We start from the raw sequence: 72,089 nt of genomic DNA on the forward strand, positions 1-72,089 counted from the left end.
CACAAACCATCCGGACACAGAAGAAATGCTAATTCAGGTGCCTACACATCTTTGGACCACCGGAGACTACGATGTTGGATTAGTGAATCATGAAGTCTCAGTGGAGCTGGTGGAAAATTACAAACCATGTTGGCGGCCGCAATACAAGTTGAAGCAAGAACAAATAGATGGGATAGGAAACACCATTCAAGGATTGTTGCAGGCTGGAGTAATCAGGCACACCGGCTCAAATTGGAATACTCCCATCTTGCCGGTACCAAAAGCTGGAAACAAGGGATGGAGAATGGTCCATGATCTGAGAGAAGTCAACAATGTCACTAAAACTGCTAATATTCCTGTTCCCGATCCACATGTAGCATTACAAAATCTTAACCCAGGTCACAAATATTTCACACTGATAGATCTAGCTAATGCATTCTTTTGCTTACCATTAGATCCAAAAGTCCAGGATATATTTGCTTTTACGTACCAAGGACAGCGATATACCTATAATCGGATGCCACAGGGTTACAAGGATAGCCCAGGACTATTTAACAGTGCTTTGAAACAAGACCTCAGTGCATTGCACCTACCGGAGGGAGTAATTTTGATACAATATGTTGATGATTTGCTGCTAGCCGGGCCAGATGCAGCAACATGTCTGACGGTGACACAACAATTGCTAATCCTACTGGCCAATGTGGGCTATAAGGTGAAGAGAGAAAAAACACAGATCGCAAGGAGAACAGTTACATTCCTGGGAAGGATGATTTCCTCAAACAGTCTAACTCTGACACCAGCACAACGGACTTCCATCCTCTCCCAACCAAAGCCCAAAACAGTGCAACAAATGCTTGCGTTCCTGGGCCTGACAGGTTACAGTAGGACGTACATACCTGACTATGTGGATTTGACACAACCACTGAGACACATAATTGCAGAAGCAGGAAACAGAAATCTAAAAGCCACTCTCGAGTGGACATTGTTGGCCGAAGAAGCTTTCACGAAGACGAAGCAAGCCCTGAGTCAAGCGGCACACCTTTCCACTCCGGATTATGACGATGATTTTTGCCTTGATGTTTCTGAATCAGGTGGAGTAGTCAATGGAGTCCTGTTTCAGAAAAAAGGGGGAGTGAGACAGGTACTGATGTACCATAGCTCAAAGCTAGACAATATAGAACTGGGCCAGACAGGATGTGCAAGACACCTAGCTGCACTAGCAAAAGTCATTGAGAAAACTGCACATGTGGTAATGTGCCACCCATTGAAAGTAAACACAGCCCATGGAGTAGTAGCATTCATAAATTCACAGTCATTCACATTTTCCCCAATCAGGAAAATCAAGATTCAGACCAGTCTGTTGAAACCACACATAACATACCAAAGTGGTTTAACAAACATGTCTACAGGACTGAGCACGGAAGAGCACACACCCCATGACTGTCAGTTCGTCTCCCAAAAGGATCTCAAGATAAGATCAGATTTAGAAACAGATTCTCTGGACCAACCAGACTTCACTCTCTACAGTGACGGCTGCTGTTACAAGGGAGATGACGGGAATGTTGCCTCCTATGCAGTAGTCCGGCAGGAGGGAGAAAATGTACAAACCATAGAAGCAGAAATCATCCCCCAACCTGCTTCGGCCCAACTGGCAGAAGTAGTGGCACTCACCAAAGCCTTGGAGCATGCAGAGGGACGACGAGTCAACATCTATACAGATTCAGCATATGCCTATGGAGCAGTGCATATAGACGGACCACAGTGGATCAGAAGAGGGTTCCTAACATCTGCTAAGACACCAGTAAAACACGCCGAAGCTCTAAAACTACTGCTGACATCTTTGCTGTTGCCCGCAAAAGTGGCAGTAATGAAATGCAAAGGACATCAAATATTGAACAATGCAATATCCAGAGGAAATGATGCAGCAGACAAAGCAGCAAAGAAGGCAGGAGGGTACAGCAAGCAAATGATATGTACAAAGGCTAATAGTCAAGAGGAGTTAACCACTGAACACATCAAAGACATGCAAAAATATGCTGGAGTGTATGAACAGAATCAATGGAGTCAGAAGGGAGCAAAGGAAGTAGATGGCCTGTGGAGAGCCCACAACGGCCGTTTAGTCGCACCTGCAAAGTTATGCCACCTGCTAATAGAACAATCACATGGTCCCACTCATGTAGGCAAAGCAAGAACAACAAAAGACATTGAACAACAGTGGTGGCATCCCTACATGAAGGACATGGTTGAAAACTTTGTTAATGACTGTGACACGTGCAATGCATTCAATGTAAAAAAGCCATATAAGTGCCCAATGGGAAGATATCCAGTCCCAGAAGCCCCATTCAAAGACATTTGTATTGATTATACAGACATGGGAGCAGACAATGTGGTCAGAGGGTTTAGATATATGTTAGTAATGATAGATCGTTATACGAGATGGATTGAAGCCATTCCCTGCAAAAAAGAAGACGCAAAGACAGTCATAAAATGGCTCAAAACAGAACTCGTACCCCGTTATGGAGTGCCAAGGATAATAAGATCAGACAATGGTTCACATTTTACAAGCAAACATTTGGAGGAAGTTGAGTTATATTTCGGTATAATTCATAAGTTTGGGTCAGCATACCACCCACAATCTCAGGGTATAGTAGAAAGAGCAAATAGAACATTAAAGGGGAAAATAGCAAAAGTCATTTTTGGCACAAACATGAAATGGGTAGATGCTTTGCCTCTGGCACTCATGTCAATGAGATCTTCTGAGGGTGCTAAAACACATCTTTCACCCCATGAGTTGTTAACTGGTCGGCCAATGCCTGGGCCTCCTAGAGAAGGAGGGACTGGCCCAGTTTTAGACATCAGACAAATAGAAGTGGATGAATATGTCAGGGCTCTGAGTAATATTATCCAAGTCTTGTCTACACAGGTTCAGAGAACTGCAGAAACACCAGACGAGACACCAGAAGAGACTCCTGTACGGCCGGGGGACTGGGTGAGGTTGAAAGTTCACAAAAGAAAGTGGGCTGAACCCAGGTGGACGGGTCCGTGGGAAGTAGTTGAAAGAACTTCACACGCTCTCCGGATAAAAGGTAAAAAAGGAGCAAATTGGCACCACCTGACACATTGTCGCCCTGCACCGGCACCTTCCAGAAAGCTCTCGGAAGTTAGTACTGATTTGGCAGAGCTGGAACAAAACAAATAACAAATCAAGAGATATTAAGATAGAAACAGCTCAAAAGACGAATTGTCTTTAGGTTTTGTAGATTGAATACTAAAACGGAATAACCATTCTTGTTTTAGATCTGAGACCTATTTATTTTACTATTCAAAAAAGAGTCCAATATTTTTGTTTTATTATTTTCTATATATTTATTTTTGCTTTCATGATTTGGAACTGATATAACCATGGGTAAAATTGATGAAGTGTCATTCAAGAAGTCAGAACAATTAAGGGGCACCCAAGGGATAAGAATCGTAATATCATTGTTAGCTCTGTTCATCACAATTGGCATTTTCCTGGTTGGGAAGGGGATACAGCATCATGAAGAACCCGAATCCATTCGTGCACTCGTAGAAAATGCCAATGTCACTAATGAACCTTCAACTGTGTTTGATAGACTTCCATTTATCCCCAGAGCCAAAAGAACAGCGGAGAGACAGGAGGAAGGGTTAGAAATACTCATCCCCAGAGGTGAAGCGGTTACGGTCAGTCTTGATGTGTGTGATGTGGTTGTATGTGGAGAGCTGCAAGACAAAACAGGCCATGACGTTTATGGGTGCATTCATGCTTGGGGACGGCCAGATGATAATTCATGGTGTCCCAGTTCAGAGAAGGTATATTGGAGTGCTAGGGCAGAAGGAAATAACAATCCCCCTGGGTTGACGTTTAGGTCTCAGCTATCTTTTTCCAAAGGTCGCCATAGTGGAGGCATGAACAAACACAATCCAATAACAATTGCTTTTAAAAGCGCACTCACTCCCCATTTCAAGAAAAAGGGAGACGTCACTGCATTCCATTTATTGATGGGGATAGAAGTTCCAGGAAATGACCCAATGGGATCAATTTTAGTGAAAATAATTGACCCACCAGCTGATATAATTCCTGATCTCGCCCCAATATATACTGAATCCCCTTTTAAACGAGAACCAGAAATACTCCCTGCTAAATCTGTGAACAATCCATTGGTCACCTATCTGAGTACGACCTCTATACAGAAAGTCATAGCAGTAGAAACAGGATACGAGGACACAAATTCCTGGTTAGACTGGGTTGTTTATTCTGTTAAGCAGAGCAAGATGGCGGACTGTCTGGCTTGTGCGGCTGCCCGACCAAGTTTGGGAACAGTGCCATTTCCATTTAACGCCCACAATAACCCAAGAGAACAGCTCTGTATGTACAAACTCTATGGGAAAAAATCCCCAGCAGATTGTGTCGACATTGCACAAAAATATCCAGTGGTAAAAATGAATGACATTCCACCTGATTTCACATCTTACGAGGGACTTTATGATTGCATCACAAGGGACTACCTAAAAGGTATAGAAGTAGGTACTCTTAAGTGGTGCAATTCTACAACGATTTTAAGCCAGCAGGATTTTCTCCCAGGTATAGCCATGCCCATCAGGCAGTATCCCAGAACAGATGTGTGGTGGTATTGTGGTACTAAAACCCTGTTCTCAGTTTTACCACGGGATTGGACAGGGACCTGTGCTCTGGTACAGCTAGTGATGCCTTTTTATGCAGTACCAATGACGGCCGAGCAACTGATAAACATGGCGGTCCAACCCAAAGCAACTAGAGCCAAAAGGTCAGTCGGAAGAGGGAGTTTTGATTCCACTGTGTACATTGACAACATAGGGGTGCCCAGGGGAGTCCCAGATGAGTTTAAAGCTAGAAACCAGATCTTAGCAGGGTTGGAATCCATCTTTCTTTGGCCCACCATAAATAAGAACGTGGACTGGATTAACTATATCTACTACAATCAGCAGAGGTTCATAAATGACTCCAAGGATGCGATGAAGGGACTAAGTGAACAACTGGACAAGACCAGCCAGATGTCTTTGCAGAACAGAGTGGCCCTAGATATGTTGTTGGCAGAAAAAGGGGGAGTATGCAAAATGTTTGGAACATTATGTTGTACTTTCATCCCAAACAATACCTCACCTGATGGATCGGTAACCAAGGCTCTGAAAGGACTCACTACTCTGAGCATGGAGTTAGCAGACAACAGTGGGATAGAGAAGAACCCCCTCGAGGATTTCTTGGATGGCTGGCTGGGGAAGTACAAGGGTTTTTTACTAAATGGACTGATCTCTGTCTCAGGTGTGATCGTGACATTGGCACTGGGTAGTTGTTGTTTCTCAACCTGCATCCGCGCTTGTGTAAACCGACTGATTAATGGGGCCCTCAACCAGGAATATGCTAGGGGTCAATATCAAATGGGGGGTGATCAAATGATCTCATATTCTCAAGGAACTGCTCTACTTCTAACCTCTCTGTAAACCCGCTCCACACCTCCGATCACTTCTTCATTTCATTCTCTCTACCCCTTTCCAAACATAACAACCTCATCTCTTCTAACTCTGCTCCTGTCCGCCGTAACCTCCGTTCCCTCTCCCCCTCTACCTTTACCTCATCGGTGCTCTCAGCCCTCCCTTCCTCTGACTCGTTCCAACTCCTGCCTCCAAACGCTGCTGCAAAAACTCTCCTCTCGACTCTCTCATCCTCTCTGGACTTTCTCTGTCCTCTCACATCGCGGCCGGCTCGTCAGTCCCCTCCTGCTCCCTGGCTAAATGATGCACTGCGTGCTAATAGAACCATCCTTCGGGCAGCAGAGCGGAAATGGTGGAAATCCAAACACCATGACGACCTCCTAACCTATCAGGCTCTCCTCTCCTCTTTCTCTGCTTCCATCTCTCAGGCAAAAAGCACTTTCTTTCAAGATAAGATCCAATCTTCCTATTCCAATCCCAAAAAACTATTTTCTATCTTCTCCACCCTCTTGGACCCCCCCAAAGCACCTCCCCCCTCCTCCCTTCTGTCAAGCGACTTTGTTAACCATTTTGAAAAAAAGGTTGATGATATTCGCTCTTCTTTTTCTGACTCACCTTTACTCACCGCTGGGTCACCAGACCCTCCCTTCACCCACACACTGACCTCCTTCTCCCCTCTCTCTCCAAGTGAGGTTCTTACCCTCGTCACCTCTGCCCGTCCTACCACCTGTTCTCTGGACCCTATCCCCTCAAACCTCCTTCAGACTATCGCTCCTGATATTCTACCATTTCTCACCCATTTCATCAACACTTCTCTAACTTCTGGTCACTTTCCAAACAGTCTCAAGGAGGCAAGAGTAAACCCTCTCCTTAAGAAACCCACTCTCAACCCCTCTGATGTTATTAACTACAGGCCCGTCTCTCTCCTCCCGTTCCTGTCTAAAACACTTGAACGCGCTGTCTTTAAACAACTCTCCTCTTATCTCCATCAGAACAACCTTCTGGATCCGCACCAGTCTGGTTTCAAGGCAGGTCACTCAACAGAAACTGCTCTCCTTGCTGTCTCTGACAAACTGCACACTGCTAAAGCAGCCTCCCTCTCCTCTGTCATCATCCTTCTGGACCTGTCTGCTGCATTCGACACGGTGAACCATCGGATCCTCCTTCGCACTGTCCAAGAACTTGGAGTTTCAGGCACTGCACTTTCCCTCCTCACCTCATACCTCAACGACCGCACCTACAGGGTTACTTGGAGAGGGTCCGAGTCCGACCCTTGTCAATTAACTACAGGGGTCCCTCAGGGCTCGGTTCTTGGTCCCCTCCTCTTCTCCCTGTACACAAACTCGCTCGGGTCTGTCATTAGCCCGCATGGTTTTTCATACCACTGCTACGCTGACGACACCCAACTAATTCTGTCCTTTCCCCGCTCAGAGACCCAGGTCGTCGCACGCATCTCTGCTTGCCTAGCAGACATCTCTCGGTGGATGTCTGCTCATCACCTCAAGCTCAACCTTGACAAGACTGAACTGCTCTTCCTTCCGGGAAAAGATTGTCCCACTCTTGACCTAACAATCAACATCGGCACCTCTGTTGTTTCCCCGACTCAGACTGCAAGGAATCTGGGTGTGGTCCTAGATAACAAACTGTCCTTCACTGCAAACATCGCTGCTACAACCCGCTGCTGCAGATACACGCTTTACAACATCAGGAGGATACGTCCCCAGCTGACCCAGACATCAGCGCAGATTCTGGTCCAGGCTCTCGTCATCTCACGCCTAGACTACTGCAACTCCCTCCTGGCTGGTCTACCTGCATGTGCCATCCGACCTCTGCAGCTCATCCAGAATGCAGCGGCTCGTCTGGTCTTCAACCTTCCCAAATTCTCCCACACCACACCGCTCCTCCGCTCCCTTCACTGGCTTCCAGTAACTGCTAGAATCCACTTCAAGACACTGGTACTTGCGTACCATGCTGCGAATGGATCTGGCCCTTCCTACATCCAGGACATGGTTAAACCGTACACCCCAGCACGTGCACTCCGCTCTGCATCAGCCAAACAGCTCGCTGCACCCGCACTGCGAGGGGGACCCAAGTTCCCGTCAGCAAAAACACGTGGGTTTGCTATCCTGGCTCCAAAATGGTGGAATGAGCTCCCCATTGAAATCAGGACAGCAGATAGCTTACACATCTTCCGACGCAAACTGAAAACTCATCTCTTTAGACTCCACTTCGAGCGATAAAATTACTAACAAAGCACTTATATACTAATAAAGGGCTGGCTTTCTAAATGCCAGTTGAGTAGCACTTGAAATGTTTGGCTCTATGAAACCTGATGTACTTATATGATTCTGTTTTCTTAAAGGTTGTATCTTCCTGGTCGAATGCACTTATTGTAAGTCGCTTTGGATAAAAGCGTCAGCTAAATGCAATGTAATGTAATGTAATGTAATGTAATGGGGGACAGTTTCCAATGTTAGTAGAACAGGACGATCCACCCCCATATACAGATGTTGATGAAAATGACGAGTTAGTTTGAATGATGTTAAATTATATGGATGTTCAGAGATGAGATTGTTCGATGAATGTCCAGCCGATGAGATTCTTTAAATGATATCATAAGAAGAAGTGAGCAAAATGAAACCATGGAACCAATCCATTTCAATTTATTTTATACTATTCCAAGATAGTATATTTTTATTTTTATTTCAATTTATTTTATACTATTCCAAGATAGTATATTTTTATTTCAATTTATATTATACTATTCCAAGATAGTGTATTTTTATTTCAATTTATTTTATACTATTCCAAGATAGTATATTTTTATTTCAATTTATTTTATACTATTCCAAGATAGTATATTTTTATTTCAATTTATATTATACTATTCCAAGATAGTGTATTTGTATTTTCAATTTATTTTATACTATACCAAGATGGTCTATTTTATTGCTATTCTAAAATGGTTTATTTCTTTTCACTTTGTAAAAACAAGTGCCTTAACACTGAGCGTGGTATGAGAACGGTTTCTGTGAAAGGAGGGAGGAAGAAATGTTCTGATACCAAGCCATTGCTGCTATTTTGAAGAATGATATTGAATGTAAACACTAGAAGTTATGCACAAGGGAAAACTTTTATGTTTGAACACAGACAAGAATTTATTTTGTATTTTTGTAAAGCCGGCTGTAAAACCATTCCATTTGATTGTATGTTTGTTAATATGAAATATGTAATATGCAAAGTTCAGATGAAGAACTCATTGATTTCAGTATTATACACACCTTTTAGGTGTGTAAGGAGGGACTGTTAGAAATTAAAATCAATGTTTTAATGGGGAAATGTAGTTTAAACATGCCATCAGTTTTAATGCTCTTTTATACTGAAAAACCAGAAATTCTTGTGCACAAGCAGTTAAGCTTTTATTCTGAAAATCCTTCATCTCCGGTTAGCATTTAGCATGTGGCTAATATACGATTTCCTGAAGAGGTGAATTTAGTAGCGAAATGAGAGAGTGGTGCAAACCGAGGCCTACTGACTTAACACTACAACTATAGATGTCGAGATACTACCATGCTGAATATTAAATGAAGGTACAGTTTATTTGAATACATTATTTACAGACGAGAGTAGCATGTGACAACATCCGGAATGACCGGAAACCAAACGAGCCGAGAAGTATTGTTAGAGTATTGATTACAGCGTTTAGAATGTGTTAAATGAAAAGTGATGAAAGAGAATATGAGGAGAAACGGCGTGTTAAGCATATATTGAATGTGAAAAGAACCTATCCTCTGTTTAAATGCAATAACGGACATTGGAGACGAGGCGAGCCGGCTGGCGGGGAGGAGCCAGCAGACGATATATAAAAAGCACCGGAGGAGAGATCCATTCTCTTCTCTTCCCTATCGAGGAGCGGATCACAGCTGTTTGTCTGACTGAACAATATTCTGTCTGTAACACTACCGCGCCTTTTTTAATTAAAGTACCCAATTGAACTTTTACAGAGACTCCATTTAGTCTCCTATTTTAAAGCTTCTCTCCTGGACGGGAGAATAACGAACACAGTTAACACTATGTTTGAAATTCTCGCGTAAGATATCAGCAAAAGTGTGTTTCTGAGGTAAAATATTAACTACAATTATATGATGTATTTTTTGGATACTGTCTTGAGTTCAAATGTTTAGGAATCCAAACTAGTATTATTAGAATCACTGTTTTGTAAGCTACAAATATAACTAGCTAAATATGGGTCAAGCTAGCAATCAGGCAGGTTCACAGGGGGTGAAAGCAAGACTGGTGGTCCTGGGACGGTTGTAACGGGACGGTTGTAACATGGCACATTTACAATGATGGCTCATTTGCTTGAATGATCAATTGTTCATTCAAGCATACAGTTGTATTGTTGATTGGTGTGCATTGTCCCTGTAAAAATAAACAGAATAAAATACTGTATAGTAGGCTTAAAGTGTGTGTGTGTGTGTGTGTGTGTGTGTGTGTGTGTGTGTGTGTGTGTGTGTGTGTGTGTGTGTGTGTGTGTTTACAGTATGCCAAATGTCAGAAAGAGGAAGACAGACAGGGGAGTGCCACTTGCTCTGCTGCAGAGGGCCTCAAATGAAGTTGAGAAGGGCAAATCATTCAGGGAAGTGGCAAAATCCCTGGATATATGCCATGTCACCCTGTACCGGTTCCATACAAAGAGGCTGAGGCTGGAGAGTCAGGGATCACAAACACCCCCAAGAGGAGGCTACTGGACACCAAAGAAGGTGTTCTCAACAGAGCAGGAGATGCTTTTGAGAGACTATCTGATGGAGGCAGCTGATTTATATTATGGTCTCAGCTCAAAGGAGGTAGGTCTACATAATTAAGGTAGAAGCACCTCTCAGAGAACAGTTTAATCCTTCACAGAGGATGATGCTGTGTATGTTATCTGTTATCCTGTTCATTGTTCATTGTTTGTTGGAGGATGTGTGAAACCCCATTCAAATCTTGTTGCCTTAGAATTTGACAGCTTTCCCTATTTGTTGTCATGTAGGGTGAAAAAAGGTAACCGTTATTAACATTTTACAACCGTGCCTGGCATGTGCTACAACTGTCCCTGTACACAAGGACAGTTGTAACAGTCAAGTTATTTTAAATACATTTTCCAACCTGTACTTATTTAATAATTAAGCATCTTAAATACATTGTTTCAGTAGCTGACATATTGATAATGTATAATATAGCAAAATGGCTATCCTATTGTAAATGTTTTGTTTTGGCGTCACGGGTCATTCGCGGGCCATGCCCCCCCAAATGAGTCATTGTGCCCCCCAAACGCAGGGCGGGCAAGCCTTGCCACTTTGCCGTCTTTTTTTTTTTTTATCATATAAGTGAAAACGTTTCCACTAAAAGCCTTTTGTGTGAAATAAATCAGAAATAAAGAATACAAATATAAAACACAGCCTGAGGTGTGCTCACTACTGCTCTCTGATTGGTATGTTGCTTGACCAATGACCCCGACCTTTGTTTTGTTATCATTACGTGGCTGTGTGTTGAGATGAAAGCCCAGTGGCGATCTGTTCATCTGTTATACTGATTATACAGTGAAACCATCGAAAATAATATGATATACACAGGGCCGTATCCAGGATTTCCTAAATACCGAGGTCCAAATATGTTAGGGGGGTTCGGGGGTTACCCCCCGAGATTTTTTGGATTTTCATGATCTAGTTAGGTGCTTTTTAAGTCCTGTGGGGGGTCACACATTGGATAATATATTGATTTCAAACCATGTCAGTGGGCTGACAATGTCAGCATAAATTATTTTTGAAAGTGTAATGCATAAGAATCAATTGATTGTTACTATTAATGATCTGGACATGCAGAAGAGGCTAAAATGATCACAAAACATTGTCAACATTCATTTTCCATGTCTCTCTCCTTTCCATAACCTGCAGCCTCTCTTCCATCTTCTTGAGTCTCTCTGTCTTCTTCCTGTTCATTACTCTCTCTGTCCTCTACTCTTTCTCTTTGTTCAATCTCTCCCTCGTTGTTCACTTTTTGCTCCTTCTCACTTGTCGCCCCTGCCAGTGATTTAAAAGCAATTAAGCCATTTAGTTCATTTCACTTGTTTGCATTCTTTTTTGTATTTAAATCTGTTTTGTTTGATTCTCAAAAGGGAACAAAGATGTAAGCAAATTGTGTTTTATACAATTGTATGTTATTATGACATCATAACTGCAATAGATGTATGTTGTTTAAAAATTACGCCTATAGTAAATGAAGACTATTGTTATAGATGGATAGATAGATAAATAGATGGGGTTATTAAGCCTACATTCTTTTGTGTGACTGTACCTGCAGTTCCTCCCTGACTTCCATCACTTTCTCTCTCTCTCTCTCTGCCTGTCCTGTCTCTTCATTACCAAAGCTGAGCTTCAACTGACGTAGTCTTTTCATTATATCTGAGTCAGTGTAAAAATAAAACAATACAATGTTATATCTTCAATGTTTTACTCAAATTGAAATGAAAGAAAAGCATTACAAGGTTTGTTAAAAGGTAATCCTTCTGACATTGGATGAAACTAATTAACTTTAGCTCTCTAGCTAGTTTATTCACGCAATTTAAACCAAAGTATAGCCTATAGCTGCAATATAAGTTAGTGTGCATGTTGTCGGACGTCCACTGACTAACGTAGAGCGTTCACACAGGATCTGCAGGTCATATGATGTCCTCTGAGGAACAGAAACACAAGCAGCCCGCAGGACTCAGATCTCTAGATACTTCATCACTCCTTCGCTGCTCCGATACAAGTCCGGGCTGCGGCAGTGGTTTGTTGATACATGTCGTCTTCTTCTGTTTGCTTTAATCGAGGCTACGTAGTTATGCAACGCCCCCATCGTCAGTAAATGGAAGTACTGCAAAGAACCCCGTTTAGTGCAATTATTTCACAAGTTTTTGACACAGCTCGAAAAATATTACCGAGGTCCGGACCTCGGTGACCTCAATGGTGGATACGGCCATGGATATACAGTAAAAGTACTTCTGGGTCTCTGTGTTTCATTCAAGCTCGGCTCTGTGTGTGTGTGTGGCATAAGCGCATTTTATGAGTGCGCGAGCGGTAACATGGAATGTTGTTGTTAGCATTTGGTTAGCTAGCTATGCTAACGGATATAAAGAGCTGTTTCTACACACAGCTTCCCCCCCATCTATGTATATACTCGCATTTTAGACTCTGTTACTAACTGTATATCTGTAGACTTGGTATGTCTTAAATGTCCGGTTAGGATGTATTAGAACGAAATCTAAAAGGAAAATTGTAAATAAGCCATCTGTATGTAAAAAACCACCTGTATGTAAATTGTAAATAAGCCATCTGTATGTCAAATATGTCTTATATATCTTAAATGATATGATGAATTGGAAATGGGGGACCCGGATGTAAACAAGACGAAAGTCTTTCTCTGGTCTGCATCCCCTTAACAATTGTATGTTTTGAGCTGTACTGTACTGTACCCAATATACAAGCTGTTAATAAACTTTTCAATCAATCAATCAATCAATCAATCAATCAATCAATCAATCAATCAATCAATCAATCAATCAAGGGAGAGGAGAGTCCTCTCCTGTCAGACTGAGAGGATCTTATAACGTCAGCTCAGTGGGGTAAAGGACTCTCAGTGTTTAGATAGTTAACTTTAGTGTAAGTTATCTCAGTGGGTCTCAAACGGTTTGGTCACCATTTATGTAAACAATTGTTTGCGAGGAACACCTTTATATGATCATTATAGTTAGTAAAAAAATAAGAGAATAAATTAAAAACAGGTATGAAATACTATATGACAGTAACACAAGAATACAGTTTAAAAGGAGAGTGATTTGTAAAAATATCTATAAAGAAAAAGTAAATCTGTTTACAGTTCTGTTAAATATGGGTGTTGAGAGATGTGTCCATACAGTATATCTCTTCATGTTGCTCTCAAAGTGCACCAGATTGATGCATTTAGATGCAAAAAAAAGATGCAAAAATCTTCCCGGGGGAGCATGCCCCCAGACCCTCCTATAGGAGGTTAGGTCCACCCCCCACCTAAATGATGTTCACATGGATAGGATACTAAATACATTTGCACACTTTTTATATGGTGGCCTATGTCCATATGTTTCTGTTTTGGTGGTCGTGCCACAACCGTGCATGTAAGCACAAGTCATAGGTGCACTAGAACACATAGCACTATACACCTGCAGTGTGTGAAAGACAATAGACTTTACAGCATGTTTTTTTTAATTGAAGTTGCGTTGGTGTTTGTGTGTTGTTGACGGCAGTGTGTGCCCCCCCGTGGTAAATGATTTCCCCCCCCATTTGATTTGTTCTAGAGCCGACCCTGGTCTGCCTGCCTACCTACACCAACTAGTTGTTTTGTTTGGACAGGTTTTGTATTGTATTGCTCTTTACCGGCACCTGCAGAGTACAGGATTTTACATTGTACTTACAATTTGACATTGTAACTTTGACCCGCTTGACTGAATACACAACAAACAATGAAGAAATAGTTTTATCTGGGCTGCTTCGCTGTCAGCTGCTCTCCCCGGGATCCGAAAGTGGCGTATAGCCTGTACTTCAACATCAACGAAAGTGCTCGATAAATGCTGTATTGAACCAATAAACTAACACAAACTAACTGTATCACTATAACATGATGATGATGGTGATAAAGAATGCATCTAACGTTCCGCTGTTCATTATAATACAAAAACAGCATTAAACAAACCATCATGCTCTTACTTTGAAATCATGCGGAAATGTCGTCATCAGCGGGCCATCACGTGGTTTCCGAAAATAACCGAGTGACACGTGTAGATTTGAGCGGAGACCGGCGGAAAATATGTCTCAAAATTCCGTGTGTGTAAAAAGACGATCCACAAACAGAAATGTGAGATCCACGAGCAGAGATTTGAGATCCGCAAGCGCATTTTTGTTCGACAAAAATACAAATTGGATTCACAAATGCCTGATCGAAAGCTGTAAATGTTAAAGAGATATTCACAGATCTTTTTTTTTATTTGTGAAAAATATTTAGCGTATTTGCAGATCCGCTTTACACTTGCACATTTATTTGTGAGTTTGCAAATCTTTTAAATGCATTTGTGGATGGTTTTTTACATTTACAAATCACAAATTTACACACAAATGTTTATGTTCACACAAATAATGAGACATATTTATGCCCATAAATATCTCATACCTAACCTTACATGGCTGTAACGTGTATTCTTGTATTGTATAAGGACTTATTTAAGTTCTTGACTTCACATAAGATGAGCTTCAGGAGGAAGAGCATCAAAGATTTTAAAGATATTTTACTTTGCAGGCTAAACGGGCTGATTAAATGCTGCTGTTGTTTCCAACACAAAAGTGCCAGAGACTCTAATCTACCAATTTAGTAAGTTATATAGGATCTTTATTGTAATAGTGTGATGAAGCCAAGATAATGAAATATATGTGTATAGGAGACACCAATACATATAAACAGACTGAAACAAGTTTGATTGAAAGCCATTTATTGAAAGTTATTTCTTTATAAAGATGGCACATAGATAATGACTGCCCCAGAGTATTTTGTTTAATGTGCATGCTGCTTCTTTGAACAGTTGCCATAACAACCACGTCTTCACTAATTGGTAGGTGCAGTCACTCCACACAGTGGAAATGAAATTATAATCCACATTTACTGCCACTGCAAAACTGTATCTATTTTTGAACACTGCTGAAATTATCGCATTTTAAAAAACAGTCATAAAGACTGAGAGCTGAATTTTGAAAACATGCATCTTATTTCCAGTTCATATGCAGATTAATTAAGAAAAACACTTTACTCCCTGAGGTGTGCTAGGATAAAGAAAAAAAGAAAAACCCGCACTGAGGCTGTTGTTGCAGAAAATAAAGGTGTTTTGATTGATTTTGAAAATTATAAAGTCATCAAAGCTTAACACACACATGCAGTTTAAATCCCAGGCCAGTTCTGATAACAACGGCAAAGAGATGCAAAAATATTGTCTAAAATGTAAAAAAGGAGCCCTTGAACAACCCATGGTAGTATAAGACTGCCAATGAGCAGTTTACTGGTTTAAGACGGCACGTTGCTCAAGTCAAGTTTGGCACTGATGCATAAAGCAGCTTTTCTGGAATTGAAATATCTTCCTTTGGACCTCAGCAAACTCCGCTCAGCTGAGAAGAAATGTTCCAGCTGAATAGAGCAAAAGGCATGAACGTGCAACTATAGCACGGCAATATGTGTTGAAGAGTCCCCTGTGATGAAGGATCTGTGATATTGGCTTATGAAACTAACACAAGTTTTTGAGGTTTGAGTGCTGAATGAGGGGGGTGCTGTAGGCGGAGTCCCAGTCCCTCTCAAACACGGCCTGCAGCTGTGATTGGACGGTTGTCTCAGAGGACTCTGATGCTGTTTGGTTGACGACCAATGCTGAGCCGGCTGTGCTCACAAAGTAGTCCCCAGACCAGTTCGACGTACCTGCAGGCAGAAACACACACACGATTCAGGTTCAGCACTTCTCCGTGGCTGATTGGAAGGTGATTTATATTATGGGTGCACAATCAGATTTGATTATTATTATTATTATATCATTTTAATATTATAATACTTATACACCACTGTGTATATTGTAATATACATGTATATTATACATTTTTTGTGGTACATTGTGCACATTTTTACTCAAAGTTCTTATTTCTATATACAATGGTTTATTCTATTTAATTTTATCTTTTATTGCACACTCTTTATACAACATATTTTATAACTTTTATCGCATAATATAACTTTGTATGAATAGTTGTATTACATTTCAATTTGTATACATATTTATCTGTTATTCATTTGATTCTAAATCGAATCAACTGTCACGAAAGAGTCTCCCCAGGATAGATAAAGTATTGTGTTCATGCAGAGTTTGAGCAGCTTCACCTATGTATGCTATCTTGTCCGTCACCATGTACTTGTTGTGGTTCACTCTGGCAAAGGGAATCTCCTTCTGCTGGGGGGTGGCAGGCACCACAAACAGCCTCTGGGTAAGGGAAACAAAATGTCACTACTTTATTGGTTTACTATAAAATATTAATAAAAAAATGTACAACATTCATTCTCAGTAGCACATACAATCTGATCCCTGGAAGGTCTAATTAAAGTAATCAGTAAAGAGGAAGAGCGACTCACCACCTGGATGTCCAGTCTGCTCTTGGGGTCGTACACGGAGGCCAGAGACTTGAGGAAGGGGAACATGATGGGCTGGGTGCTGGCCCAGCAGCTGATCAGCAGGCGCACTCTGACCCGCTTCTCGTAGCTGACGCGCCTTAGCTGGGTGTCGATGTCGGCCCAGTACCTGCAGATTATAACCACATGAGATATTAACAATGCAAATAACTCATGTCCTAAATCAGTTTTAACTTGATCTATTCTCACAAAAAAAGTTTAGAATAACCCTGTGCAGCTTCTTGATACTCCCGTGAGGCACAGTAACACTTCGTACATTTCAGTTGTTTACATACACTCTGAATAGATTATGATGTAGTAAGAGAATTTCAAATTAGGACTTTTGATTACAAATTTCGGCAGGTGTTTACATTTATTAGAGATTAACCATTAAAAGGCCATCATCTTTATTTATATAGCACATTTAAAAACAACAGAGTTGATCAAAGTGCTGTACATCAATTAATATATAAAAACGCAGCATAAATACATTTAGACAAAACCGATAGCACAAAAATCAATCAATCAATGTTTATTTATATAGCCCAATATCACAAATTTTACATTTGTCTCAGTGGTCTTCACAGTTTGTACAGAATATCAGTATGACAATACGACACCCTCTGTCCTTAGAGGGTGAAAAATAAACTAATGTAAAAGTACGACACAATAAAACCATACTTATAGCTGGCACAGACTGCAAACCTTCATACATGATGTAAAAACATTTTAAAACACAACAAAATAGAAAACCCCAATTTAGAAAAACACAGACTGATACGTCTTATACGTGGTCTGCAAAAGCACGGGAGAACAAGTAGGTCTTTAAACGAGATTTAAAAACATACAAAGTGGGAGCAAGTCTGATCGGGGGGGCAAATGGTTCCACAGCCTGGGAGCTGCTAAAGCAAAGGCCCTGCCCCCCCGCTGCTTCAACCTCTGGACCACAAGGAGGAATCTGTCAGCAGACCTCAGTGACCGGGAGGATGTAGGGTGTAGGCGTTCTGCCAGGTAAGGTGGGGCCAAACCAGTAAGGGCTTTGTAGGCAAACAATAACATTTTAAAATCGATTCTAAACTTTATTGGAAGCCAGTGTAAAGATGCCAGTACTGGTGTAACGTGCTCGCGCTTGCGTGTTTTCGTGAGTAGGCCAGCAGCAGCATTTAGAAGTAGCTGTAAATGGGAGATGGAAGCCTGGCTAACTCCAACATAGAGAGCGTTACAGTAGTCAAGTTTAGTTGTGATAAAACAGTGTATGACCCTCTCAAAGTCGTTAAAAGAAAGGAGCATGTGGCGTAGTGGGTTGTCCCTAGGTGTTCGGGTCAGGGGGTCACAGGTTCAAACCCCACTGCAGTCAGCATGTCGTTGTGTCCCTGAGCAAGACACTTCACCCCAAATTGCTCCTGTGGGGATTGTCCACAGTATTGAGTATGTAAGTCGCTTTGGATAAAAGCATGTAACAAGTAACATCTAATGTAATGAAAGGCTTGACCTTTGATAACATTCGCAGCTGAAAAAAACTGGATTTTACAACAGAATTCATCTGTTTATCCAATTTAAAATCCCGTTCAATCTGCACACCAAGACAGTAAAGTAACAGTGGGTTTTATATATGGGACCAGAGATTCAAGCATAAGTGGGGTCATTTGTTTTCAGGGGCAGCAAGATTTGGGAATCATCTGCATAAAAAGGAAATGAGAAGCCATATTTTGTAATGATGGCGCCCAGGGGGAGCAGGTACTGGGAGAATAAAATGGATGGAACCTTGGGGTACCCCATTTGGCAGAGGAGCAGTGGAGGAGCTAAAGTCACCAAGATTCACATTCAAACTTCTTTCAGAGAGTGAAGGATTATTTGAATTATTTGAAGTATTAAAGTAACGTGTTATGGCAGGAAAGTTAAATCTGGTATATTCATTTTAATGTCACCTTATATATATTCATGTGTGTTAAATTTGAAGGGACAAAGTATATTTTTCCTCCCCAATATATTGAGGTGAAGTCTTTGTGTTTAGAGAGGGATGCAAGCAGGGGACATCCTAATTTGGGGATAGCTCCAAAACTCTGGAATGTTTCCCTCATAAAAGAAGAGGGTGCGTTACACATGCTTAGGGCAAATGTGTGTGTTTTCATTGCAGTAAATATATGTGCTGCATGATTACTGTTCAACTATACCTCTGTTTTTATTCTTTCATGTGTGGGTACTAAATGGCTACAAACATTGTGGAGAAATTAGCTTAAACATGTTTTATTACTCTATATGAAATGGAAGCACCTTTTATGACAGGGACGAGAGAGCTGGGGGAGGGGACATTCTTCCTAAGATTTTCAGCATGTCAATTATCAGGGAAATCTACTTGTTTTCAATAGATGTGTGTGATTAATTACTTTGTATTAATAATAACAGTATGTGTAAAGGAAGCTGGAAATATACAATGTGAAACCTTTTATTTGAAGTAAAGATGTGAACAATAGCTCAAATGGCGGGAGGGGCTGTAGGACAAATGAGTGTGTTCTCTATATTAGGCCTGTGTGAAGTTTGACTATTTGAAAAACATCTCTAATACTGCTTAAGAGCATAGGTAATGTGTTCTTCGTTATTATTGATATGAAAGTGATTTACATGTATTACGTATATTTAGCCAACTATAACAACTATATCTTAAAACATACTTTTAACTTGTGTGTGGTAACCTGAGGCGGGAAGATGGACACAGGGACAAAGGGCCATAAAGGGGATGTGTGTGTGCTGGCTGCAAGATGTGAAATAAGATAAGGAAACTTGTTGTTTAGAGAAGGTTCGTACCAGACACCAAAAGGTGTCTGGTCTTCGTCAAACTGAAAGAGACTTTTTGTTTCCGGGTTTCTTCTGCTGTGTCGCACTGATTGGGTGCGACAGACCATGTGTTGGTCTCTCCCAATAAGATGACCTCTGGGGGAAAGCACGCACACACCTCCTCCTGTGTTTTTAGTATGAAAGCCTGTGTTTTCCTTTGGTTCGCGCTCTTGTTTTTGACTGGCCGTTCCTGAGACCTGTCTCACACGTGGTAGAACCTGAGCCCGGAGTACTCTGCAGAGTGCTTCGTGATTCCTTTGTATTTGTATTGTTACCTTGTATCATTAAAACAAGATTATTGTTTCACTTGCATTCTGGTGTTTCTTAATCCCTTCCTTTTTACAAATTTACCCAGCTTATCAAACGACACGCGGAGACGAGGTTGGTTTTAAACATCCTCCAAATCTCCAACAAGAGGTAGGACTGAAAGAAATCTAGAGCAGTACTACTGATTCCCACAGAATGCTTCAGGCGAGAGATAAGAATGCCGTGATCTACAGTGTCGAAGGCAGCTGTAAGGTCTAAAAGTATAAGAACAGCACTGTTACCAGCATCAGTAGCTACAAATAGGTCATTCAAAACTCTTAAAAGGGCACTTTCAGTGCTGTGGAGGGTTTTAAACCCAGACTGGAAAACCTCAAGAATACCATGCACATTTGAAAAAGACTGCAACTGTAATATTACTACTTTTTCTAGAATTTTAGACATAAAAGGAAGTTTTGTATATAGGCCTAACATTTTTCAAAAAAGTTTTTTTTTTTTTTACCAAGGGCTGGACAAAGGCTGCTGTTAATTATATTAAGAACATTCATTCCAATAATGTCCCAGATTTCTTTAAAAAATTGTGCTGGGACAACATCATTTGGAGAACCTAAAGCATGCTGCTTCTTTGAACAGTTGCCTTAACAACCATCTTCTTACTAATTGTAGTCTCTCCACACAGTGGAAATTAAATGAGTTTTTATGCATTTACCGCTACTGCAAAGCTTTCAATCTATTGTATACACTGATGGTTTTAGTATGAAATTAATTTAATTAGATTTAATTCAACAGTAATAATGAGTGAGAGCCTGCATCTTATTAACAGTTCATGCTGAGATGCAAGCAGAAAATAATGATCAAGCTATGTCTTTACTCCCTGTGGTGTGCTACGGAACGGAACTGGAGGACAAACATGTGTGAAACAATCCCATTGTGACTATAGGAGCCAGTTTTAAACATGATTACATCTACGGAGACATCAGACTCAAAACAAAGGTGTTCAGGAGCAGAGTAGCCACAGATGAGGCGCTCAGGGAGGTGACACTGAGTTCAGTGAGGCTCTACTGAACAGCTGTACCTCTTAGGATGAGAGAACTCCATGGTGGGCAGGTAGTTCATGACAGCGATGTAAATGAAGCTCTGGGCGTCCTCCATCACACTGAGGATGGACTGCAGGTCCCCAGTCCTGCCGGTTCCACAGAAAGATGGAGGGGAGCTCTGAGGGAGAGGAAACACATCTGGGTAAATAACTGTTCATTTCTAACAACATTTTAAAACAATACAGGAGCCTGTTAAGATGTTGAGGAGGAGGAGCAGAGGTTAATTAATAATGAATTAACCCCTCCTATCTTGTTTGTTTCTCCTCCCTTGCCTTGGAGTTCCCGGTCAAATTTGACTGGTCTGTTTTAACTGCTCTTACATTGACACAAAAACCATTCATCATCACCATATTTTATTTAACACCCTTTTAAGTTATAAACAATGGCTCAGACTACTGGTTGACATGAATAACTGCAGTGAATATAAAAACAATAGACACACATTAAATACACTTAAAGGCACGGACACACCGAGCCGATTTAGGCCGTCGATTTTCATTTAATTTAATTTCAAACCGGAGAGACGTGATGTATGGAATACATATTTATTGTTACACGTCATATAGATGGAATAATTGCCATGATAATACAACAAGAGAATGAAATGGTGTTTGGCGATTAGTCCCCGGTTTGCAGGATAATCATTCAGGAGGGAAAGAACCGCTCCGATGAAAATCCCCGGGGTCTAGACACTGGTGGTGGTGATAAGTAGGTGGGACCCGTCTGGAGGAGGAAGGTTAGCTTTGTCCTGGAGGAGACGGGAGGCGAGAGGGGTGGAGGAGGGTTGCGTGTGGTCACCTGAAATGACAACTGACAGGAAGGAAGAGCAGGCATTTAAGGAATTTAACGTGTGCAGCAATTGGCTGCTGAGGGGTGACGCCCACGCATTTAATGAGGGGGGCGAGAGCAATAGAGTGACGTGTAAGTGACTCATGGTTAGGTCTTCCTTATTGAACTTGCGCTAAAGCTTTCATTTCAAACCGGAGAGACGTGATGTATGGAATACATATTTATTGTTACACGTCATATAGATGGAATAATTGCCATGATAATACAACAGGAGAATGGAATGGTGTTTGGCGATTAGGCCCCGGTTTGCAGGATAATCATTCGGGAGGGAAAGAACCGCTCCGATGAAAATTCCCAAAACCAGTGAAGTATAGAATACTGAGATGAACTGAGTTTCTTACCTTGTAGGGTGACTGTGGTGATCTGGGGAGGAAATAATAGATTAATATGTGTATGCGGCAGGGGGCCGGAATCACTGCCGGAGCTTACGGGTCATGCTGAGACTCTGACTGCCGAAATCAGTGCCGGTCTTATCTGAAAAAGACCTGAGGGTCGCCTGCCTGGCTAGCAGGGCTTGACTACGCCGCCAAGAAGGTCGAATGTCCTGCCGAAGCAGGGATCTTGTTTATGACGGAAACCGAAGTTTACGGTGGCCCACAGCCACGAGACCGAAGTCTACGGGGACCCGCAGTCCACAAGACCGAAGTCTACGGGGACACACGGTCCCTTCTTCTTCTCTTCTTTCTTTTCTCTTTCTTTTCCTCTCTTCTCTTATGACCTGACGTCGCAGGGTATGCATTTTTACACAGACACATTTGAGCACAGGCCTGGGATTAGATACCTGCGTGCAGAAGAATGTAGCCCGTGACGTGTAGATGCAACGTGAGACGAGACATTATTCCCTGTGGGCAGGAGCCCGCGGACTAGGATAGGGATGAAGTTTGAAATCCGATACCATAATGAAACATGTATGCTTGTAAACGTGTTATGAACCACCACCAGTTATATGCATAGTATAGGGTCTGAGAGATCGTTGGATGGCCAGCACGGCGCTGATGTCCGGGCGAGTGTAGGTTTTGAAGGCGGAGGAGGACCGCCGTCTGGTTGCGAGCTGGCTTCCGGGAGGAGGTTCCGGAACATCATAGTTAGGGTCTGAGAGATCTTGGGAAGCCGGTACGGCGCTGATGTCTGGCCGAGTGTAGGATGTGAAGGCAGGGGAGGACCGCCGTCCAGTTGTTGTAGGGAAGAGGAGGGAGTACCTTGAGTGGCGGCAGGGTTGCTGTACCTATCCTGAATGAAGCCCTGAAATGCTATTAAGACACCACCACCAGTTATATGCATGTTTACCGTAGGTAAACTGAAGAGATCTTGGATTGCCGGCATGAGCCGATGTCCGGGCGAAGAGGGAGAAGTAGACAATGTAATGCAGCTGTTAGCATGAGTACAGGGATGCGTGAATATCGTAGCCTGGCTTACGCAGCCGTGCGAGCATGAACCCCAAAATATAAATGAAGTGCAATATGAGCAGCATGAAAGACATACGCTTAGGTAAATGCTGAAACATGACCCGTGATAAAGGACTAGCTTAATTAGCAGATTGATTACGCTACGGTGAGACATAGATGCTGATATGCTTGATTGGGTGATTAAGACTGTCTTCTATCATCTTACATGGACTTCTGTTCCTCCCTGAAAGAACCCCCCAAACCAGACGGATGGGGCAGCATCCGTGACTGTGTGAAGCTTGAAACTGCAGTACTTACTGAGCATTGTGACGGGTAGTCGTTGCCCGAGCTGCATAACTCCATGCTGTAACGTTGCCTGGAACTCACCTGAACCCTGAACTAAGGCAACAATGCATAAACGAACATCTCGCTCTCTCTTTCTTTCTTTCTCTCTTCTTTTCTTCTTCTCTTCTTTTGCTTTTCTCTTTCTTTCTCCTCCTCTCTTCCTCCTTCTTCCGTTCTTTCTTTTCCTCTCTTTCCTTTTCTCTTTCTTTTCCCTCTTCCTTCCGTTCTTTTCTTCTTTTCTCTCTTTCCTTTTCCTCATTTTCTTACCTCTTTTAGCAGTGAGGCGCGGGGAAAGGAGGCGAGCCTGCTGCGCGCTGAACCTGCTAGCCGCCTATGGCGCACTTAGTGTCCAGTACTGGCTACTGAGCCGGTGTCGGTACCATATGTGTTCGGGCACCACACGTGCTCGGGGTCCGTCTCCCACCAACGACGTCACTGACGGCACGCACGCCGATTTCCCCGTAGGCTAGGCAGTCAAGAATATTCTAATTAGCTTCGGCTTGATGTGGAGATGTGATTTGATGTGTCGTTTGTCCCCCGACTCCTCTCCGAAGTTGAGATATGTAATAAAATACTCAGGGGAGTTTCCTGAATGTTCATGCCCGAAGCCGAGCACTAGGCCCTGGGTAAATTAAGAGGCGGATCGGGGGCACTTTTGTCAACTTTCCCTGGTGCTAGAAACTCAAGTCAGGCATCCTTGGAATCGTCTCAGAGAGTAGATGATCAGTGGGGCCTTGTTTTTACTGAAACATGATGTTACGATGTATATTTACATTGAAAATGCTAACGGCTAGCCGCACAGCTAGCATCGCAGCCACTGCTCCGTTTTGCACGCGTTTTCCACAAACATTTTACATTGTTTTTGTGAGAAATTAAGATCAATGTTTTATGGCATAATTCAGTTTAAACATGCCATCAGTTAAAATGCTGATTTATACTGAAAAAACAGAAGTTTTCGCGCACAATGTCTGATGTCAAGCTTTTATTGTGAAAATACTTCCGGTTAGTTTCCGCTTGTGATTAGAGTTTATTTTGAAAAGCTATTCCGGAAAGGATCTCCGAAATACCAACAGTAGCTTGACTTCAGGCTTTAAGGAAAACACGATTTACAGCCGGTAAAATGTGTTAAATGAAAAGTGATGGAAGAGAATGTGAGGAGGAGAGGCGTGTTTATGTACATGTTGAATGTAATAGGTCGGAATCCTCTGGTTTAAACGCAAAACGGACATTTAAGACGTGGAGGACCGGCCCCCAGCTGCGCCAACTGGCTGACAAGGAGGAGTCAGCAGAGGAGATAATAGGCTTGTTTGAGACGCGTTGCGGCTGGCCTCGAAAGTAGACGAGAATAGCCGATCGCAGCCGGAGGTCTCAAAAAGCTCGCCTGAGGTTGGACAGCTCGGAGTCGGATTCTTCTTCTTCTTCTTCTTCTTCTTCTTCTTCTTCTTCTTCTTCTTCTTCTTCTTCGGTGGTGGATGTGTGTTTGAAGAGGGAAGAGGGAATTTCAACTTTAACTCTTGTGTTTCTGTTTCAATCGTTTCTTTAACTGTATGATCTTTCGTTGGGATTTTTGTACCCTTTGCAAGTACGGTTAATTTGTTAATTTAGTGTTTTTCCGTGCCTCGTGGCGGGAATGGCGTCCTCCGGGGCGCCGCCGGTGTCTCTGAGACACGGAGTGCGGCTGGTGGCTCAGGCCGCAAGCACAGTGGAGCAGGTGCTGCTGGCTGTGGGGGATCAGGTCGGTCATGTAAATATCTCCTATGCTTCCCGCATGAACAAAGCGGTCGTGGTCTTTTTGAAAGACCAGAAATATGTGACGGAACTTATCGAGAGCAGATTAATGCTAAACGAGGAATACATTCAAGTTTCACCGCTGGCGACACCGTCCACGCGGATCACTGTGTCTGGCGTTCCTCTGTTCATCCCGAATGAGGCGCTGGAACGGGAGCTGAAGCGTTTTGGTAAGTTTGCCAGTAGTCTCCGCACTGTTGCTCTGGGGTGTAAGGATGAAAAGTTAAAACATGTCCATTCTCTGCGGAGACAGGTTTTCATGTTTCTGAATTGTCCCACTCAGACACTAGATGTGTCCTTCCGGGTGAGGCACGAAGAGGGTTTTTATATGGTTTATGCGAGCTCAGGGAGCGTAAAGTGTTTTGAGTGCGGGGAGTCGGGTCACAAACGTGTTGCATGTCCACAGAGACGGCACGCCGCTCCGCCGGGTGCGGCTGGGCCCGGGGCCGCCGAGCCGGGGGCCGCTGGGGCAGCTGAGCCGGGGGCCGCTGGGGCGGCCGAGCCGGGGGCGGCCGTGCCCGGGGCAGCCTGGTCCGCGGCAGCGGGACCCGGCGTCGCGGGGGCTGCTGCTGCACCCGCCGGGGCCCCGGTGGCTGCGGAGGAAGTAGGGATGAATATCGTGAGAGATGAAACAGGGACTGTAGAGAGTGTGGTGAGTGTGAGAGGAAAACATGTGGAAACAGGTAAACGGGTGAGAGATGATGTAGCAGGACAGGTGAGGACTGGTGCTGTGGGACAGGTAGAGGCTGTTGGCACACAGAAGGAGCTGCCGTCTGGCTCTGGGCGGAAAAATGAGCTTCAACAGGCTGCAGACAATAATGAGGTGACAGAGATGGACACAGACGGTGAGGGGGATTCTGACTGTGGTTCAGTTGCAGATAGTCTCTCTCAGAACGCAGAGATATATTCTTTGGAAGAGATTAATGTCTTTTTAGACGAGTCTTTTGGCAAGTCAGTGGAAGTGAGAGATTTTTTCCCTGACATTGACAAGTTTCTTCATACAGTGAGAACTCTTCAGAAAGTTGTAGGGTTAGACCTGCTGGATGAAAAGAAACGTTATCGTCTCAGGAGGCATGTAACTGCTGTGAAAAAAGATACGACAGGAAGCAAAAGAGGGAAGAAACTGAAAAGGTCTAAATAATTTCAACATGATCATGCAACACTGGGTGTCTCCTCTCTGCTGTGTGTACCTGTCTGTTCTTTCTCTCTGTCTCCTTCCTCTAATGCAGGCTTTAAGGGTTGCTTCCTTGAACATGAACGGGGGTAGAAGTGCACAGAAAAGAGCTTTAGTGTTAGAAGTCTTTAATCAGAAAAATATTTCTGCAGGAAACGCACAGTGATAGCCTGAATGAGACGGACTGGGGGATGTGGTGGGGGGGTCAGTATGTACTCAGTCATGGCTCAAACCTTAGTGCTGGAGTAGCTGTTTTATTCTCCCCCTCTCTAAATGTAAAGATTTTATCCAGCACTGAGATAGTGGCAGGTAGAGCCTTGATGGTGAAAGTGGAACTGTTAGAGTTCAGTTTCACCTTTATTAATGTGTATGCACCCAATCAGGGCCCTGCACGTGTATCTGTGTTTCAGTTATTAAAAGACAAGCTAGACACTAGTGTACAGGGGGAGTGTGTTATACTGGGGGGGGACTGGAACGTTTGCACTAATGTCACTTTAGACAGAATAGGACGGGAGCCTCATCCTCAGTCGTCCCTTTTACTGTCACAGGTGATAAGAGAGGCTGACTTAGTGGATGTGTGGAGGATGAAGCATCCCTCCGTTAAACAATACACCTGGATGAGAATGCTAGATGGGGGCGTCAGTGCAGCCAGGCTAGACAGATTTTACATGTCTTCTTCTTTTATTACTCGTGCAGTGAACTGTCACATCCAACCTGTTGGTTTTACAGATCATCAGCTAGTTTCTTTGGATTTGGTTTTATCCAACACAGAGAAACCTAAATCGTTCTGGCAGTTTAATGTTAACATTTTACAAGATTTTATTTTCTGTGAGAATTTTAAATTGTTTTGGATCAACTGGAAATCAAAGAAAGAGTCTTTTCCCTCCCTGAGTCAGTGGTGGGAGGTAGGAAAGGCTCAGATTAGAGTGTTCTGTCAACAGTATACAGCCTACTCCACTGCAAACACTAGGAGAGCTATAGAGCAGTTAGAGAGAGAGATCAGAGAGTTAGAGAGTGTATCTGCTCGAAATATAGAACAGTCCCTCCTAAAACAACAACAGCTTAACTGTTTTCTTCAGGAGAAAGCCAAGGGAGCTCTGATTAGAGCCCGTTTTACTTCCATGAGAGACATTGATGCACCAACCATCTTTTTCTTCAACCTGGAGAGGTCTGTGGGCCAGAGGAAGCAGATGGTATGTCTGCGTCTTCCCGATGGACAGGTAACCTCTGAACCTGCTGAGATGAGGAGGCATGCAGTGTCCTTCTACACGGACCTGTTCAAAGCCGAAGGTTGTGACGTGGAAGCCGCTGATGAACTTTTTCAGGGTCTTCCACAGCTGAGTCCAGCCGAAAGTGACACCTTGGGCTCTGACATTACGCTGGAGGAACTGACCTCTGCGGTGACACAGATGGCCTCCGGCAAGGCTCCGGGCATAGACGGTTTACCTGCAGACTTTTTTTAACATTTTTGGAGTATTCTAGGACATGATTTGTTGGATGTATTGATGGAGTCCTTTGGGAAAGGGACTCTTCCAGCTTCCTGTAGGCGTGCAGTGATTTCACTGTTGCCTAAGAAAGGAGATCTAACCCTGCTGAAGAATTGGAGACCTGTGGCTCTCTTATGTACGGACTATAAGATACTGTCAAAGGTTTTAGCTAACAGACTGAAGTGTTTTATCGAACTTCTTGTTGGTACTGATCAAACATATTGCATCCCTGGCAGATCAATTGTGGACAATTTGTTTTTGATGAGAGACACTTTTGATGTTTGCAAACTGTACAATATAAATGTTGGTATTATTTCTATTGACCAAGAGAAGGCCTTTGATCGTGTGGATCACACTTTTCTGGCTGCCACATTGCAGGCTTTTGGTGTTGGGGAGCATTTTTTGTCCTGGGTGAAGTGTTTGTACAGTGATGCATGTTGTGTTGTGAAAGTGGGGGGAGGGCTGAGCAGACCTGTACCAGTTAAAAGGGGGATCAGGCAGGGCTGCCCTATCTCAGGCCTATTATATAGTATTGCCATCGAGCCACTTTTGTGCAGGCTTAGAAACCGGCTGAGGGGCCTGAGTCTGCCAGTGTCAGCTCAGCCCCCCCGGTGGTTGTATCAGCTTATGCTGATGATGTCAGTGTTTTTATCCAGGGTCAGCGAGATATCCAGGAGCTACAGGACAGTTTAGTTTTGTATAGGAAGGCTGCCTCAGCCAAAGTTAACTGGGAGAAGAGTGAGGCAGTTTTGGTAGGTCAGTGGAGTTTAGAAAATAGGCCCAGTCTTCCTGGTAACCTCAGCTGGGGAAACGAGGGTTTAAAGGTCCTGGGAGTTTGGTTGGGGTCTGAGGACATGGTGGCACAGAACTGGGAGGGATTGCTGGGAAAGGTGCGAGCAAAATTTGCTAAATGGAAATGGCTGCTACCCCAGCTGTCCTACAGGGGAAGAGTTCTTGTAGCCAACAATCTGGTTGCCTCATCTTTGTGGCACAGACTCCAGGTGTTAACCCCACCGCCGGACCTCATGAAACAACTGCAGCGGCTCCTCGTGGATTTCTTCTGGTCGGGTCATCACTGGGTGCCAGCATCGGTCCTGTACCTCCCTGTGGCGGAGGGGGGGCAGGGCCTTGTGGACATTACTGCGAGGACTGCTGCTTTTAGACTGCAGGCAGCTCAGCGGCTGCTGTATGGTGCCTCTCCCTGCTGGCTGGCTATGGCCCGGCTGTTGCTCTGGAGGGCAGGGGGCTTTGGTTTTGATAAACACCTGTTTCTGCTGAAGGCCCCTGCGTACAAGATAACTGGACTTGCACCTTTTTACTGCTCAGTCATCAATGCCTGGAAGATTCTGAGTTTTACCAGACCACCCGACCCCCGGCCTGGGATGTGGCTGTTTGAGGAGCCCCTGTTTGACACTGGTTTTCTTTCCGGAACCATTTTCTCTTCAGCCGCCCTAAAAAATGTGTTCATTGAAGCGGGAGTGGTAAAACTTGGCCATTTGACAGGGATCTCCACGGAAAAACTGCCTGAGGTGACGGGCATTCGATCAACTCGAGTTCTGGAGAACCTGGTAGAAGAGGTGTGGCAGTCGCTGTCGCCATCCCACCGGACTTTTGCTCTGGATGCAGATCTGGCCGACCAGTGGAGAAAGGGACATGATTATGTTTTTCCTGCCTTGAGGGTGGGTCCTGCCGTGGGGGAATGGAGAGAGGAGGATGGTCTCCTGCTATCACTGGGGACTCTAACACCTGGAATGTTCAGCTCCTGCAATGGGAAGAAGCTATATCTTAGCTGCGTAAAGGTGCTAAACCTCAGCTCGCTCGCAGGCGTCAGAGAGTCGAGGTGGACAGATGTGTTTGGTTTGGGCTCTTCCCCTCAGGGCAGCTGGCGGATCCTGTATAAGTCTCCCGTTGAAAAACGGATGGCTGACATCCAATGGAGAATTATACACGGTGCAATAGCCACTAACAAATACAGGGCTCATTTTGACCCAGGCACAAGGGGGGGCTGTCCGTTCTGTTTTATGGCAGAAACATTGGAGCATTTAGTGGTGTCCTGTCCCCGGTTGGCTGGTCTTAAAAAAATGTTACAGGAGTGGGTGGAGGGGTTCGGGGAGGTTTTCTCCATACCACTTTTTGTCCATGGCCCCAAATACATCCTGAAAAAGAAGGAAATCCTACTATTGATCAATTTCTTGTTTGCTAATGCAAAATTAGCAATCTGGAAAAGTAGGAAGAACAAACTTGCTGGAGTAGGGTGGACGGATGCAGTGCTCTGTCTGAGGGGGCTGGTGGCAGCGCGTCTGAGGGTGGAGCATGCATACTATACGCTGATCAATCATCTACAGGGGTTTCTGGATGTGTGGGCTGTTGGGCAGGTTCTGTGCTCACTGGGGGAAAATGACTCTCTAATATTGAAGTTTTAAAGGGTAGGTGAATTTTTTTGTTTTTAAGGTGTGTAAAAGATGATGTTTTGAAATGGGTAAAACGTTTTCAAATGACATTTATTTGGTAGACGTGAACATCTGTTTATTTATTTGATTTGTGTAATGTTTTTTGTTTTTTGTTTCGGTGTATAGTTAAAACAAATGGAAATAAAATTTTGTTTTAAAAATCAAATCTTCTTCTTCTTCTTCTTCTTCTTCTTCTTCTACTTCTTCGCCTTCTTCTTCTTCTCTCGGTTTTTTGGCGGATTGCAAACAACTTTAAGGTGCATACCGCCACCTCCGGAGTCGGCTTGACTCGGTTTGCATTCATAAAGAATGCACAAATGTGTTTAATCGTTCATATGTACTAAATAAATACCCGCAGCCCGTGGAGAGGAAATGCGCCACCGCGCCTCGCTCTCAAGGCTGAGTCTTTGTCCCGCGAGATTTCAACGTCTCATGTGAGCGAGCCTCCAGAGCAAGTCGGACAAAATTACTAACCCTCATGCAACGCACGAGCAAGACGTTGATCGAAATTGCGCAGGTCTGCGCAGGTCTCGCTTGTCTCAAACAAGCCTATTGCTGCTGGAAACCAGGGGCTCGTTCTCTTCTCTTCCCTCACGAGGAGCGGATCACAGCTGTTTGTCTGACTGAACAATATTCTGCTTGTGATACGCCAGCGCCCTTTATAATTAAAGTACCCGATTGAACCTCTCAGAGACTCAATTTAGTCTCCTTTTAAAGCTTCTCTCCTGGACGGGAGAATAACGATCACAGTTTACACTTTCGTACGTTTCAGTGTCTTAAATGTAATTTAGGTTAACTTCCTGTTTGAAGTTGTTGCTATGGAAACAACATGACGGAGAAAAAAGTAATATCTTCTACATATAACAACGGACAAAGTAAAGAATGAAGTGTAGGTTATGTTTAAATGTTCGGAATTTGACCGTGTATGATGGTCCTCTTGAGTTGCCGTTGAAGCCAGAAGTGGGTGAAGCTTCGCGAGCAATGAGGGCCCGTTCCGCGTGAAGGCCGGAAGCGCAGCATTTGAGCGGCCCTGGTGCCGGTGATGCCCTCTCGAGAGACTGAAGGCGTGCGTCAATTGTTTGCCTGAAGTAGCCCATTTCCATTAAGCCGGAGGAACTTCCGTGGAGCCCAATATCCTTGTCTTTTCCTCCCGCGTCCGGGTTTGCGGGGTGGCCGGCTGGAACCGCTAGCCAACTAGGGAACGCCGCCTGTAGCTTAATCCGCAAGACTGCGGAGCTGATGAATATATACCTGGAGCTGGGACGAAGCCCTGCTGCTGTTTGCGTGTGGTCTCCTGAAATGACAACTGACAGGAAGGAAGAGCAGGCATTTAAGGAATTTAACGTGTGCAGCAATTGGCTGCTGAGGGGTGACTCCCACATGTTTAATGAGGGGGGCGAGAGCAATAGAGTGACGTGTAAGTGACTCATGGTTAGGTCTTCCTTATTGAACTTGCGCTAAAGCTTTCATTTCAAACCTTTATTTAACCAGATTGGTCCCATTGAGATCATAGATCTATTTTTCAAGGGAGACCTGCAGCATATAGGTTCCACATGAAACATAAAACAATAAAGGACATATATATAATGTCACTTGTTGGACGCTTTTATCCAAAGCAACTTACATACTCAATACTGTGGACAATCCCCACAGGAGCAATTTGGGGTGAAGTGTCTTGCCCAAGGACACAACGACATGCTGACTGCAGTGGGGTTTGAACCTGTGACCCCCTGATCCAAACACCAACGCTCAACCCACTGCACCACACGCCTCGACATCATACATTTTATTTACAGAATACATTTACATAGTTATAGACATTTACAAGTGCCCATAGTATCAACGAGCATTTAATTTAGCCTAGCTTTAAAAACATGCAGAGGAATGAGATTGCTCAGCTTCAATTCTTGCTGAAGATTGTTCCAAGCAAGTGGAGCTGCGCACATAAAAGCTGTCTTACCTAAGACAGTCCTTGCTCTTGGCACATCTAACAATGCTACATCATGCGATCTCAGACAATCACTGCTTGCAACTCTCTGTGTTATCAGAGAGCAGATATAATACGGGAGTTTACCCAACAAAGCTTTATAAATAAACCTGTACCAATGACTGAGCCTATTTACAGTAAGTGATGGCAAACCTGCCTTGGTATACAGTTCGCAGTGATGAGTACGTGCTATACAATTTGTGGCAAATCTCAGTGCGCTGTGATAGGCGGCATCTAACTTGTTCAGGCAATAGGCAGGTGCATTCATATACAACAAATCACCATAGTCCAGCACAGGTAAAAAGGTCACAGTGACTAGCCTTTTCCCTCTGTATGTGTTAAGTAAATAAAGTTGCCTTGCCTTGAATGAAATTCATGCAACTCTTAATATTAGATAATGTGTTTTTAAGTGGCGATGGAAATTATTTGTTGACCCTGCTTTAAAGGATATTTTTGCCTTTACAAATGGTGCGCTTTATCACTGCCTGGGTTTTAGTTGAAGTGCATCCAAATGCTGCTGCGTTTTCGCGTTTGGCTCATTTTCCATCCGAAAAACACGTCGTCTACCTGTCCTGTACCACTTGTTATGACTTCTCTCTCGCGCGTTTTCTGTTAAAACCAGTGGTGTAGTGGGCATTGGATGCGGGGGTACGCCGTACCCCCACTTATTTGAAGCATGATTTCTTATTTTAATAGTCTAATACATCTAAAATAATTGCCAGTGTTATCAGTTGCAAGTGTGTGTTTGTTGTCAAAATGACGAAAACATAATAGGCAGATTTCACAGTAATTATAATAAAAACGTAGCTCAAGCATTTATGCAACTTGATTTGAAGCGTGTGTGTGTGTATGAGGGGCAGCACCGTGTGTGTGTAGGGTGACCAGGTGTCCCGCACTGTGCGGGAGTGCACACACAGCATTTTTATTATTTGTCCCGCGTGCCACAAATTGAGACTATGTCCCGCATTTCAGTGATAGTCGCGCAGAAAGGCCGGATTGGTTCGTTGACAGGCGATACCGCCCTTTATTAATATATTGTCTAAACGCCCCTCCCCCCCGTTGACAGTTCACGAGCGCGTCCATATATGTCTCCCGTCCGCCCACCACCCCCCCCCCAGTAAAAAAATCCCCACTATACCACTGGTTAAAACCAACCCTATCTCGCTCCTTGTGCTGAAACCTACCAATCAGAGTAGGGGCGGGTCTTCACAGAATACGTTCGGGGAACAAAATCAAGTTTTTTAAGGGCGAGTGGATTTTGGCAGGCAGTGAGCAGTGAGCAGACCAACGATTGAACGATGACAAGAACGGCTCTCACCAAGTAGGACTCGGTTCCCCTCGTTCGTACCAAAGAGCCGTTCAAAAGAATCGGCTCTTTCGCGACCGACACATCACTAGTGTGTTCCAGTGCGACTGTTGGCCGAGACGCAGGAGACGTGAGGCGACACAACAGTCGTGTTCCGTCGGGACGTGTTCTTTGGTGTCAGTTTGGGACAATATGCAGCAAGCTTTTAAACAGATTGGGCTCTTTCTAATAATATACTGACATTCACAGATCCCCTCCCCCTCCCTGTTTGTTTCTCACCGACAGGTAGACGTTGGACGGCGTGTTGTTGAGTGGCAGCTCGAGGGGCGTGTCCTTGTTGTAGTTGGTGGAGAAGCTGGGGGGCCAAGGTGAGGGCACTGTGTCACTCTCCCCCAGGAACCAGTAGGCTTCAAAGATCTTCCCCAGGTCTGCAGCCAGGCAGCTGCAGTTGTACACCACGGCGCCCAGCTCCTTCACCTGCACCACAGCAGGACATTATCTTACATTTCAATTGTTTCTGGATTTTAAAATTGTGACAATAAAGAGTAAAACAACTGCCGAAGCAACACATACAAAAACTATTTTGTTAATGTTGCTCGCCGATCATAACTCCAGTACGATATCTAATTTCAAATGTTCTTCTTTGACCATGTGAAAGTTCTCAGGCTTCACTGGAAACTTCATAAACGTCATCTATTTCCTCTCATTACTGTCTCATATCACAGCGCTCTAAACTGCTTTTTCTGCATGGCATGTGACCAACTGAGCAAACTTCCTCTTAAAAGCAGAAGAAACAGAATTCTGCTTGGATCGGTTACAAGACACCCTCTTATTGAGTTTAACACATTATTGCCTGGGATGTGTCTAATCTAATTTACACATATAAGAGAAAAAAAAACAAATACATAATTACTGTATTTAGCTATACTTAAATTGGTTAGTTGATTTGGTGAAACTTAATTCTAACTGATAACCTGTGTGTGTGTATGTGTGTGTGTGTATGTACCTGTGTGAGAGACCTCCAGTCCATGTTGGCACTGCCAATGTAAATGTGTTTTTTGTCCACGACCCAGAACTTTGTGTGGAGGACTCCTGAGGTGAGCTTTTTCACATTTACTTCCCTGATATTAGCTCCTGAAACAAAAAGTATTTATCATAATTACAGAGACACTGACAGCCGTGAATGCATAGAGAGTGAGTATAAAACGTAGTCGACCTTATGATTTTCTGCTACAGTACACAAAAGAAAGTAATAAGGCTCTACAATAGGGTTAAAAATCTATCTCATGAGATGATTGATATTTTTGACCAAGGTAAATATATCGAAACATCAACCCTGTCTCCTAAAAATTACGTTCCCACAGAACTAAACTGCATTCTCAATTACGTTTAGCTGGAAACGTATTTTCTCCCACGAACGCCCCCCCAGAACTACACATGCTGGCTATTGTGTTTCGCAACATGTTCTCTATAGCACGTCTCGACTGGGAATTGTAGTTTTAAAAGACGTTTTAGTTTTTCCCAAAATTAGAAGTTGACAGTATTAAACTGTGTACAGCCCTGGAGGTTTAGGCGATAGGAAACACATTGGTGTGTACACATTTAAAACATGTAATTACTAAATGGGTGGAAATCGCTTGTATCCATAATGGGCAGCATTAATATATACCCTCATGACAGCTCATTGTTACTTTGTAATTCTACTGAGTTACTTTGCAGATTCTGATTAATGATGTGAAATATAAACAACCCTTAAAGCAGACTTTAGTTACACCTGAGTAAAATTCAGGGAAAGGTGATTGTCAAGTACCAACAATCAGGAGAGATATTTGATAGTTGGTGCTTGAGAAGTAAACATTTATCTGCAGATCTCTATAAAGTATATTAATTACTCATTATTCTCTACTAATAGTTAAATAAAAACTGTATATAATTGCTATTTTTGCACATCCCTTTAAAGATTTCAAGATTTTCCAAGGTTTATTGACATATCATATACACAACTACGGTGTAGCTGTGCAATGAATGAAAAACTTGGGTCACAGGTTCCTCAAAAGTGCATTCCAAGACATCTATCAATATGTGTCTCCACCATTAAACTGTCAAATTCTGCACATTTCTTATACTATCTACATACATAAGAGTATAATTAATGTGTATAATATCAGTTAAAATAAGTGCTTCAACATAGTTAACATTGCAGGAAAGCAATATATTAGACGTTAAGTACAGGCTTAATATTTATCTGTAAATAGATACCCCCAAAGCTATTTTCTTATTTGAAAGAAGACCTTAACCTAAAGTATTCTTTAATGTTTAAATAAAGGTTAATTAGTTTGTCTGTTTTGCACATCCTCATATTAATATCTTTGTACATCCAGCACTAAACTGTATTATTGTAGAGATTACTTACACAGTGATGCAAACACGGGTATGGTGAAAAAAGAGAGAACTATTCGAAGCAGAAAGAAACAGCGTAATATACCATCTGACAAAGGCCTGTAATATAATGCTTCAATTAACTGGCTATTATTTATAATATACTCACATCAATAGGAGACAGATATTTTAAGTTATAAATCAAGGGTTTTTATTATTATTTACAGCAGGGGTGGGGAACCTTTTTCCTTTCAATTTTTACAACATCCTCCGAGGTCCCTACAAATTATTGAACTCAACCTCTGCTTAAAAAAACTAAAATCACAGACAATTCATTTGGCCTTTCTTTCATGCTGTGCAAAGAAAACGCAACCTCTTAATCCAGATATTTTACCATGACTCGCGCATGCATGCATGCATGCACGGTGTGGCATGACCACCAAAACAGAAAGGTATGGACACAAGATGTGCGCAAATGTACTTAGTATCCATGTGAACATGATTTAAGTGGGGGGGACCTAACCTTCTCTAGGGGGGTCCGAGGGCATGCTCCCCCCGGGAAGATTTTTTTTTAAAATATTGAAGTTAAAAGCATCAATCTGGTGCACTTTGAGAACAACATGAGCAGATCTATGGCTACATCTTTCAACACCCATTTGTAAGCAGATTTTTCTTTCTGGATATTTTACAAATAATCACTCCCCTTTTAAACTCTATTCTTGTTATTTTTAACAACTTTTTTGTTACTGTCATTTTTATTTTATACCTGTTTTTCATTTAGTCTCTAATGTCTCATTAATAATTATAATGATCATATCAAGGTGTGTCTTAACCTCACTGAGCTGAGGTTATTTGAGCCTCTCAGGAGAGAGCTCTCTTCCACCCGGTTGTAGAAAAGCTCTTCGTTTTCGTTAGCATAGCTAGCTAACCAGATGCTAATAACAACAGATCGCCACTGTGCTTACAACTAAAGACACAGCCACGCAAACACTGCGGCATGTGTACGGCTCCTTATGGGTACTGCAATTTTTGAAGAGCTGGAGCGGCGTTCCGGTGCTCTCCGTAAGAACTTAAGTCTAGTCTACACTCCTTTCAGACGAGACATAACTACGTGAAGACATGTTACGCTCGTGTTGTGTTCAAGGAACCTGTCCTTGGCCAGGAAAAACAGGCACTCGCTTGTTTAATTATTTGGCGATCTAGATTTCTTCTTCTTTTTTGAAGTGAGAAGTTGTCCGTCAGTCGGACGGACTAACGGACCCCCACCCCCCCCCCCCCCCCCCAAAACGAAAACTCTTCGGTTCTCCACGAATTACACAAGTCACCCAAAGCAGCGTTAAAAAAGCGGGAGGCGCCGAAAAGCGACTAATTTGCATCACTGTTACAGTATCTTCTTGATTTTTTATATTCTATATTTCTATCATTGACCTTCTACTTTCCCCCTATGAAAGTATGTACTCTTAATATTTTTTTCATCAAATAACATTATTCAACAAAAATAATTCAATAACATGCTTTAACCACTAGGCGGTGCACACAAGGTACACACAGCATACTAATAATAACTTTGTATTATTAATGTAGGACAATAATGTATGTATAACATCTGAAGATGTGTAGTTTACTAGTTTTATTCATGTTTTTACATAATTTTACAGAATATTGCTATACAATTTCTCATGTTTTACTTCTACACATTAATATCTGATTTGTAAAACATCACAGACAGAAAGGCATATGAATCATTTAATGGTAAGCTATTGAAATTGTGATTCCATAGATGTCTCTCCCATCACCCAAATCCCCTGACTATTCTCTCAACTCAGTATTTACATTCTTATATTCAAAGAAAATCAGTGATATCTTTAAAAACGACAAGTCCTTTTCTATCAGCTGTGCACCGTTATGGTGTAAATATAACCTATCTACCAATTGGATCAAATATAAAAGTCAGCCGAATTACTCTTGATACTGCAAGGAAACGTACTTTGTGAAAAGAAATGCAAGATGTTGTTTAATTGTTGATATATTTATGATCCATGTCAGATATTCAGTTTTGGCGGAAGTTCTCCTGTTTGTCCAGAAGTCTTCTCATCAGGGCTCTATAAATAAAGAACTATGACAGATGTGTAATATTTAATGCAGCCGAACCGTGTATTACAATGCAGTTATGTGATGACTTCCAAAGAGAAAAGCAAGCACACTCGGAATAAAGTATTATTATTTTAAATTTTTTCGGATATCATATCGCATTAACATCATATCCCAACATGCATTGCGGCTAAAACATCCAATCAACGAGCTTCAAGCTGAGGATCTTGGGTAATCTGTTCAGTGGGTTTGTGGTGTGTATCGCTAGAAATGTCCCTTATAGGCCTACGTCTGATTCCGGTGACTTTATTTACGGCTAAAAAGCATGCTAAAAAGCCGAAGATTATAGAGTTAAACGAATAAATAAAAACAAGGATAATTGTGTGTTATTGTTGAGTAAATAACTGTGTTATTTAGAAAAGAATAACAAATTAGAAGGAAAAAAATATTTTAAAAAAAATACAGATTTCAGTATTCTGAGGCTCTGAGCCCCATTTCTTTTCCTCACAGACGGGAAAAAAAGTCTGACATTATAAGATTTAAAATAAAAACAAATAAATAAAAAGATAAAACACTGGCCTGTAATTTACGTGAGAATAAATAGAATGGTTTTGAATAATATATGAGAGTAAAATCTACGTCACTTTACAGCCCCGCCCACCTTTGGGGAAACCAACGCTGTCATTTGAACGGCGATCAAGCCTGAAGCCACAGAGATCTACTGTTACTTTCCTTTGTTCTTAGAGGAAGTACAAAAAAACGTAACTCTGGATTTGTTTTAATGTTTGAGGCGCAATAAATCACACAGCAGCTTTTTGGCATGTTAAAACTATTATTTTCTACCTCGCTCATGAGAGTAACAGCTGGCGAAATTACAGCCTCGCCTGCTGATTTCTAATGTGTGCTCTAAAATGATATCTGAAGAAACACACTCCTCAATGTCAGTTTCGGTGATTTATGGACAAGGATGACGACACCCTAAAACAGAATAATGCAGCAAGATAAGCTGACAAAGTATTACATCCATGCAATTCAATCAACACAAATATGTACCACGAAACAGAGTATAGTAGTATAATAGAATAATATATATATAGTATAATATATGGTATAATATAATAGTGGAAACAGTCTTACATGAATGAGTGGACGAACGTCTCAACTCGAGGCGGAGTGCATGAACAATGTTTGAACTAAAATGGCCGCTCGGCACTTCCGGGTCAGAGCACGGCATAACCGGGCAGCGACAGCAGTGACACTGCCCTCTAGTGGCCGGCGATAAACTCTTCATCCCCCCCAGACCGGAAAGCTATGGGCCGGAATAGGTTAACGGTCTACATCCCGTATCCAGCTGCCAGACTCGGGCTCGTAACGTGCAGGCGGCCTCCTCAAGCGGCCCGGCCGAGTCGGCTGGGGCACCGTCGGCGGCGACTGCGGCACCGGGAGCGGTGCACCCAGGAAGGCACCCGTAGGAACAGCGAGGTCAGAGGACGCCCCATCAGCAGGCGTCGGTGGGAAGCGCCAATAGCCGAGTCGCGGGGCCCGACAGCCGGCCGCTGAGCAATCCCCTGGGGCGTCGCCCAGCCCGGGTGGATAGGTGGGGGCTGATGACCCAGGGCAGCGGGCGGCGGCGACGGCGCAGCCGACTGCTCGCGGGCGCAGGGTGTGGCCGGCGTGTAGGCACGGAGGAACCGCCGGTTGCGCAGTGTCAGACGTCCCGAACCGTCAACCCTGACCCGATACTGGTCGTGGCCCGGCGACTCCACCACGATCCCCGACCTGTCCCATTTGTGGGGGCTCGGGCCTTGCTGGTTCTGGAGGAATACCCTTTCGCCGAGTGCCAATGGGCGGAGCGGTCTCGAGTGAGTCCCCAGAGACTCGGTGGTACGGGACATACGGGTCCGAAGGGCGTCCTCCTTCGCCGCCCATGCCTCGCGCCATAGCAGGCGGATATGCGGGTTCGAGAACTTCTCGAGGCGGTTCACGAAGGAGAGCGAGCCACGAAGTGGGCGGCCGAAGATGATCTGTGCTGGCGAGAGGTCGCAGTCGGGGTCAGGCGTGTTACGCAACTGCAGCATAGCGCGCAGGAAGCGGTCCTGATCAAGGCTGCCCGACGGGCCGGTGTTGGACATCAAGAGGCGCTTAGCAGTCTTAACCGCAACCTCCGCCCTCCCATTCGACTGCGGAAAGCTAACGGAAGACACACGGTGTTCGACGTGCCATAAGCGGAGGAAGTCCTCGGTGTGGCTCGCCTTGAATTCCGGACCACCGTCGCTCGAGAGCTCCTCCGGTACGCCGAAGGTGGCGAAGAACGACCGGAGGTGTTGGACCAGGCCAGCTGAGCCCGCCAGGGCAGTACCCGCCGTAGAGCTCAGGACCTCTACCCAGCCCGAGAGCCGATCCCCGACAACTAGGTAGTGACGTCCCCCATAGTCGAAGAAGTCAGCAAACACCGCCTCGAATGGCGTGGACGGGGATGGGGACGGCCGGGGGGGTGTAGCCGCCTGTGACGGAGCATTGCGGTTGCAGTCTGCACACCCGTCCCTGGTGGCCTGAATGTCCCCGGACATCCCGGGCCAGTAAACTATGGCTCGGGCATGCTGCCCCATGGCTGAGGTCCCCTGGTGAGCGGCATGGAGATGCCGAAGGACCCTCCCACGGAGAGATGGGGGAACCACGACGCGGTCCCGATAGAGCAGGACGCCGTCCTGGGCGTAGACGGACTCACAGACCGATGACAGACTCGCCAGGGCAGGGTCGTTAACGTCAATCCCACCCTCTTGCTCGATAAGTTGGAGGAGGTGGCCGAGGCATCCATCAGCCGCTGTTTCCCGTGCGAGGAGGGGCCAAGAGACGGCTCCGAGCTCCCGTGCGTCGTCGCGGATGGAGGCCATGAGTGCTGACTCCATGGCGTCAGGCCCGCTCGGCAGCCCCAATGAGAGGCCGTTCGCTGAACCCGAGGGGGAAGGATGCCTCGACGTGGCATCAGCGGCATAGTTGCTCTTGCCAGGCAGATGCACAATGTCGAAGCGCCATGGGAGGGTGCGCTGCTTCAGTCTAAACAGACGCGAGTTTGTGATCTCATCCAGCGTACGGTCGCCAAAGATTTTCACCAACGGCTTATGGTCGGTGACCACGACGAGGTTGTCGGACCCCTGCGTGAAGTACCGCGTCTGTTCCAGGCCCCATGCCACAGCTAGGGCCTCTCCCTCGACGGCTGCATAGCGCTGCTCCGCAGGGGACAGGAAACGCGAGCCCGCGAGGGTGACCCTCCACCCTCCTGGACAGCAGTCCGGTATGCCCGAGGCACAGAGACAATGTTGCTGGAGCAGGAAGTAGCCAATGCCACGCATGGACCAGTCAGGGCGGAGGCAGGTACGCTTCTGCATGTCGTAGATCTCCACGCCCTCGCGGATGGCCTCCATTATGGCTTGCTTGGACGTCTGGAAGGCCTCCTCCAGAACGGGGGACCATAGGAACGCACAGCGTGGGCTGAGGAACGGCTTAAATGGAGCCATCGTGTCACGCAACTGGGCGTAGTTAGCCACCTGGTTGACAAGGCCGAACCAACTCCTGATGTCCGTCGTGGAGCCTGGGGTGGGGAAGTCCCGGATGGCGTCCAAGTATTTTGGGAGCGGTTCGATGGTAGATTCCGACACCCTGAAGCCAGCGAAGTCGACGCACCTCTCCGCGAACTGAAGCTTGTCCGGATTCAGCACGATCCCCGATCGGCCGACACGCGTCAGGAAGTCGATGGTCCTCCACCAGTGTTGCTCCAGGTCGGTGTCATAGTGGATGGTGTCATCCACACAACGTTCCTTGCGTTCATAGTCCGAGAGGACGGCGTCAAACCGACGGTTGTAGCCATCCCCTGACGACAGGAAACCCTGTGGTGCCCTGGTGTAGCGCCAACGGCCGAAGGGCGTGATGAAGGTAGTGAGGTGGCGATCCGACTCACGCAGGGGAACACTGTGGTAGCCGTTCCAGGCGTCCGTGACGGTCTTCCAGGTGCCCTTCGGGATGCGGCGTGCGAGGTGGAACGGGGACTCAGTGGTGAAGGTCTCACGTTGGCAGAACTTGTTGAGGGGGGAGAGGTCCACGGTCCTGCGGGGGGAACCGTCGTGCTTCCGAGTGACTACCATACGATGGCACCACGTCACCGGCTCGCCGTACGGCACGCGTTCAATGACCCCAAGGGCTTCGTCCCGCAGGAGGTCATCGTGAACCCTCCGCTGCCAGTGTAGAGGCACCGTAGCCGCGGTGTGGCATGCCTTAGGCGTAGCTGCGGGGTCCACGTGCATCTCGATAGGCGGCCCCTCCATGCATGGTAGTGCCCGATGGGGGCAAGTATTGAATGTCGACGAGGCATATCTCCCGAGTAGCCAACCTTTCATCCGGTTATTGTTCTCTGGCGTACAAGGGAACGGCAGTGCTGCGGGGCGCGCCGGGGGGACCGTGCGCTGAGGACATGAGCATTGGGCATCCCCGGGGTCACTTGGCCCCACGCAGCCGCCGTTGGTTGACCTCGTCGCATTGATGGACAGGGGCTGGACTGGCGTGTCAGGGCTACGCCTGTCCTTGGGCCCCCTTGCAACGTCGTCCGACGGGAAGTTAATGGGCAAGAGGCCGAGGTTGAGCAACGACTCGTAGGAGAGGTACATGGCCCGGACTGAGCTGCTCACATATACCATGGAACGGCAGGATGTAGTACGGCCCCCGCTGCAGGTCGTCGAGAGCCTAGCGAAGAACGCTCCCTCGATGGCTATAGGGGAGCGGTTGGCGGCCAACAGGCTGAGGCTGACGGGTCGCAGGTCGTCCCGCGCGAAACCGCAGGCCAGGAACTCCTCCAGAGACCAAAGGTCCGACTGCGCGCCAGTGTCTGCGACGGCGGATATTCGAGCTCCGTCGGCCGAGCCCCGGTTGCTGGTGCCATCCCTCGGCCCGACTGGCATGTCCATCGAGATGGTGATTAACGCCCGGGGGTGGTCTCTCAGCCTGGCTCGCCTCCATTCGCCCTTGGAGAAGATGTGGTGCTCGAGTATGATAGGTGAAGGCCTGTCGACACAGCCGTGCGACGTAGGGGCGCGGCGTCGGCGAAGGCTCCCGCGACGTCGGCCAGGGCGGGCTCCAGCTTGCACCGACGAGACCTGGGATACCAGCTCCGACCCCATGGCGGCCTGTTGACTGTCGGATGACGGCTGTTGACGCCTCTGTTGTCGGCGGGCCCTGTAGCAGCCGATGCACACCTGGTGAGGCTTAGGATTCCACCCGCGAGGCCCCTCCGTGAAGACATTAAAGACGTTCTTACATCCCGGACACGAGGCACGTTTAGCCCCGTCCGCGGGGCTCGGGGCGGGGCTCGCCTGTGGAGTCGTCTTCAAGCGCCGGAATGACGACATGGCTGATAGGGAGGACGACGGGAGAGCGTTACGGGCCATCTCTTTGTTCTCGACGAGTGCAATCACGTCATTAACTGGCTTGACCAGGACGTCAGTTGTCCCTAGCGTCTCGCGGCGTATGTCCGAGTCATAGATGCCATTGAGCAGCACATCGCGGATAATGTGGTCGGTATAGTCCACGTCCTTACCACACTCGCATACCGCATTATATGCGCATGTCTCTGCTTTACCCCGCACTCTGGCAGCGAATGCGCGGAATGTCTCGTCGCGTTCCTGGCGTAACTGAAGTAGTTCGGTGCGCAGGACGCATGTAGCAACTGGGATGACAGCTAGGGAACGCATGACGGTGATCAGGTCTGGCAAGGGTCCGGAAGCGGCGTCGGGGACGGCTTTCAACAGGCTGTCTCCAAGTACAGGCCCAGCGCACTGAAACAGCTGGAAGGGGGCCTGTGCGTCCCCTATGCCTGAGCCGGCGCGGAATACATTCCAACGGCGGATGAACACGTTCCATTCCTCTATTGACACGCCCACATCAACTTTGGGCCGATCGAGTCTCGGGCCGTGAGGGGCTGGGGCCTGGGCTGGCGCGGCCATGACAGGCGCTGCGTGCTGGTGGCTACATCCATGAATCGTCAATATAGCAATGACGAGTGCTTCAGACAAGTCATCGGATTTGAACTCGCAGCCGGGGACAGGGCATCCAACAACGACCATGGTGTCGTCATGAAGAAACACACTCCTCAATGTCAGTTTCGGTGATTTATTGACAAGGATGACGACACCCTAAAACAGAATAATGCAGCAAGATAAGCTGACAAAGTCTTACATCCATGCAATTCAATCAACACAAATATGTACCACGAAACAGAGTATAGTAGTATAATAGAATAATATATATATAGTATAATATATGGTATAATATAATAGTGGAAACAGTCTTACATGAATGAGTGGACGAACGTCTCAACTCGAGGCGGAGTGCATGAACAATGTTTGAACTAAAATGGCCGCTCGGCACTTCCGGGTCAGAGCACGGCATAACCGGGCAGCGACAGCAGTGACACTGCCCTCTAGTGGCCGGCGATAAACTCTTCAATATCTTTAAATGACTATTATCATTATTATAAGCAAGACAATAAATGGCAAAGATATGTAGAAAATAAACATATTTAAGTTACGTTAATGCGAAACGTAACTTGGGAGAAAATATTTTTCTAGAAGATATGTAGAAAATAAACGTATTTGAGACACGCTCATAACGAACGTAACGTGGGAGAAAATACGTTTCTAGCTAAACGTAATTGTGAATGCAGTTTAGTTCTGTGGGAATGTAATTTTAAGGAGACAGGGTTGCGAAATATATACAGTCACCGATCACTTTATGAGATACACCTTGCTCGTATTGGGTTGGACCCCCTTTTGCCTTCAGAACTGCCTTAACTCTTCGTGGCAAAGACTCAACAAGGAGCTGGAAACATTCCTCAGAGATTTTGGGCCCATATTGACATCATAGCATCACGCAGTTGCTGCAGATCGTCGGCTGCACACCCATGATGTGAATCTCTCGTTCCACCACATCCCAAATGTGCTCTCTATAGGATTTAGATCTGGTGACTGTGGAGGCCATTTGAGAACAGTGAACTCATGAAGTCATGTTCAAGAAACCAGTTGGAGATAATTAGATATTCGAGACATGGCGTTATCCTGCTGGAAGTAGCCACCAAAAGATGGGTACACTGTGTTCATAAAGGGATGGACATGTTCAGCAGCAACACTCTGGTAGGCTGTGGCGTTTAAACCATGCTCAATTGGTACTAAGTATGCCAAGAAAATACCCCCCACACCATAACACCAGCGTGAACCGTTGATACAAAGCGGGATGGATCCATGCTCATGTTGTTTACGCCAAAGTTGACCCTACCGTCCACATGTCGCTGCAGAATTCGAGACTCATCAGACCAGGCAACATTTTTTTCAATCTTTTATTGTCCAATTTTGGTGAGCCCGTGTGAATTGTAGCCTCAGTTTCCTGTTCCTATCTGACAGGAGGGTCCCCCGGTGGGGTCTTCTGCTGCTGTAGCCCATCTGCTTCAGGGTTCCACGTGTTGAGGTTCAGAGAGGGTCTTCTGCATACCTTGGTTGTATCAAGTGGTTAATTGAGTAACTGTTGCCTTTCTATCACCTTGAACCAGTCTGGCCTTTCTCCTCTGACCTCTGGCATCAATAGGGCATTTTCTCCCAGAGAACTGCCCCTCACTGGATATTTCCCCCTTTTCGGACCATTGTCTGTAAACCCTATAGATGGTTGTGTGTGAAAATCCCAGTCGATCAGCAGTTTCTGAAATACTCAAACCAGTCCGTCTGGCACCAACAACCATGCCCCGTTCAAAGTCACTTAAATCTCCTTTTTCCCCCGTTCTGATGCTCTGTTTGAACTTCAACAGGTCGTCTTGATGATGTCTTCATGCCTAAGTGCATTGAGTTTCTGCCATGTGATTGGCTGATTAGATATTTGCGTTAACGAGCAGTTAAACAGGTGTACCTACAAAAAGTGGCCAGTGAGTGTATATGTCAAGTGATGTTTGATAAAACATAAAACAAACTCATTTGGTTATTTTCTGAAACAAATACAGATTCTGGCTCTTACACTGTCAGCTCTCAAATTCAAGCTAAATGTCGTCTTAAAAAAACAAGACCTACAGTTGTAGACTCAACAGCTGAAACGTTTGTCTCGACTCGTTGGTACAAAGTAAAAGTGTCACCTGAGGCGTTGAGCAGTCGGAGGTCGTCCTGCGGCTGACTGTGCTGTGGTGTGTTCACTGCGATACGAACTGACACCTTCCCGGAGAGTTTAGCTAGTGTTTTCAGAACAGTCTCACCCTGCGAACAGCAAGAAAACAACCGGAACGTTAAATGTTATTTACGCTTCTATAATAAAAAAATAGAACACATTTCTTGTTTTATATTGGTAAATGTCAGGTAATGTTAATCAAACACATATTTTGAGGAGATAAACTCATCCTTTGCCATTTGGCCATTCACAGCTCGGGCTGACCTTATTGGCCGACGGTTCATGAGTGCCAGTGTCTTTGTTAGTAAGCGTCCAATAGAAGGAGGCGATGTCCACGCTGCTGCGGGCCTCGGCCATCAGGTTGAGCCAGGCCTGGTAGATGGAGGGGTGGGGGGTGCTGGAGTTAAACATCAGGCCTTCAGGGATGCTCTCCAACAGAACAATCCTGAGGGGGGGGGGAAACACTGTTATGTTTTAAATGTATTTAGAAAGTGTCAACTTTATATAGAGTGTAAAGCTGGGCTTAGTGCAGTGGTTCTCAAACTTTTTCCATCAGGCCCTCCCTTTGGAGAAAAAAAAAGGTTTTTCTGTGTGGTCCAAAAAGAAAAAACCCATAATACAATTGGGCAATCCCTTTGCTAGAACAATAAGTTATAATACTTTGCCACTTTGCAATCTGTGCAAAAAAATGAAAAGAAAGAAAATGCTGATATTTGGCACAAAAGTGTGTCTTATCACAGCATTAGTGGCTGCAATGAGCCTGTGTTGCAATGCACATTTCTTCAAAACGGGGTTGCAGGCTCAGTGGCGGCGCAAGAGATTTTCTTTTGGAGGTGCTGTGGGGTAGCTTGACGTTTCATAGAGGGTGCTCTCATTTAGGGCTCGATAATCAGCTCATGGCATATAGGCAGGGGTGCACATAACTTTTTTGCCCTGGTTCTCAAAGGAGTACCTGGAGATGTTGCTTGGTGCTCATCCTTAAAATGAAATAAACCGTACATTTTGAGGGGGTCTTGACTATATTTGCCAGACACACGGCACTGAATACACATGCAGAGGTGAACACAGAACACACATGCAGAGGTGAACACAAGAAAACATTAGCACAACCAGTAATCCTACACGCTGTCATCACTACCCTCCTGACTGTTCTCCTCACTGTCTTCCTCTTTGTCAGACATGGTAGCTGATGATAGGCCTACTACTTTCTCTCTGGTTGAGTCTGCGATTAGCTGCTTGCATCCACAAGTCAACAGCTGGTTTTGGGTCGAAAGTCTCTGTTGTCATCTTAGACAAGTGGATGTAATCAAATAAGTGTATGTGAACATAACCAATTACCTACCATAGCCAATAACAAATAAGTGTAACTTATTTTATTTGTGTTGTTCATTCATATCTTATTTTACTTTAACATTTATTTATTTATGCATTTTTTTTTATCTCTCAAGTTTTAAAGGATATTTTTGGTTACTGTCCTATAGTATACATTGAAATGATTTCAAACCTGTTTATTCCAATAATTATAAAGGAGTGCCTTGGAAATATGTGTTTACATAAATTGTGACCAAACCGTTTGAACTTAGACTAAAGTTACTAAAGTATCTAAACACTCAAGAGTCCTTACCTCACTGAGCTGTAGTTATCAGCCTCTCAGTCTGACTGGAGAGGACTCTCCCTCCACATTATTATAGACACATCTTCTTCTTATATCCGTTAGCACAGCTTAGCACCAGATTCTAATAACAACAGCGCCGGTACCGGTGCACCCTCCCTCTCTCCCGTTCACTCGCACTTTGGCTGTGAGCTGCGGGCGCCAGATAAGCCAACATCCCCCATTTTCATCACTTACAGCGCCGATCGTACAGGGCAAATGAAACGTGTAACCGGGGTGAAAAGGGTGTTACATTTACTTAATTATGAATATTGTTACATCAAGGCCAAAAATTAGGATGAGCACCAACGGTGAAAAATGTTTTTTTCCCTCCCAGAACTACCAGTGCAGCGCCTCCCCAGATCTGGCGCCCTAGGCGAACATCAACGCCAGTGCTACGGACCGGCCCTGAGTTCATATGCACATATATATATATATATATATATATATATATATATATATATATATATATATATATATATATACATATATATATATATACACATATATATATATATATATATACACACATATATATATATACACATATATATATACATATATATATATATATATATATATATGTGAAAATATGTCATGCCTCTGCGCCCCCCAGGGGGGGCGTGCCCCCCACTTTGAGAAACACTGGCTGAGGGTATCTTTTTAATTCTAAGGTAAGCTGTCACTTCGATTAAATGTTTTATTTGTTTATTCATTTTTACTATGCAGTCCTCTACAAATCTTCAGAGCAACATGACTCCTTTTCTCCCATTTGTATCTCATGCTTTTAATTTGAAACAGCCTCTGTGTAACACAGATTACAGCACATCTTAAGGCCACAGTTCACTCCTCTGGGCCCTCCATTTATATTTATTTGTTGCCATCATCTTATCTTTTATTGACTAAATGTTTTTCTGTATGGCATTATTTTTTTACTTTAAAATTGTCTGACTAAGTTCATACATTCCCACAATTAATTGTACAAAGACAATTCAAAAAATAAATGTGCTTGCTTGTTATAGATCTTTTGATGGAATTCACTGTAAAGCTTAACTTTTGAATCAACATTGATAAGAGGTGCCTTGAATAATATAAAGTTTTAAATACTTGCAGCTTCATCATGACTGAACAACGTCTTTGCAGCTAGAGAACGTAAACTATGAGCTGTGGTTTAAAATGGAGTGTGTGTGTGTGTGTGTGTGTGTGTGTGTGTGTGTGTGTGTGTGTGTGTGTGTGTGTGTGTGTGTGTGTGTGTGTGTGTGTGTGTGTGTGTGTGTGCAGTTGTGTGTGTGTGCGCAGTTGTGTGTGTGTGCGCAGTTGTGTGTTACCTGCAGGGGTCTGAGCAGGACGGGGCCTGGGGCAGACGGAGGCTGCTGCTCGGTGCAGGATGGGTGGGGGGGGCCCTGGGGGTCAGCAGGTTGTAGAGGGCGGTGGCAGCCAGCAGCAGACCCGCCACAGTGGCCAGAGCTACAATACACCTGGAATACTGCAAGGGGGGGGTGACACTTACAAGCTGCGGCTGTTGACCAACATGGAGTAAATAATTGTATGTGTGTGTGTGTGACTCACCACTTGTGCTTTCCTGTTGGTTTCTTGTCTCCTCCTCTCCACGTCCACCAGCTGCAGGCATCAGAAAACACATTAATGATGAGCATACAACTTCTAAAATACATAAAAAAATACAACATTTGGAGGAATGCAATTTCAACCTTAACACATTTACAATTTGCAACAAGAGATCATTTATCTCATTGGGAACACAATCACTGTAGCACTCATACGCGTTTGTGGATGTGATTATTGGTGCTTTATGTTATATTTAATTCAAATGTAAACTACTATGGTTCAAAAATAAATCTTAATGGAGGAAGAGCAAGGGAGGGGTTGTGTTTGAAAAGTATTTTGTGCAGTTGTAATGCTTCCTTTGTTATCTCCTTCAGCTTAGGATACACTGGACCATCCTTTAGAAAAGGAAAGGAGATAATGCTTTCCCACAATTCCTTGTGACTGCAACATTTAAAGTGAAGCACCATTCAGCCGTTCATGGAGAAAAACGTTGATGACCGACAAACACAGATCATGTAAGTTTAGCATGTAACATCTTATGCCATTACTTGCCCAAGTCCTTATAGGTGTTAAACTTGAACCAAAAGGTGAGCTATGAATTTCAGTGTTTCCGCTATATACAAATAGTGGCGGCGCAGCGCCGCTGCTGAAATATGAGCGCCGCTGCTAGGGGGCGCCAGCCAGGTACCCAAATAAAAAAATAAAAAAATTGTTTTACTTTTTTTTTTTTTTTTTAAATAATAAGTGGCGACCCTTTTTCATTTTTGATTGTTTGTTATGTAGATTTGTAGTATTTGTGTTACTGGCATAGGCGACACAGGCGGTCGCCTAGGGCGCCAGATCTGGGGGGCACTGCGCTGGTAGCTCTGGGAGGGAAAAAACATTTTTGACCGTTGCCGCTCATCCAAATGTTCGGCCTTGATGTAACAACATTCATAATTAAGTAAATTTAACACCCTTTTCACCCCGGTTACACGTTTAATTTGCCCTGTACGGTGGGCACTAGATTAACTAGGTAAAATAAGATATGAATGAACAACAAAAATAAAATAAGCTACATTTATTTGTTATTGGCTATGGTAGGTTATTGGTTATGTTCACATACTTATTTGATTATTAAAATGTAAACCTATCTTTTTCATATGGGCGTTTTACAGTTGTGCCCCCTAGATCGGATCTCTAGTAATTGTGTGCTCAAAGTGCACCAGATTGAAGCCTTTTACTGTAAAATGTTAAAAAAAAAATCTTCCCGGTGGGACAGACCCCCCTAGAGGATATCAAGTCCACCCCCCAATTCAAATATGTTCATACAATACTGAATACATTTGAAGCCATTTTGACGTCTATTACCCATGTCAATAAGTTTCTTTTTTTGCAGTGCATTTGTCTTTTGTAGAGATTTTTCATTTATCTTTACACATAAAATGTCGCCTAAGATCTCACCTAGGGCAGCAAATTGTCTAGAACCGGCCCTGGTACTAGGCCTAAAGAGCCTTTCTTGTGCTGACACATAGAAACAAATTGGCGGGGCGCACTTTGCACGCGCACACACAAAAAAATTCCACGCGCTCCGCGCTCAAATTATTCTGGGCCCACGTGCCTTAGCACCGCTGCTATGACTCTATCCTAAGGGAAACACTGAATGTTATGCTAATTAGTTACTATACAATTATCAGAATAGGAGGACATTTCAAAGTGTTTACTGAATTGTGTGATGTAACTTAAGCTACTTTTTTCTTTGTTTGAATGATTATATATACAGTAGAAGATATATAGGCCTAACCATACAATACTGCATAAAGTATTATTTATTCAAATAGTTTGACCAATTATAATAATTGTGATTCGTGTTGATTAATTTGAGTGAACAGGAGCACCCTCAGTAACCATTTCCTTTCACTTTCCTTTTTTTATTTAAATTCCAATCTTAGTAATGAAGTAATATATTTTCACATTTGTCCACGTTTATAAAGCCGGCATGAAACAATAATAAATGGAATTTATAAAGCGTCTTTCACGGGACCCAAGGTCGCTGTACATGGTGGACAGACAAAACAAAACAGACAATGAGGGGGACCAGGAAAGGACTAAGGTCCGAAGGCCATGGTGAACAGGTCACCCACAGTACGAAGGCGAGAGCTGGTGATGGAGAGCAGGCCCGTGTCTGAGGACCTCAGACTCCGAGAGGGGGTGTAGGAGGTCTGTTAAGTACTGGGGGGCGAGGGTATGGAGGGACTTGCACGTGAGGAGGAGTGTGTTATAGAGAATCCTGGACTTGACCGGCAGCCAGTGGAGGTGGATGAAGGTGGGGGTGATATGTTGCCATGGCTTAGTGGGGGTGAGAAGCCTGGCGGCAGAGTTCTGGATATATTGGAGCCTGGCCAGGGTTTTCCTGGGAACCCCGGACAGGACTCCATTGCAGTAGTCCAGACGGGATGTGATGAAGGCGTGTATGAGTGTTTCTGCCACAGAGTCAGAGAGTGAGGGGCGGAGTCTGGCAATGTTTTTGAGATGGTAGAAGGCGGATTTGGTCATGGGGCAGGCACAAGAAGCTGCTGGTGGATGGAATCAACTTTGGCCTGGAAGAAATCTAGAAACTTTGAGCAGAGATCGAGAGCACCTGGAGGATGGGGAGGGGGTCAAGGGGGCGGAGAAGCTGGGTTATGGTTGAGAGCAGCATTCTTGGTTGGGATTGTTGGATGCCAATGAGGGTGGAGTAGTACGAAGACCTAGCCAGGGAGAGGGCTTCTTTGTAGGCCTTTACATGGTCCTGGTATGCTTCGCGGTGGACGGTGAGTCCAGTTCTTTTTTTGAGTCTCTCTAGCCGACGACCAGAAGCCTTCAGGGCGCAGAGTTCAGTGGTGAACCAAGGGGCTGTACGGGTGAAGGAGACAGTCCGGGTTTTGAGGGGGGCTAGAGAGTCAAGGCTGAGGGATAGAGCTGAGTTGTAGCGAGCAACCAGGCCATCAACTGTGGTTGTAGGGGGAATGGAGGCTAGGTTGGCTGCTATCGTGCTGGTCAGGGCTGGTGTACTCAGTGTTTTGGTGTTCCTGAATGTGATGGTGCGTTTTGCCCGCTGAGTGGAAAGGAGGACAGGAACAGTAAAGAGTATGGCAAGGTGGTCCGCAACAGCTAGGTCCAGGCACTGGAGATGGAGGGAGGGGTGCCTATAGAGCACACTAGGTCCAGCGTGTGACCTTTGGTGTGGGTGGGACCTTGGACGTGCTGTGTGATGTTGAAGCAGTCGAGTAGTGAGAGCAATTCAGAGGCAAAGGTGCATGTACTGGAGTCGACATGGATGTTAAAGTCACCAAGCAGTAATGTGGATGGAGATCTGGAGCAGACAAAAGGTGAGCAGCTCAGCAAACTCAGACATGAAGATGGCGGAGGCTTTGGGGGGGCGGTATATGAGGACAACCTGTAGCTGTGATGATCCGGCCAAAGAAAAGGCAATACACTCAAAAGAGGTTGTATTTGCAACAGGGAGTTGTTTTATTGGGATTTCTGCTCTGTGGATAACAGCCAGCCCACCACCCCGACCCAGGGAGCGGGGCTTCTGCAGGTAAACATAGCCTGGGGGTGTGGCTAGGTTTAAGGTGAAAAAGTATTGTTGATTTTGCCAGGTCTCCGAAACAACATGATACAAATACACAGGAAGTATCTAGATGCACTCTTAGTAGTCTATATTGGGAAAGATGTAGTTTATCTGGGGTCAGATAATTTTCGGACTTTGGCTGTCTTTCTCTAAGTCCTGATGAGTTCTGCTTTACATCTTTCCTTAACCCCATGACACTTTTCACTGATCTTAAGTTAAAGTGTTAAGGAAAAGACACTGGACTGGATTTTTTGGACTATTTGACCTCAGCCCTGTTCATCACTCCTCATAATGGATAACCTCATTTCCACCACAGCGAAAGGTTATTAGGGTAATACCACCTACAAATGTGAAATACATTGCATTATTTGTTTATTAACTCTGTATGCTAGGGAGGTTTTCTAAAATGAAAGTAAGTATGAAATGAATTTGACACTGTGACATGAGATAAGCTATCATCCTTCAACAGACCACATGGTCTCATCTGCTCTGAGTAACTACTACTGACATGTACAGAAAGGAATTTCCCACAGCACATTGTATTTAAATACAGTACACATTGTTTTGGTTACTTTACTTAATCATTTTTTGTTGGTTCCTTTTCCTGAACGTCAGAATTGAACATCAAAAAGTTCTATCTGTCTATTACATTTTTAAGTATTAGCCAAATTGTCACATTACCCCTGTTTGACCCAGTAAAAGATTGGTATTCCTTACTTGACAGAACTGATTGAAAATATTTTTGCTTTTTAAAACTCTTTGATCTAATAGAGTTATGGTCCTTACCTGGTTGTATGGGATGTCAGTCTTCATTGTCACAGACAGAATAACATCTGCTGGGATGATATGGGTAGAGTCCGCTCCGGTCAGATGATGCAGCTCTGAGACAAAACAAAACTAAATGTTACATCACGTGTTTATGACTCGTGGGTAGGATCGGATGAATGACAGGAAACGTTCACATTGTGGAAGCAGGAAGTAACCATCTTTACTTCATTACATTAAATGTCATTACTACAGTTACACTGATGTTTGCCAACCAGGGTACAGTTGGGGATCTAAACAAGTTAACATATGAGGAAATATATAAAGTTCATTTGAAAATTGAATATTGAAAACACTTTTTTTTTTGTGGCATAAGTGATAGTCATAAATATGCTTGATCTAACTTCATGTAGCAACATCGTAGGGCTGCACAATTTGTCAAACGTAAGATGAAATTGCAATGTATGGACTATTGCAACATCACTCAAGGCACAGCCCTACTACATAGCTATGACACAACAGAGCAATCTCCCAGCCATTGTCCCTGCCCTCTTTACAGATGTGACAAAGGGAAGGTTCCACAGAGAGAATAGCCTGCACAGCTCATCTCTGGCACGAAGGGCTGTGGGAGCTGAGCACCAAAAATAACATCCCCAACAGAATTAACTCTTTACTGGAATCTCAGGTCTTGTGATTCCTGATTCCTTAAAACAGAGAGGAAGTATGGACGCCTGAATGCTGACAGCAGCAGTGTAGAGCTTCAGTTTCTCTGAAAAAGCATTTTCTCACAGCTCATTAACGCTGCTGGTTAGGAACAAACAGAGAACGGGCCCTGGACGTTTTTGGGATCTTGCAGAACAGTTTGTAATTGTTCAAGTCATGCACATGCGGGAAACAAACTATTCAACATATTTTGGCTGAAATTTTTTCCATAAATCTTGTCTAAAGAAAGCTAAATATTTGCTTTGTTTTGAGGCTCTTGTAAACAGATCCCAGGGGAAACAAGAGGTATACAAATTAAGAAAATTAAAGTTAAAACCTTCCAGCATGATATTGGAGGCCAAACTATGCTGAGTTATATGGAAAGTGAGTCTGGATTAGGAAACAGTCATTTTGCAATTTGACATATATCATATTTTCCATTGTCGGTTCAATATCTTCCTGGTCGAATGCACTTATTGTAAGTCGCTTTGGATAAAAGCGTCAGCTAAATGCAATGTAATGTAATGTAATGTAATCAGAATGGGGTTTTTTTAAGCCTAAGGGAGGAAACATATTGAAGTATAGAGTTTCCAGTACCACTTGACTTTACATTACTACTTTCCACCATATCTGCATTGAGTGTAAATTAGCAGATGATGCCTTTTAGGTGGAATATGTAGCATTCAAAGCAAAACAACTTGAACAAAACTCTTATGGAGTTGATACTGGTAGCAGAAGGCTTGCCTGTCTGAGCAGAGGAACACATCACATTAGAGAGGAACCAGAGGTGGGAAGTAACTAAGTACATTAATCAAGTACTGTACTTAAGTACAATTGTGAGGCACTTGATGCAACAATATTACCTAGAAATGTGTCACATATATAAATATAATTATAAACACACAAAAGGGATTTTTTTTTTCTCACACAAATTACTTTTACTTGTTATAATTGAAGAAAAGTTTGCTTATAATACTTTTGTTCTTACATTCAAACAAAGCATCTGAATACTTATTCCTCCACTGACAGGGACGCAAGAGCTTTGGCTCCACTACCAGTGAGAGTGAGTCAGGGAAGATTCATATTATCGAATGACCCAGACGAATAAAAAAGCAACACCTTTTTCTGTGAGCTTCAGAGAAGATAACAGAGATACATAGCTAGTAGTAGGCTAACAACATCTACTAATGTGAGTCAATTAAAAGTTATTTGAAAACACACATTTAGATAAGAAGCACTATGCAAACCCATTTGTAGCACCATCATTGTTATAATGTCATTAACCGTTAACTTACATTGTTACACACGTCTAGTTTACTAAGCAGACTAGAGTTGCCGACAGTGGTAAACAACAAAACCAGTAGCTTTCACCTTACCTTACCTAAAAGGGTCAACCCACCTGTTAAAATGCGTCCAGGTTCATTCAAATACCGCAGTTAACACCGTTGAGGTCTGTTCTTTATATTAAATCACATTTAACCTAGTTGTTTCATTGTTAAAAACATGGTAAAGTACAAAGAAGCAGCTCATTCCCTGCGCTGTGAGAGTACTGATTTGGAAACAGACGGGACTGGGTTAAATTAGGTCATGTGATCAGAGCCGGACAGCCAATCAGACAACAGCATCCAGCTGCAGCCGCAGCAGCAAGAAGGTACACGACACGCCCCCTACACGACATCCCCCCTACACGACACGCCCACCTGACACGACACTACGGTGGCTGAGAGACATTGATACAGTACATGGCAAATTAAAAACGAATTGCAAGTTATTGTAGCATTTTAAGCAACTATTTGGCAAATAAATGAATAACCTAGTCTATCCGTTTGAGACACAACAGTATATGACTTTAAGCACGAATCATTTTGTAAAACTAATACATCAATAAAAGGGGGCTTAGTAAACTTTATTTACATTTTTTAGTACATATAAAATAGGTAATAATGAGATAATCTATTCATTGTGTTTGTCTAACTGCTACACATGTATTTATACATAAATATATATATTTATGAACATCTAAATATAGTTGTTAGAGGTTTTAAGATATAAATAATCACATCATGGCATGGGGTCATTATGGTTTCAAACAGGTTCATGTAAGGTATAGGCCTACTATAACATGAAAACATGATTAAAACTAATTTCTGAATCTCACATTAGCCTATGTAGTTTGGTATATCATTGATATGGGCTGGACACCCCTTCACAATGATCATCATTGACTTTTTTTTAAACCAAATTAGGAGGGCCATTCAAGCCACTAATGAGCTCAATCATTCACATCATGTATTATTACAACTTTATAAATTAAGAGTGCGTCTATTACAAAACCAATCCGTGTATCTACCATCCAATAGTTTTTCTTTATTAAACACGTAAACGGAAGTGCGTCTGAGAGGCGTGTTTGCTTTTTGCTTTTTACCTTACTAAATGGTCAAATGCTGGTCAAATGGTCATTGGAGCGAGGGGCGGGGCGAAACTCACGGAAGTGATTTCAAAACAAAAGCACTCGTTTGCTAAAATCACACTTTGAATCACTACAGTAATCTGTTGAAGGAACGGTGATTTTTATAAACAGGGGGAATTTAGCGATCACAACGGAAATGGCCAAGACACATATTGAGCCCAGAAAATTGATGTTATTAAGGGCTGTAAATATAATAAGCCTATGTCTAAAATGGACAACATTGTTAGGAGATTTAAACTACAGCGGTTCTAAACTGCGGTCACTCAGCCGTCTCTCAAGTTTGCTTTTTCAAATCAGCTGCTCTTCATTATTCCTGCTATATTTGACGAGTGATACAAATATTTGTTACCACAAGTTCTTAAGGAAACTGACACTGTTGGACTCGGTTCTAGTTTGACTTCTACCAGAAATAAAATGAAGTACTTCTACTGTGTACTTTGTGAGTAATCCTCTGTCATAGTCCCCTCCATACAACCCAGTCTCATGGCATTTCGTGTTCACCAACACGATTTTTAATCTATTGATTCGTGTTCACCAACACGATTTTCTCCTTTTTTTCGTGTTGCACAGCACGATTTTAAAAGCAATGTATTTCTACTGGTAATGTGTTTCGTGCCTGCAGCACGTCTTTTTCTCCGGTCGGGTCGTGGAAGACCGGAAGCTGTGTGGTTCATAAAAACATGTTCTTACTCAATATCAAGCCACAATGATTGCTTTTATTTTAAATCGTATAATTTCTGACTTTTGTTTCCGTCTGTGAGGAAAATAAATGGGGCTCAGAGCCTCAGAATACTGAAATCTGTATTTTTAAATCTTTTTTCCTTCTAATTTGTTATTCTTTTCAAAATAACACACTGTTATTTACTCACCAATAACGCACAATTATCCTTGCTTCTATATATTGGTTTAATTCCATAATCTCTGGCTTTTTTGGTGTCCGTCAGGAACTGAATTTCAAAATAAAAATAACCGGAAACAGACGTAGGCCTCTAGGTGTTTAGGATGGCCGAAGACACTACACTACCCATAATACCCAGCTATCGTTTAGGACTACAGTCCCCGTGATTAATCTTCCAGCGCTGGGATTGGATGTTGGAGTGGCAGTGCGCCAAGGTTACGCCGAGCGTCAAACAGCTGTTTGAAATGGAACAAAACCACGCCAGACTATCCAAAACTGGAATCGAACGCCCTCCCCAGAACTACACCTGCTGGCTATTGTGTTTCGCAAAATGTTCCATGGGACGTCTCCACTGAACGTTTTCGTTTTTCCCACAATTAGAAGTTGCCAGTATTAAACACATTGGTGTTATCAAATGTAAAACATATAATTAATAAATGGGTGAAAATCGCTTGTGTCCATAACGCGCAGCATTAATATATACCAACATGACAGCTCATTGTTACTTTGTAATTCTACTCCACAATTCAGAGGTTAACCTGATTGCCAAGTGCCAACAATCAGGAGAGATATTTGATAGTTGGTGCTTGAGAAGACTAAACATTTATCTGCAATTGACATGAATGGAAACGAGTAATAAAGTATATTCATTACTCGTTATTCTCTACTAATAGTTAATTAAAGACTGTATAATGGCTATTTTGCACATCCCTTTCAAGATTTCAAGATTTTCAAAGGTTATTGACATATCATCTACAAAACTACGGTGTATGCAATGAATGGAAATCTTGGGTCACAGGTTCCTCAACAGCACATTACAAGACATCTATCAACATGGGTTTGTACCTCCACCATTAAACTGTCATATTCTGCACATTTCTTATACTATCTAAATACATAAGAGTATAATTCATATGTATAATATCAGTTAAAATAAGTGCTTCAACATAGTTAACATCGCAGGAAAGCAATATATTAGACGTTAAGTACTTTGTCAGGCTTAATATTTATCTGTAGATACCCCCAAAGTTTTTTTCTTATTTAAAAGAGGACCTTAATCTAAAGTATTATTTAATGTTTAAATAAAGGTTAATTCGTTTTTCTGTTTTGCACATCCTCCAATTAATATCTTTGTACATCTGGCACTAAACTGTTTTATTGTAGAGATCACTTACAGTATCTTCTTGATTTTTTATATTTCTATCACAGACCTTCTACTTTCCCCCTATGAAAGTATGTACTCTTAATATTTTTTTAATCAAATATAACACATAAAAACAATAATTCAATAACGTGCTTTAACAACTAGGCGGTGCACACAAGGTACACACAGCTATAATAACTTTGTATTATCAGTGTAGGACACTTATGTATGTACAACATCTGAAGATGTGTAGTTTTATACATGTTTTCACATAATTTTATAGCATATTGCTATACTATTTCAGACTCAGTATTTACATTCTTATATTCAAAGAAAATCAAAGTCCTTTTATATCAGCTGTGCACCGTTATGGTGTAAATATAACCTATCTACGAATTAGATCAAATATAAAAGTCAGCCAAATTAAGGTTGATACTGCAAGGAGACGTATTGTGTGAAGAAAAATTGAAGATGTTGTTTAATTGTTGATATATTTATGATCCACGTTAAGTATTCAGTTTCGGCGGCATTTCTTCCAGTTTTTCCAAAGGTCTTCTCGTCAGGGCTCTATAAATAAAGAACTACGACAGATCTGTAATATGTAATCCAGCCAGACCGTGTATTACAATGCCGTTATGTGATGACTTTCAAAGAGAAAAGCAAGAACACTCGGAATTAAGTATTATTTTATTCTTTTAAAATGTTTTCCGGATTTCATATCATATAAACACCAAATCCCAGCATGTATTGCGGCTAAAACATCCAATCAGCAAGCTTAAACCATAGCTGAGGATCTTGGGTAAGCGCTCGAAATGCCTACGTCTGTTTCCGGTTATTTTTATTTTGAAATTCAGTTCCTCAAGGACGCCAACAAAGCCCGAGATTATGGAATTAAACCAATAAATAAAAGCAAGAATAATTGTGTGTTATTGGTGAGTAAATAACAGTGTGTTATTTTGAAAAGAATAACAAATTAGAAGGAAAAAAAGATTTAAAAATACAGATTTCAGTATTCTGAGGCTCTGAGCCCCATTTATTTTCCTCACAGATGGAAACAAAAGTCAGAAATTATACGATTTAAAATAAAAGCAATAATTGTGGCTTGATATTGAGTAAGAACATGTTTTTATGAACCACACAGCTTCCGGTCTTCCACGACCCGACCGGAGAAAAAGACGTGCTGCAGGCACGAAACACATTACCAGTAGAAATACATTGCTTTTAAAATCGTGCTGTGCAACACGAAAAAAAGGAGAAAATCGTGTTGGTGAACATGAATCAATAGATTAAAAATAGTGTTGGTGAACACGAAATGCCATGAGACTGGGTATCTCCATAATGCATGTTTTTCTGCTATCTTTGATGAATGATACAAATATAATTTTACCATTACTTCTTACTTCTTAATGAAATTGATACTGTATGACTTTGTATTAGCCTACTACTAACAATACATTGAAGTACTTTTACTATGTATTTTTTGAGAAATACTCTGTCAAAGTCCCCTGCTGAGAACAAAATCAAGCCACTTCTGCTAAGTTTGATGAGGGAATTCTTTTTTGTTGCCATTAGTTCTTTGTGAGATTGATCCTGTTGGACTCAGTACTAGTAATAATAATAATAATGCATTTTATTTATATAGCGCTTTTCACAACTCAAAGACGCTTTACAATATGAGGGAGGGTAGACAAACAAGGACAGGCAAACAAGTAAGCATAGTAAACTAAGAAAAATAAATAAAAAGGCAGTCAAGAGGAAGTTGATTGAGAGGAGGGGGGCTTATGGGTAGACAGAGTTGAAAAGATGTGTTTTGAGGCGGGACTGAAAGACTGTGAGGGACTCAGAGTCACGGAGATCTTGGGGGAGGGAATTCCAGAGCCTAGGAGCTGCCACTGAGAAGGCTCTGTTCCCAAAGCTGCAGAGTGTGGATGTGGGAATGGATAGGAGTCCGGCTGCGGTGGATCTGAGGGACCATGGGGGTTGATAAGGAGTGAGAAGGTTTGTGAGATAAGGGGGGGCCAAATGGTGGAGTGCTTTATAGGTGAGGACCATCATTTTGTAGTTGATGCGATGGGAGACAGGAGGCCAGTGGAGCTCTTTGAGGACTGGGCTGATGTGATGCCATGATTTGGTATGTGTGAGGAGACGTGCAGCTGCATTTTGAACCCGTTGGAGTCTGTTGAGGGATGTAGTGCTGATGCCGTAAAGAAGTGAGTTGCAGTAGTCAAGGCGGGAGGAAATGAAGGCATGGATTAGTCGTTCGGCTGCGGGGCGGCTGAGAGACGGTAGGATTTTTGCAATATTGCGGAGGTTGAAAAATGAGGTTTTGACTGTTTGGCGGATGTGAGGTTCGAGGGAGAGGGTGGGGTCAAAGATTACGCCAAGGTTGCGTGCCTGATTGGAGGGGGAAACAATGGTGCCATCGATGGTGAGTATTATGTTAGTGACCTTGCTGAGGGTGGATTTGGAGCCAATTAGGAGGAGTTCTGTTTTGTTGCTGTTCAGTTTGAGGAGGTTATGTTGCATCCAAGTTTTAATAGCTGTCAGACAGGAATCGATTTGGGTAAGGGGTGGGTTATGGAGGGATTTGGTGCTGAGGTAGATCAATTGTCATCAGCATAGCAGTGGAAGTCCAGGTTGAAGTGGCGGAGTATCTGACCGAGGGGCAGGATGTAAATGATGATAGGAGGGGTCCAAGTACTGATCCTTGAGGAACGCCTTGGGTGACTGAAGCTGTGTCAGGAGTGGTTGGGGAGGGAGATGAAGTGGGATCGTTCAGTGAGGTAGGACTGGAGCCATCTGAGTGCAATACCTTCAATACCAATATCCCTGAGTCGGGTGAGCAGGATGTTGTGGCTCACGGTATCGAAGGCTGCACTCAGGTCGAGGAGAATGAGAATATTGAGGGAACCAGTGTCAGCAGAGGTGAGGAGGTCATTGAGGACTTTGACGAGTGCAGTTTCTGTACTGTGGTGAGGACGAAATCCAGACTGAAGGGGTTCATAAAGCTGGTTGGTTTGGAGATGGCAGTGAATTTGTTTGGCTACAATGCGTTCAAGAGTTTTTGAGAGGAATGGTAGGTTGGAGATGGGGCGGTAATTAGTGAGGGAGGAGGGATCAAGACCAGGTTTTTTGAGGATTGGAGTAACGATAGCAGTTTTGAAGGCAGAGGGGACGGTTCCATGGGACAGCGAGGAGTTGAAAAGGTTAGCAAGATAGGGGCAGAGGACGGGGAGGCAGGACTTCAGGAGAGGAGTGGGTAGAGGGTCAAGGGAGCAGGTTGTGGGATTTGAGGAACCGATCAGATGGAGTATTTCAAGTGGGGTAACGAGGTTGAACTGGGAAAGGCGGCGCTGGGGAGGAGGAGTCAGGAGGTCAAGGGAGATGGGGGGAGATGGGGGGAGAAATGGTAGCGGTGGAGGTTGGGGGAGATGCTTGTATATCAGATGGAGCTGAGAAGGAGTGGTTAATGGCGTCAATTTTGTCTGCGAAAAACTGGAGGAATGAGTTGCAAGTAGCGGAAGTAGAAGTAGGGAGGTTATCAGCACGGGGTTTGAAGAGCTTGTTAACTGTGGAGAAGAGGGTCCTGGGGTTACGGGAGGGGTCAGTGAAGATGTTGGAGAGGTAGGCAGATTTAGCGGCAATAAGAGCATCTCTGTATGCATTGAGATGGAGTTTGTAGCTTATGTAATGGACTGTGAGGGATGATTTCTTTGAAAGACATTCAAGTTGGCGGCCTCGCTGCTTCATTTTACACAGTGCGGGTGTGAACCAGGGTGAGGAGGTCTTGAAAGTAACAGTTTTATCTTTGAGGGGGGCTAAAGTGTTGAGGGAGGTGAGTAGGGTGGAGTTGAGGTGGTTGAGCAGATCATCAGGTGAGCTGAGGGTTGCGTCCAGGGGGAGATTAGACGATAGCAGTTCGGAGAGATGGTTATGGTCAATGGAGTGTAGATTACGGAAGGTGATGTTTCTGGGTGGGCAGGGGTTTCGGGTGGGGGAGGCAATGGTGAATTGTATGAGTTTGTGGTCGGAGAGGGGAAATGGGCAAGGGTGGAGGTCAATCACTGGGAGGTTGGTAGAGCAGACGAGATCAAGAATGTGTCCTTTGTCATGGGTGGGGAAGGTGACATGTTGGGTGATAGAGAAATTGTCCAGTAGGGTTGTGAATTCGGATGCCAGCTTGCAGGTGGATGAGTCAAGTTGAATGTTGAGGTCACCAAGTAGTAACAGACGTTGAGACAGGGATGAGGCAAGTGTAAGGAACTCAGTGAAATCGGAGAGGAAGGAGGGATGAGGTTTAGGAGGCCGGTAGATGAGGATGACTGTCAGTGAGGGAGGGGCTTTGAAGGCAATGAATTCAAAGGATGATACTGAGGGGAGGGTTAGTTCTGTGATCTGGATGTTCTGATTGTGGATTAAAGCAAGGCCGCCACCACGGCGGGAGGGGCGGGGTTTAGTGATGTATTTAAAGCCAGGGGGGGATGTTTGGTTGAGGGAGAAGAAGTCATCGGGCTGTTGCCAGGTTTCGGTGAGCAGAAGGAAATCAAGGGATTTTTCCAAGATTAGTTCATGGAGGATGAAGGCTTTCTTGTTGATTGATCGGATGTTAAGGAGGGCAATATTAGTTGAGTGGGAGGGGCGTGGTATGGTCACAGGCTGAAGAGGTGAGAGGTTGTCCAGGTTGACAGTGCGGGGAGGAATGTGAGATGGGGGGGAGGAGCGGAGAGGAGGTGGAAGGAAGTGTGTTATTATCAGTTTTTGGTGGTTGAGGGCGGTGGAATCCACTCCAGGTATTTGGGCCAGCTCTGAGCAGAGGGCAGTGGAATCCACTCCAGGTATTTGGGCCAGCTCTGAGCAGAGGGCAGTGGAATCCACTCCAGGTATTTGGGCCAGCTCTGAGCAGAGGGCAGTGGAATCCAATCCAGGTATTTGGGCCAGCTCTGAGCAGAGGGCGGTGGAATCCACTCCAGGTATTTGGGCCAGCTCTGAGCAGAGGGCAGTGGGATCCACTCCAGGAATTTGGACCAGCTCTGAGAAGAGGGCAGTGGAATCCACTACAGGTTTTCGGTACAGCTGGGATTGTAACGCGGTGGGTGTATAATATGGAGTAATAAGTGCGCTCAGATGACATGACAGTTGTGGGACATGGCGGTTAGTCGACCAGATAGATGTTATGGATGATTTTCCGGACTGGGAGTAAAAAATCTGCGTTTGGAACCTCTATGGACATACCTCGGTCTGCGTAGAAGCCCAAGGCAATTGATGACAGACAAGTTTAGAGGAAAAGCGCAGAAAAGTTAGTGAGATTAAAAAGTTGGGAGACAGGGTATCGTAGCATCGTAATGCCGCGGTAGGATGCTAGCGTTAGCAAAGCGCTGGCTATGGTTGTAGACCAGCGGCGCTGAAAGTGGAGCTGTTGGCAGCCATCAGACAGGATGAGAGGTCAGTTGCAGGCTGTCCTTTACAGCAGATGGGGGGACCGGCAGGAGCGGGAAACTACCCCCACAAGTACTATGAAGTACTTAGGCCTACTGTGTACTTTTCCAGTACTCCTCTGTCAATTTCCCCTCCTGAGAAGAAGAATGCATGTTTTTCTTTGAATAAGCGTTAAAACACCTTTCTTCCTGAGACTGATATTGCTGAGTATTTTAAGAGGATGGTAGACATGATATCAGCAATACTTCCAGTCAGTACTCCAGCAGCAGCATTTTTACCCCTTGGAAAGTCTTTAGAGTCTGGTCTGGATAGCTGGTCTATCCTTCAGCACACTGACACACTCTGTCACTCTTGTTGGCCTCTTATGATGCTGCTGTCTTTTAAAATATGATTTTTTCTCTGCTCCTAGTTCATTCCTCACTGATTATTCCATCAGTCCCAGTCATTGCACGTCAGTCAATAGAGCTTTGAAAAATGTGTCCAATTCAACAAAATGTTTTTTTGTGAGTGAAGGCCAGAGCTAAATTATAGATTGTTTGATTGTGTAATTAGAAAATGAGAGAAAATAAATCCACATCCTATTTGAAACCTATTTTATTTCCTTTTCCATGTTATACTTACTTGTATTAGAACAGTTACATGTTGAACTACATACTGGATATCTTCCCCAGCCTCAAGGAAACACAATAAAATAAATGGATTCATAATTTTTAAAAATTGATAAAAATGTATAAATTAATAATTTTGTGTGCAAACATTTCAAATTTAAATATAAAATGAAAAAAAAGTTTACTTTTGAAATTATTTCTCACAGAAACCTTTCTAAATTATAGTCAATTATTAAAAAAGTTTTAGTCAATAAACGTTTTTCTGCCTAAAATAGTTGAAATTGAACGTAAACTATATCAAACACCACATCCATGGCAATTAACCCATTTGTGCCCGCTATTTAAATTGACTTTGGTTAGTTAATACAAATATTGATTTTATATATATATATAAATATAGATATATAGCATATAATTGAAGCAGTCTTTCTGAACACTTTTTTTTTTTAAAAGCTGCAAATTAAGAATATTTGTAATTTTCTGCACATATAGTGCCTTAACTTGAAATTGGAAACACTTGGCAACTTTAGTAATACAGCAGATGAAAAGATTTGTGGAAGGATACATTCTTCCTGGACTTCAATGGCTTTCTAGATAAAGGGCGTTTTATGGTTGCTTGTATAATCCTCAGATAGTGGTTTGTTCAAATAACTAGTGACATTTGAAAAAATATTACAAAAAAGGGATCCAAAAAAGGCATATAACCTGGCCGGCTTAATCAGTCTGTATTTCACCAAGCACCACAAGATTCAGAGTTCATAAAGTACAATTCTGGGCCATTTATTGTGTCATTTCTCCAAACACATACACTAAAAATGCCTGTTTTGAAGCCTTAAAATGGTGCAGGAAAAATACTTTACATTGTATTATACTTAAAGACAGGACTATGCAGTTAAAAGAAGAGAAAAAGGAAAGCAAATTGTTATAATGGGTGATGTAACATTAATGACAGACATAATATGAGGTCCTTGGCACTCATTTTCATTTTGTGATCATGGGGCATCACCCTTACAGCATCAGGACAATATCATATGGAGTCAGACACTGGAAGTGTGCTGGAGGCGTTGACTGGGCCTGATGGAAGGATGAGGCTGGATGAGACTGAAGAATCTGTGAGGAATGAACTAGCGGCTGAGAAATAATCGTAAAAGACAGCAGCATCATAAGAGGGCAACCATGTGACAGAGTGTGTCAGTGTGCTGAAGGATAGACCAGCTATCCAGGCCAGACTGTAAAGACTTTCCAAGGTGTAAAAATGCTGCTGCTGGAGTACTGACTGAAAGTATTGCTGATATCATGTCCACCATATCCTCTTAAAATACTCTGTCCAACAATATAAGTCTCAGGAAGAAAGGTTTTTTAACGCTTATTCAAAAATAGCAGAGAAAAATGCGTTCTTGTTCTCAGGAGAGGACATTGACAGAGGATTGTTGGAAAAGTACACAGTAAGTACTTCAGAGTACTTGTGGGGGTAGTTTCACTAGTACTGAGTCCAACAGGATCGATCTCACGAAGAACTAATGGCAACAAAAAAGAATTCCCTCATCAAACTTAGCTGAAGTGGCTTGATTTTGTTCTCAGCAGGGGACTTTGACAGAGTATTTCTCAAAAAAGAACCAGTAAAAGTACTTCAATGTATTGTTAGTAGTAGGCTAACTAATACAAAGTCATACAGTATCAATTTCATTAAGAACTAATGGTAAAATTATATTTTTATCATTCATCAAAGATAGCAGAAAAACATGCATTATGTAGGCTACTAGGGGACTTTGACAGAGGATTACTCACAAAGTAGCCTACATAGTAAAAGTACTTCATTTTATTTCTGGTAGCAGTCAAACTAGAACCGAGTCCAACAGTGTTTCCTTACGAACTTGTGGTAACAAATATTTGTATCACTCGTCAAATATAGCAGGAATAATAAAAAGCAGCTGACTTGAAAAAACAAACTCGAGAGACGGCTGAGTGACCGCAGTGCAGAACTGGGGTTACGTAATGTAACCCAGCTTCTATGAGTATAGGCGCAGGCCTCTAAGGCTATCGCTATTGGGTAATCCCTCCTGCACGTGTGCAGCACTGACAGATTTAATCCACGCCCACCTATGACGTGGGCCCCACCTCCGGGCTCACTTCCGTATAAATAGGAAGTAGGCCCTACCATCTACTCCCACACAAACAGCTTTTCTTCAGCTATTCGCGGAGCCAGTGGGGCCCGAACCTTAGAGGGCTGCGCCTATACTCATAGAAGCTGGGTTACATTACGTAACCCCAGTTCTATATCGTATAAGGCTTCGCCCTCTAAGGCTATCGCTATTGGGTTAAGGGCGAAGCAGGATGTAGTCTACGCCCCACTGGTTCCGTCCGTTACCAGAAGCACAAAACACACCTACTCAGTTAATAACCCATGTCCATTTCGTCCTGCGTAAATGGAGCATCACATTCCCAGGGAATATAATATTTAAAAAAGGAATATTCTCCATCAGGGAACGAGGGTAGGCTTACTTAGGCTACCTGTCGTTTATAAAAGATAGAGACCGAGTTTCCTTAAATAAAACGATCAAGAGAGGGGAAAAAGGGCAGCTCTCTAAGTGCCTACAGGCAGGAGAGAGGGCACGCAATTAAAAACCCCGACATTACTCATTCTGACAGGCTATTCAGTACTGAATGTGTCAGAGAGGAATGGGAGACATCCCTCAAATAAAAACGAATAAAAGAACAGGGTGAAGACCAAGATGCAGCAGTGCAAATGTCTTCCACTGTCATTCCTCCGTGCAACGCCGTAGAGGTTGAAACTCCCCTGGTGCTGCGCGCTTTAATGTTCTCCGGGGGATCCAACCCAGCGGAGACATACGCCTGTGACACCGCCTCACATAGCCAGTGTGACAGGCGCTGTGTAGATAGAGGCTGCCCTAATGAGCGCTCTCTATAATGTACAAACAGACGCTGGGATTTGCGTAAAGCAGCCGTGCGTGCAATATAGCCTGCCAGCGCGCGCACGGGACAGAGGAGATGAGAAGTGGCTTCTTCCTCCGATGTGTGAGGAGGGGGAAAGAAGCCCTTCGAGGTTATCACTCTTGATCTAAAAGAGCTTGTGATCACCTTTGGCATAAACGCCGGGTTCGGGCGCAATACAGCTGAGCTGCCATCTCCTTGGATCTGGAGACATGACGGAGCCACCGAGAGAGCAGACAAGTCACTCACCCTTTTAGCTGATGTCAGAGCTAAGAGCAGAGCTACTTTGGCTGACAAAGACTTCAGGGGAACCTGATCTAATGGTTCAAAAGGAGCTTTACCCAGTGCGCACAGCACTAAAGCCAAATCCCATTGAGGCGCTAAAGCGCATGACACCGGTCTGAGTCTCTGTACTCCTCATAGAAAACGTTTTGTCAGAGGGTGACTAAACACCGTGCTGATCTCAAAACCTACGTGGCATGAAGAAATCGCAGCGGCATATGTTTTTATCGTGCTATAGGCCAAATTCCTGTCCAGCAACAGCTGGAGGAATGACAGCACGTGAGGCAGGGGACACGTAACGGGGTCCAAGCCTTTCCCTACACACCAACGCTGGAACGCTGGAACGCTGTCCATTTGGCTGTGTAAGACGCCCTGGTGGACACGGCCCTAGACCCCTGAATAGTACTCACAACATCTTGAGAGAGGCCGAGCCTCTCTAAGTGTTCCCGCTCAGGGGCCGTGCCCACAAACGTTGGCCTAACATTGGGTGACTGCTGATCGCTCCCTCCACCTGGGAGAGAGCATCCCCCCGCCACGGAATTTCCCACGGTCTCCCTGACAGCATCCGCTGTATGCAGGGAAACCAGGACGCTCCCGTGCGCTCCGGGGCTATTAAGACCGCTATCAGCCGCTCCTCCTGCACTCGGTCCAGGAATCGAGGGATCAGAGGGACTGGTAGGAAAGCGTACAGTAACACCCTGGGCCAAGGTCTGTGCGCGAACGCTTCTCCCCCAGAGGGGGGTGATCTTGCCTTCTCAGCGAGAACCAGAGAGCACATTGCGCGTTCCCGCGTGCAGCAAACAGATCCACCTCCGCTCTTCCGAACCTGCTCCATACCTGGGAGACCAGCTCGGGGTGGAGGCTCCAGTCCCCTTGTCAAGGACCTCCTCTGGACATGAGGTCTGCCCCTCTGTTCAGCTCGCCGGGAATATATACTGCTCTGACAGAGAGTATGTGTGTGCGTGCCCAGCACAACAGCCTCCTGGCTATGTCCAGCAACTGCGCTGATCGTACACCTCCCTGACGATTTATGTATGCTGCCGCTGCCTTGTTGTCCGTTCGAATCAACACATGATGATTCCACAGCAACGAGGCGAAGTGCCGGATTACTCTCCATATGGCGAGTAATGCCAGCGCGTTTATATGAAGGGACATGCGAGGCGGCCACTGTCCCCCCACTGCCTGCGACATGCATGTTCCTCCCCACTCTGAGAGCGATGCGTCTGTAAACACCGAGGTGTGTGACGTCACTCTGCCAAGGGGAACCCCCACTGACAGGACGTGGGGATTTTTCCAGTAGGTCAGATCTAAACCTACGGACGGAGGAATGTACACCATGCGTCTCTTCTGACGCAGGGGGTCGATGCGCAGGCGAATAAATCACCTCTGAAGTCTCCTCATGTGAAAGAGACCCAGGGGAATCACCACGTGACCAGCTGACATCATGCCCAACAGCTGCATCACGGAGAGGGCTGTCACCACCCTGCCGGGTGTGACGCGCCCGAGGAGAGCTATCAGATCCTCCACTCTCCGCTGTGAGAGTCGTGCTCTCATGCGGGCTGAGTTGAATTCCACCCCCAGATATATGATAATCTGGGAGGGAAGAGGACAGCTCTTCTCCCAATTGATTATGAAACCCAGGCTTGACAGGTGAGATACAAGTTGTACCATCTGTAAAGCAGCTTCCTCTCTGGAGCGGGCCAGCAATAGCAGGTCGTCCAGATAAAATAACACTCTCATCCCTCTTCTGCGTAGCGGCTCCAGCGCCGTCTCCACACACTTTGAAAAAGTGCGTGGAGCCAGAGAATATCCGAACGGCAGTCGATTGAACTGGTACGCTATTCCCTGGAATGAAAAACGCAGGAATTCCCTGTGTTTTGGGATGATGGTTATGTGGAAGTAAGCATCCTTCAGGTCTATGGAAGTGCACCAATCTCCCTGGTGAACGCACTCCATTACCTGTTTGATTGTCAGCATATGAAACGGTCTTTTCATTATCACCCTGTTGAATGCTGACAGATCTAGGATGGGTCTCATCCCCCCGGTCTTTTTCGGGATAAGAAAATAACGGGAGAAAAACCCCGGATTTTCTTTCCCCTGAGGAACCCTGGAAATTGCTTTCTTTAACAGGAGTCTCCGCAGCTCTGACTGGAGCGCAAGACACTGTTCTTGGGATGACAGGAGCGTTTCCTGGATCCCCTCGAACTGCGGGGGGGGGGGGGTAAATTGCAGAGAGTACCCTCTGCTGATCAGCCTGCTCATCCATCCATCCATTAAACATAGCCGCCTCCACTCTGAGCACCGCTCTGAGATCGGGCGTACCTGTTTTTGTTGTGCTGTGGTAGTCATGGTGACAAGCCGTGCCAGAGCCCTTGCCACCATTGCCCGTGAAGCAACCCAAGGGGGGCCCCGCCCTAAAGGGCTTTGAAGGGGTCTCCATACGCTGCATCACACACCGGCTCTCAACCTGTCTCTGTTTAGGAGAAGACTCATCAACAGGACCCTGAGGCGGGTTTATGCTCCAACTCGTGGAGGTGTGTGCAGTGCTATTCACCTCGTGCGTAATAGCCGCGCTAGGCTTAATACGACTGTGTGTAGGCACAACTGGAACAGAGAAAAAATCGCGCTGCTTGTTACCCGAAAGGATAGAAGCAGCCGATTTAAATGTCAAGCCCTGCTGTCTTTTAACCGACTGGTTAAATACCGCAGGCTTATACAGCGAGCCTTGCTGTTTTCTAACCAACAGATTAGAAACAGCTGGCTCAAACGGCGAGTCCCTCTGTCTATTACCCGAAAAGGAAAACACAGATGGAATATGCAACAAGTCCCGCTGCCTTTTAAACAATAAATTAATGGCAGCCGGCCTGACTAGTGTGGGGGACATGTGAGACACAGTTGCTACAGACACACTGTTGAGATTTGAATCATTTTTATTAATAAACCTCTCTTCCCACATAACCCCCCCAAAGAGTCATCTTTGGTTCTGTTTCCTCGGAGGTTCTCTCGGAGGAGCAGACCAGGAGCGGGGGTTCTTCCTTCCCCTCCGACTCGACGCTTGCAGATCCTGTCTCTGTGGCGGAGGAGCGGAGACCTGGGACGGAGACCCTGCAGCTGCCGAAGGGCGATTCTGACGCCGTTGCTGTTCTCGCCGTTGCCCGCGCTGCCCTCCCTGAGACTGTTGCGGGGGCTGCGGGTGCTGTCGTTGCTGTCGCTGCTGTTGCTGAGGACGTTTGTCCTGAAGCCAGCTAGCGTAAAGCCTTATGTCGCCTGCCTGCTCCGCGGCAGACTTCATAGACTCCACCATGGTGTGGAACTGTGGCCCAAACAGTCCGTCCGGACTGACTGGAGCCTCCAGCAGCTCCTTTTCTGCACCCTCCGGTATATTCCCCTGCTGTAGCCAGAGGTACCGTTGAACCTTTGTCGCCCACGTCGCAGTACTAGCCGCCTTACCTATCTCCTCAGCCTCCACTGAGGACATAGTTTTAGACTGCTCGGATATTTCCACCATGGAGTTTGACAGCAACGCTATATTGTTTGCCGCCGCCGCCGCCTGGAACGCACACTGATGCATGCGGTCAGTCTGTCGGGCGACAAACCGATCTTTGGCGGCAGCCAACATGGGTTGCCGTCCGGAAACCGTGCTGGCCTGCCTAGCCCCAAAGAATGCCGTGAGGTTC

At 44.3% G+C, this 72,089-nt stretch overlaps 1 protein-coding gene across 2 annotated transcripts; it reads right to left on the reverse strand.

The window, feature by feature from the left end:
- Window positions 1-14,990: 14,990 nt before the first annotated feature.
- pld3 (phospholipase D family member 3) lies at window positions 14,991-56,198 on the reverse strand. 2 transcript variants are annotated; one of them, XM_079674290.1, is made up of 12 exons: window positions 56,022-56,198; window positions 53,942-54,036; window positions 49,564-49,614; window positions 49,323-49,480; window positions 46,608-46,788; window positions 46,315-46,432; window positions 34,690-34,817; window positions 33,963-34,160; window positions 20,891-21,030; window positions 16,681-16,846; window positions 16,432-16,531; window positions 14,991-15,978 (listed from the first exon to the last, which is right to left on the reverse strand). In XM_079674290.1, exons 2-12 carry the CDS (start codon window positions 53,966-53,968, stop codon window positions 15,791-15,793), a joined length of 1,455 nt encoding a protein of 484 aa, XP_079530416.1. In that variant the 5' UTR covers window positions 53,969-54,036; window positions 56,022-56,198; the 3' UTR covers window positions 14,991-15,790. The 2 variants fall into 2 exon arrangements, with proteins under 2 accessions (XP_079530416.1, XP_079530415.1); XM_079674289.1 differs by lacking the exons at window positions 14,991-15,978; window positions 16,432-16,531; window positions 16,681-16,846; ... (6 more) ...; window positions 53,942-54,036; window positions 56,022-56,198 and adding an exon at window positions 39,296-44,335 and having other exon boundaries at window positions 46,315-46,425.
- Window positions 56,199-72,089: the final 15,891 nt, after the last annotated feature.

This window comes from Notothenia rossii, assembly GCF_949606895.1.
Source record: "Notothenia rossii genome assembly, chromosome: 4".
Lineage (NCBI taxonomy): Eukaryota > Metazoa > Chordata > Actinopteri > Perciformes > Nototheniidae > Notothenia > Notothenia rossii.

What these genes read in the sequence shown, in the direction of transcription:
- pld3 (XM_079674289.1), bottom strand. Translation starts at nt 44,266, where the DNA reads ATGGTCGTTGTTGGATGCCCTGTCCCCGGCTGCGAGTTCAAATCCGAT.